Genomic DNA, 72089 nt, shown 5'->3' with positions numbered 1-72089 from the left:
TTTCTGGGCTGCTGCATGCATGAATCGATTTATTGGTTATGATTTACTACTACTACTCCGTATGAATCATGGACGGGCGGATTGGTGGATGGAGAAATAGAGTTAGTCTTGTAAATTCCGGGATGGATGGATCCGCATCTTGGTCCGATCTGATGCGCATCTTGGTTGATTGAGTAGGTGCTTTTTATTGTTTTTTAGAACAAAGTCTGCTGGTACTTTGCCCTTGGTTGGATTGGATGAGAAGAGAGCGCGCGTCTAGTTCTTGGTGCCTTTCACGGCGGAGTAATTAATTAGTCACCCATCGCTTTGGTTCCGCGCGACGTGATCGACTTTGGCGACGCGCAGGATTCGCGTTCCGCAACTCGGCCATCCAGGACGCGCAGGTTTCGCGTAGTCACGGCGCCCGCACCCAGCTGCTGATCGGGGCCCGCATCGCTTTCGTTCCGCACGAGCGAGAGGCGCGAACGACGACGCGGCGGCGTCGGTGACCGTGAACGGCGCGTCCATCCGGGTGGTCCAGCTGGACAACGTCGTGCCGATCGGAGCTTGCATCAGCAAGTCGGATCGCCCTCTGCGACCAGCACAAGAAGCCGGTGCGCGGGCACTGCATCTTCTGGGCGGTGGAGAACTCGGTGCAGCCGTGGGTGCGCGCCCTGAACCCCGGCCAGCTCAAGGCCGCCGTGGAGTCCCGGATCAAGAGCCTCGTGTCCCGCTACAACGGCCGCTTCCCGTGCTACGAGGTGAACAACGAGATGCTCCACGGCAGCTTCTTCCGGCAGCGGCTCGGCGACGACATCGACGCGCACATGTTCCGGGAGACGGCGGCGATCGACCCGGCGCCGGCGCTGTTCGTGAACGACTACAACGTGGAGAACGCCAACGACCCCAACGCGACGCCGGAGAAGTACGTCGCCCTGATCACCGACCTGCAGAATAACGACGGATAAATAATTAACTTAACAAAAAAATAACTTAACATGAATTAGTTATTTTACGGAACCGGTACCCCGCGCGTCAAACGGAACCGGTACGTACCCCGCGCGTCAAACTTAATAACGACGTCAAACCCGGTACCCCGCGCGTATACGGAGGGGGCGGGGGCGGCGCTTTTTTTGTTTTTTTAGAGATGGAGAGAGAGACATGCATGCACACACCGACCCCGCGCGTATACGGAGGGGGTGTGGTGAGGGCCACCGTCCTTTCGCCATCGCCGCCCCCCTTTCGCCACCGGTCCCACGCCGTCTCTGTTTGCCCAACCGGTTCACGTCGCCCTTCCCCCCCTCGCCACGGCACTTGTCCGATGAATCCGCCGCGACACCCTCTCCCACCCCTTCCTCGCCCTCTCCTTTTGCCACCGCCCTTTCGCCACCGCCACCGCCCCTTCTTCACTTAATTAATTTGTTTTGACTACATGTTTTCAGGACTGACATATGGCGGACGATAGAGCTGACCCGATTCTGGAGAACTATGATCCGGACGCTGAAGACCATATGTTCGGCATCATAAATGGCGATATTCCATTTGTGCCGACCGGAGAAGAAGAAGATGATATCTCTTCTTATCCGAACCTTGAGGGTGAAGATGAAGGGCGCCGTCGGCAAGATGATGCCGAAGAAACGTCGATAAACGACGATCTTCAATTGGAAGTAGCAACCACCTCCGGCGCCGAGGTATATATATATACATATTGAGCGTCTGGTGATACAACTAACTGATTTGAATAAATGTGTGTGTACTAACGCGCGCGACTCTCTTTCTTATTTTAGCCCTCGGCCGGATCGTCGAAAAATGGAGTACGTCGTCAAAGCGTGGCGCAACCAAGACGATGAAAGCAGGAGAAACATGCACCATCGATGTTGTCGACGAAGCAACCGGCAGGCCGCCGGAGCCCAGCAAGAACGCCACCAAGTTTGTCGGCCAATGCGGAGCCGTTGTTAGAGACAACGTCTCGATCACCCACCAGGAGTGGAATGAGCCAAAGAAGGCACGTGTTGGTTTCACTTTTGTCGATAAGAGAGAAAAAAGATTGCTTCAACAAGCTTATGGAACATTTCGTTCTACCTCCGGAATACCGCAAATACGATGAGGAGGGTAACAAGATTGCGGAAAACAAGAAGAGGCGCAAGCTAGTCAAACAGTTCGCTCTTTCTAGGATGGCCAACGCATTCCGGAAATACAAGCAAAATCTAGCCCATGACTTTGTCAACCAGGGCAAGACTCCGGTTTTCAAAGGACAATATGAGAAACTGCAACATGATTGGCCAGAATTTGTGAAGCAAAAGAAATCGGAGCAGTTCCTTGAACTATCGAAAAAAAATAAGGAAAATGCGGCCAAGAAGGAGTACAATCATAAAATGGGGCCAGGAGGGTATCGCTTTTGGCAGCCTAGGTGGGAGAAGATGGAGAACGAGCTGAGGGCGCGAGGAATCCGTCCGGGTACGGAGGGATGGGACCCAAGGGCCAAAAGCTGGTGGTACGGGCATGGGGGATCGCTGAACCCGGAGACGAGGGAGTGTGTTTATCGGGGCAAAATAATTACACCCACCAAAAAGCTTATTGAGGCAATGAGGGATGCTCAAGAGGGGAAGATCAAGTTCAACGGAGAGAACGACGCCACGACAAAAGCCCTCGGGAATCCCGAACACGGAGGACGTGTACGAGGCATGGGGCCCATTCCGTGGAAAATAGGGTTCCCCGTAACGATGACCCGTACGGTTACGAAGCCGTAAGAGAAAGATGGATCGGGAAAAAGATGTTGTGGCGCAGTTGGTAACGGAAATGGATGTGATGAAGAAAACCGTGAGTGTACTAGTAGCCGAAAGAGAGGCAGCTCGGGCGCAGCATGAAGATCATCCAATGGATCTCGGAAGCCAGCAGCGGAGAAGAAGCAGCGTGGCATATGAATGAGTTCATAAGAGACCACATACCACGGTACGAGTAAAGAGTACTTGTCAGGAGACGAGGTTGAACAAGGTATAGAGTGATACCGAAGATCAAACCTCGGACAAGTAAAATATCGCGAGACAAAGGGAATTGGTAATATATGTGAATGGTTCATTCGATCACTAAAGTCATCGTTGAATATGTGGGAACCATCATGGCCGGCCAGCCCTAGATGGGGTGGAGTCCCAAGTGGACTCCACCATAGGGGGCCGGCCACCCCCCACATGGGAGGTGGAAATCCCACCCTTTGGGTGGGAGTCCTAGTTGGGCTAGGTTTCCCCTCTTATGGAAGGTTTTGGTTTCGGGTCTTATTCGAAGACTTGGACACCAACACTTGGGATCCACCTATATAATGAGGGGCCAAGGGAGGGGGCCGCCCACCCTAAGACCACAAGCTGGCCACCCCCATAGAGTGGCCGGCCACCCCTCCCAAACCCTAGCCAAGCTCCTCTCCTCCATATTGCCCGCATAGCTTAGCGAAGCTCCGCCGGACTTCTTCACCGCCACCGACACCACGCCGTCGTGCTCGTCGGATTCAAGAGGAGCTACTACTTCCGCTGCCCGCTGGAACGGGGAGGTGGACGTCGTCTTCATCAACAACCGAACGTGTGACCGAGTACGGAGGTGCTGCCCGTTCGTGGCGCCGGAACCGATCGTGATCAAGATCTTCTACGCGCTTTTGCAAGCGGCAAGTGAACGTCTACCGCAGCAACAAGAGCCTCCTCTTGTAGGCTTTGGAATCTCTTCAAGGGTGAGACTCGATACCCCCTCGTTGCTACCGTCTTCTAGATTGCATCTTGGCTTGGATTGCGTGTTCGCGGTAGGAAAATTTTTGTTTTCTATGCTACGTTATCCTACAGCCTTGGCCGTTGCATATAAGGCTCCTCTCTTTCTTTTTTCGCCACTCTTCTTTTGATCATGTGCGCGTTTTTTTTTTCTCCATCCAGGGGTTTAAATTGTGTATTGTTCTTCATGCGACATTTGGTGGTGGGTTCAGCCTTCGTTGTTGCACGTCGGTGGTCTTGCTTCCGGTGGGTTTTACTTTTCTAGGGATGCATCGATTTCTCCTCGCGGTTGTGTTTGTTGAGTGGCTACTTTGTTGGTCGTGCTTTCGTGCTCATGTTGCTTCTTCGTGGTTGTCTTACCTTGCAGTTTGTTTGCAAAAGACGTGGCTCTGCACATTTTCCACAAGGAGTAAGGGCTCAAAACAAGAATGTTGCAAAGACGACAATTATGGTATGGAGATGTAAGTATGTTCTTCCGTGTTATGTGTTCTTATGTTATATATGTATAGTGAGCTAAGGTGGAACTCATATTCTCGCTTTTATTTTTCATGTACATGTCTTTGTGTGAGCTTTAAGACAAAGGGGTGGTTTGGAAAAGAATGAAACAACTTCCCAACCTTTTTGCGACCCCGGAGATCGTATGTCATCTTGTAGAAAATCTTATATCTTAGTGAGAATTGTTGCTACTCACATTACAGTGTGTAATCGGTGATATTATGGTAAAAATGTAATGATACATTTGTTTTATGTTATGAATGAAGTTTGTTGTCATTTTAGTGTGTGTGATGTAAACATTTCAATCTATTTTGAAACATATGTTACTTTTGTAGACACACAAATAAAGCTAAGTGCAAACAAGTGGAACCATAATAATCATACCTAATGAGAATGACATTATTGAAATGGAGACCAAACAAAGACCGTTTCATATAATTGGTCTTATTATCTCGATTTCCATCAAGGACTTCACATCAATTAAAAAGCCCACGCAATGACCTCTTTTTCCATTGCCACGGTGGTTCTGACCTATGTCCGTAGAGTCACTTTGTAGTTGTGTGTACTTCAAGAACACGTCATTTTATTGCCCATTAGTTGTTTCTTGACAATTATTTTCATAGTGCCATATCTTGCTTAGTCTTCGTAGGTTGTTTAGTTAATATCGGATTCTAACCTAGAATTGCGTTTGTGAGCCTTTGATTTCATTAACATATTAAGAATATATAAGTTTTTACAAATTTGGTTGTCATATAGACACTCCTACCCATTGATCAACACAAAAAATCTTCACATGCGATGCAAACTTATCATGATGCCCATCATCAAATTCATATATTAGCCTAAAAACCCATTAAATGGGAGAAATGCATATTATTCAAGTTCAAACCCATTGTAGGTAGACACCTTACATACCTATAAATGTTTATTTACTTAAACTTAATATCCAATCATGCACTTTGGAAACTACACAGAGACATTTGTTTGACTATATGCTATAGTTCGAGTGAGTTACACATCTAAGGTTAGTAAAAATATTTCAACACATACATATACATACATTTCAAAAAGAAATATGGTGTCATACAAATTATTCTTATTTTTTCTGCAACATGGAAAGTCAAATAAACAACATGTCATTAAGTTGCCATAAGTGTTCGAAAACCCCCAAAAATGTCACTTTACTTGGAACATAAATTCAAAATTTAAGAAATATATTTTCAATGGTAGAAAATATAATTTGGTAGTAAAATAGTATATGTTTATATTAACAGCATTGTGGTGTTGGTTAATTTTGCTTAGTGTAATATCATAATGATGCATCTATGACTAAATGATTGTTCGATAGGGGTAAGTTAACAATAAGGCACCTAATTTCTCCGAAAATTGTATATATTCATTTTTTCCTCAAACCCAACTAGAAGCTCATCGCACATAATGTAACACTAGGAAGCATATGTGCTGTGGCACGCTGCGCCCGTGCCAGTAATATTTGGGATGCCTGATCTATGCAGTAATTGTTATGTTTTAATGTTTGTGTGGTGTGGTGTGGATTGAAAGAGCTTCAAGGTCAGTAGCAATCTGGATATTTTTTAGAAGTAAGATAAGATACGGCAAATAAGTGGCTATATTAAGTGAGCTAATGTTATTTACATTGGACTACACGGTTTGTTCTACAGTGCAAAATGTTGCGTGTTAGGAACTAAACTGTAAAACGTACTGAAATACAGTAGATGTAACATTCTGATTTCTAATTTTAGTTTTCTCATTCTACACTGAAGTTTGTCTTTCATGGCCTAATCGATAAATAAAAACTAGATAGTTTATAGCTCGAAGAAATTACAAACCGACATTGTATCATTACCAATCAAAACGATAAAAATCAATATAAAAATAGGAGGTAGAGAGGAAAGCCTTTGGTACACTGAGTGACTGCAACAATATACAACAATCCACAACACAGAGAACAGAAACAAAGAAGACCGTCTTCAAAACATGGATGAAAGAAGTTCAAAAAATAGAGCACTGGCTAGGGTTTGTTCCATCTAAACTACATACACTATGTTTGTAAATGAGTCATCTCTTATAAGTTGTTTAAGTACTGAAAATTCACAACCGATCTGGTGCCTTCACTGGGGTGCAGGAACTTCCTAGCCAGCCACTGAGGTCATTCAACAGCATCGACCTTGCGCTAATTCAAGAAAATTGGCGGGATTCTTACTTATGGAGGTCATATCTCCAACCAGAGAATACCATCGGGAATTTATATTCGGACAATGGGGATCGTAAGAGAAATTATATTGTATATGCATATGTACTGTGTGTAATATGTTCGACCAAGCATGAAGAAAGAGGTCACTTCGATCACTGTATTCATGACAATGTTGTGTACCTTCATTGTTGTATGTAGTAGCATCGAGTTGAATGAAAAAAACCAAATAAAAATAAAAACACTAAATGAAAAATAATTGAATGATAAAAACAAAATAAAAATCAAAAGGAAAATACAGAGGAAAGGGGGCTCCTGCATTCCACACATGGAGCTCTTTAGTCCCGGTTGGTGTTCCACCAACCATAACTAAATCATCTCCAGCCCGAGAGCTCTAGATCAATCACGTGGAGACCCTTTAGTTCCAATTCACAACACAACCGGAATAAAAGAGGGGGCTTTAGTGCCGATTGGGTTGAGCGACCGAACCTAAAGGCGAGTTACGAACCGAGATTAGTGTGGATTTTTCTACAAGGGGGTTGAGATCTGGACAGCTTGCGGTCTGAACACCTCATGCTCCTCCGGCATTGCTGACCTCATTGCCCAAGAGTGTATTACTTTGCTGATTAATCTATAAAACTCTGTTTGCCCTCAAAAAATTGTTGTACACGTACATAAATAAGGAGAAATAATAGTTAAAAGACAAAAAAATATATTATAACACTAGAGGAAACAGATCAAGGTTGTAACAACTTCTAGCAGTCGGCATATGCTATTTTGCCATCGGCATTACAAGGCATCGACATAGCTGAGGTTATCATCGACTTAGGCTATGGCTATCGGCGTAGGCTATGCCGACGGCAACCGTCGACATAGAGGTTAATGGCCATTTGTCAGTTTTCCAAAAAAAAAAAAAAAAGAAAACCAATAGTAAAACTTCCCATGGTCACTCTCTCATCCCATCGGTCACTCATCCTTAAACTGCTTCCATCTCAGCATACTTAACTTTTTTCCTTCCTTCCTTATGAGTTTCTTGCAGAGAAGGTATACTTTCCTTGACAACAGTACCCTATCAATCGTATTAACCTTTGGGCCATAACATCACACTTCTAGATTATTTAAATTCCAAAAAAAACTATTTGAGTAAACAACAATCAATAAGTAGTAATAATCTTGTATTCAAATAACAAGAAACTGAATTTGATTTTTTTTAAAAAAATCACCGAATGAAAAAACTCATATTTCCTTTTTGATTTTGAGGAATCTAAAAAATTTCCGTAGATATTTTCATATATAAAACATTTTCATTAGAGATCGTCCGCAACCAGAAAAACAGTTTTACCGAAACATGATGGCATTTGCGTAGTATATTAAAATTCATGTTTATTAATTTTCCTAACAACTAGAACACACAATACATGGTTATCTGAAAGGATTTTATTTTTGAAATTTCTAACATTTCCTTATATTCTTTCAAAAACTAAAAGGCAATTTGGGGGGTCGATTCGCCGTCACGGCGAAAACTCCAGGGGCAACGCATGCCGAGGCAATTCCGACGGATTTTCTCGTGCTGATGGTTGCCGCCAGCACATAGTGCAATACGTCGACGGCTTTTCTATGCTGACGGCCTATTTGCTGGGCGGTCCGGTTCGAGCCCTACGCCGATGGCCCAGATAAAAAGCTGGCGGCCTAGGATGGGCCCGTCGGCACCTTCACGAATTCCTATAGTGTAATTATTCCCGCAAAAATATTACTCTCTCTGTCACAAAATGTAAGGCGCACAATTTTATGTTGGCCTTTTATATAGGACATTGACCAGTACTATATACTAAATCATATGTTGTATTCTTCTTTTAATTTTTTGTCGTCTATTTTCGTTCTAATTTTGTGAACGTACTATAGGCAACTAATAGTAAGAGTTGTGAAAATATTATAAGTACTCACTCCCTCCCATTGAACATAACGGAAGTTTGTCTAAATTTAAATGTATCTAAGCATTAGGTACATCCGAATTTAGACAAACTTTAGATAAATCATTTTGACAAATATGTTCGCACACTTTTATTATTACACAAGTGAAAATGAAAATGGTACACGTAGCAAAATGTGTGCAAATTAGAATGCGCATAAAAAGTTTCCATGTGAAGTACCAAGGTGTTAAGCATAGCAAGGCCATGAGCCCTTTATACATGAATCTATCAAGAACAGAAATGTTAATGTGTTGTTGTCAGAAAGATCTCTTGGGCCAGTGTATATGAGGTGTGATTTCAGAATCAGGCTCATAAACTAGATTAGGGATGCAGGTTCATGCACATTGTCAAATTGGGAATTATGGTAAGGGCTTGAGTTGGATTTTAAAAATTGACACAAAATTATTATTTTTACTTTATTTATTAATGGCTACTAATTTTAGTCAACTGAACCTAAATAACAATTTATCACAATATATATGTACCGGTCAAAATGGTAGAATTTAGCATGCAAGTGTATTTTTGATGACTTTCAGCGGTTGTTTTGAACCTCGGGATGCACCGGATGAACCATAAATAAAGCGGGTGCACCAGATATATTTTCCTCCAAGGCAGTCTATTTCTGGGTAGGTCTCATGAAAATCTCTTATGTCTCGATTCACGTACTCTGTATATCATTTTATTTTCATTACTGAAGGTTGTAAAACGATTAGAAATTGAGACATTAAGTCTTTGTTTCGAAACAAAAACATCCAATACCAGAACAGAGCCTAGAAGTCCACATCATTCATCGGTACAAAACGAGGAATAGCTCGTTTACTTTATTCATTCATGTTCGTTACCTTTGACCAGTACAACACCTTAATTACCTTGTAGTTCTCAATACTCCAAATATATACCCAAATGTGGAAATGTAAAACTATAATTGTTATAAGTGGTAGTACAATTCCTTTCCCAATACCATTGGTTAAAATTTAGTGTGTTTGTATGTGTATTTATCAGTATGAACTATATATGTGAGGTAAGTGCATTAACCGTCGTCACACATCCATATCCAGCACCAGAGGCGTGTCCCCCTTCTCGACGCTGAACGTCTTGTGCATCTTCCCTGTCGCCGTCGCGAGCTGCACGATGTACGATCCATGGTACCCTCTGAATTTGAAGTTTCCGTCACTGTCGATCTTCCCGCGCGCGTGCGATGTCCACTCCCGTCGCAGATTTATGAACCTGCAGTCAGTCATGTCGTAAATCAGAAAAATCCTCAACAAATGCATCACGAGTAGAAATCGTAGTTTGTGAGGGTGACCGACCTCTCGCCGGCGCAATTGACAGTGCCGTCGGAGTTTACGAGGCAGGCGTCCTGGCGCCACATGTGTCCCTGCATAAACCCCCAGAACACCACCCCCTCCACGGCCGGGTGCGCGTACGCCTCCCGGAGCACCACCTCGTAGTCGTCGGCACGGAGGTCCAAATCGGTCTCGCATGCGTCGAGCTCGGTGAGCCAGATGGGCAGGTCGGTGGTGGCGAGCTCGCCTCACGAATTTTTTTGGGGAGCTCCAATCTGCCGCTCTTTTTTTTTCCTCTAACCTTGCCCTCCCATCTATATATACAAGGAGGGGTATAGCCAACGCGTGCGTCGCGTGTGACTTAGACTTTGACTCTTTACTCGTCGAGGAGAGGAGAGGAGAGGAGAGGAGAGGAGAGGAGGAAGGGAGGCTGCCAATGCCGTCGAAATCACACTAGCCGGCGTGCCGTGCCATTGCTCGACGGAGGAAGAGTCCTGCAGGCGGGAGATGGGCCGGCGAGGCGCGGCGCGGCACGATGAATGAAACAATCAGGTTGGTAATTAATCATCGTTTCGATCGCTTCCTTTGCTTTGTATCTACTAGCTAGGCATTTTCTGGGCTGCTGCATATATGAATCGATTTATGAGTATGTATGAATCATGGACACGGATGGGTGGGTGGAGAAATAAAGTTAGTCGATCCGCATCTTGGCACCCAGCACGTTGATTACTTGTTTGGTCCGATCTGATACGCATCTTGGTTGAGTAGGTGCTTTTTACTGTAATGTTTTTAGAACAAAATCTCGTACCGTGGCTGCCCTTGGTTGGACTTGGAGGAGCTGCGCGCGTCATGCCTTTCCGTTTCTTTGGGCGAGCGATGAAGTCAGCCGGATCTAATTAATTAATTAGTCAAAGTCAACCGGATCCCTGCGCCCGCACCCACCCGAGAAATGTGTCCAGCTGCTGATCGGGGCTTTTGTTCCGCGCGCGGCTTTGCGTTTGCCGTCCAGCACGCATGCACACGCATCGCTTTCGTCCCGCGCGGCTTGACGAGTTTGCCGACTCGCGGGATGGACGCAGGCTTCGATCGCGTTCCGCAACAACCCGGCCTTCTTCGGCTTAATTGGACTGGGCGACGACATCTGACGCGCACATGTTCCTGGAGAGAGCGGCCATCGACCGCGGCGCTGTGGCGCTGTTCGTGAACGACTACAACGTGGAGAACGCCAACGACCCCAACGCGACGCCGGAGAAGTACGTCGCCCTCATCACCGACCTGCAGAAGCGGGGCGCGTCGGTGGGCGGGATCGGGGTGCAGGGCCACGTGACGCACCCCGTCGGTGACGTGATCTGCGACGCGCTCGACAAGCTGGCCGCCACGGAGCTCCCCGTGTGGATCACGGAGCTGGACGTGTCGGCGGCGGACGAGGCCCTGCGCGCCGACGACCTGGAGACGGTGCTGCGGGAGGCGTTCGCGCACCCCGCCGTCGAGGGGATCATGCTCTGGGGGTTCATGCAGGGCCACATGTGGCGCGCCAACGGCCAGCTGCTCAACGCCGACGGCTCGCTCAGCGAGGCCGGCCGGAGGTACGTCGGGCTCAGGACGGAGTGGACGTCGCACGCGCGCGGCACGGTGGACGCCAACGGCAACTTCAAGTTCAGGGGCTTCCACGGCAAGTACGTGCTGGAGCTGGCCGCCGGCGCCGGCGGGAAGGTCAGGCGCGCCTTCGACGTGCAGAAGGGGGACGCGCCGCTCGTGCTCGACATGAACCTCTGAGTCACCGACTCAACGCCGTTACACATGTCCGTGCGATACAGAATACCACTATTATTGGCTACTATTGGGATTGGGATTGGGATGATTTATGACCTAAGCTAGCTATATAGAAGAGATGGGGTTATGTTTTGCCATTAGGCATATGATTTATTTATTCACAGTGTGTGCAAAAGGGAAGGTATTGTCCGTAGTATTTGTTACATATACATGGATTGCGGTAAATAAAGAACAGATTTATACTGTACATTGCCAATTCCTTTTTTATTTAACTAGTACAAATGCCCGCGCGTCGTCACGGGTACTCAAATTTTATTTCTCATTACACATATGTAATTCACAACTGAAAAGAAAGAAAAGCGATAAATCAAAGACAAAGCAAGAAAAGAAAAAAAAAAGGAAACAACCGAGCCAGGTTGGAAGCCAACCCAGCTCGGCACCTTCCTCGCACGACCGTGCACACAGGCCAAACGGCCTGTCAATCCCCAAACCCTTATCATCCTAGCTACGGACCTAGCTACCACGGAGCGCGGAGGAATCGAGTGCTCCCTGGCAAACTGATGGCAGAGGACAAAGCACGGACTTGCATGGAGAATACAAGCAGGTCCCCGCACCTGCTCATAGAATCAGCCAGGGTGCAACCAACACGCGTCCGATGACGCATCAGGCAGCGGCGGCAAGGTTCGATGCACCATGTCGAGGTCCGCCCAACCCAAACAAGTAGTCCAGGATGTGCAGGAGGTAGAGCTGGTCGCGCACACGCTGTTGTTTAGAAGCTCGTTGACATCGGCATCACAAGGTACCGACTCTAGGTGCTCTCAAATGGATTACTTCCTGATGCTGATGGAGATGTTGTTTCATTTTTATTTGTTTCTCAGCATTAGGTGTATTCACTCCAACTCTGTTTGGTTTGGCTGCACAACTTTATTTAGCAGCTGCGTCTAAATTAGGCAGACAATAATATTTTATTGTTGATTTTTATCTTTGGGCCCAAATATACTAAGCAATGGAAAAGTTTTGTTTGTTTCATTATGTTTTTGTGTGTGTTAATTTGGAGGAAATGATGAAACGTGGATGCTTCATGTACTCTTGTTCCTTATATTTTTACCCTGTTAGCCTACTCTCCTTTCTTATCTAATATTTTCTCTCTGGTTTGTGTGCCATTTTAGTCTTGATGTCATGGTTTTAGATATGGTAGTCACTGAAATCTGATTTGCTGGGTACACAATAGCAAAATTATGTGTAATTTTTTTTGCTACATTGACAAAAAAATATTGCTCTGTTTTAACTGTAAAGAGTCATTTATTACATACTTGTGCATCTTCAGATGTTGCTGCCATTTATCACTACATTATGACCAGTTTCCAACTACTGGATTGTGAGTAGTTGTCCTATTACCGTGAGATATAAATCAGACCAGGCTGTGTCTTTTGCCTAGTTTGTTGTAGCTGCTAATTAATTAACCGGATTGCTGCTTTTAATTACAGTTAGAATACTGCAATCTGTTACTGTGTAAATATATATACTCATTTTTTTGATTCATGTTGCGTAGTACAAAATGATGGATAACTTTATGAGAATTTCTTCAAAACATTTGGGACTTTGACAGGTGTAATCTTCTTATGTAAGCATACGTAATGCTCGCTAGGAACCTTAGCTATTACAAAGATCAGTAGGATTTTCTTCAATAAACAAAACTTGTCATTAAGCTGCTTAATCAACAATGGTGAAGGAAGAAAGAAATATTGTTTAGCTCCTCTATGCATATAAAATGTACTTGTTAACAAGGTTGATCAAGTCTTGCCACCAAATAAATCTTAGATGACATAAGAAGAAATAAACCTCAAATCAATCATGTTACCTTGTATTGAAGTGATATGGATCCAATCATAATATTTTGATAACCTTGCTTAGGCTCATATATAGGACAATCAATAGTTCCCACTTTGATGGTTCTCAAATTAGAAATTGTATTAACTCCACATACTTTATCAATCCTCTTGGGAAAATAAATAGTATGCTCCTTGTCATACATTAAAAGTAACTTTTCCTTTATTGCAATCAATAACAGCCCCTGCGGTGTTAAGAAAAGGTCTCCCAAGAATAATAGACATATTATCATCTTCAGGCATTTCCAACACAAAAAAATCAGTTAATATTAAGCAATTATTAGTAACTTGAACAGGAACATCCTCACATATACCAACAGGAATAGCAGTAGATTTATCAGCCATTTGCAAAGATATATCAGTTGGTATCAACTTATCTAAATAAAGTCTCTTATCAAGAGAAAAAGGCATAACACTAACACCTGCTCCCAAATCACATAGAGCAGTTCTAACATAATTATTCTTGATGGAACAAGGAATAGTCGGTATACCTGGGTCGCCCAGCTTCTTTGGAACCTTACCATTGAAAGAGTAATTAGCAAGCATAGTGGAAATCTCCTCATTAGGAATTTTCCTTTTGTTAGTGACAATATCCTTCATATACTTTGAATAAGGAGGTAATTTAATAGCATCAGTCAAAGGGATTTGCAGGAACAAAGGTTTCATCCAATCATAAAATTTATTATAGTGTTCTTCTTCCTTTGATTTTAGTTTTTTAGCAGGAAAAGGCATTTGCTTTTGAACCCAAGGTTCTCTTTCATTACCATGTTTCTTAGCAATAAAATTTTCTTTAGTATACTTTTTATTTTTAGCATGCTTTTCCATTATCTTTATCATGTTCATTACCACTTTCAGTTTCAGCATCAGAAATAGAAATACTATTAGGATCATTAACAGGCTCGGAGGATTCTACAACAGTTTTATGTTTCTTCTTCTTTTTCTTAGAAGGAGCACTAGTTTCAATTCGTTGAGAATCTTGTTCAACTCTTTTGGGATGCCCCTCGGGATATAGAGGATCCTGAGTGGAAACACCACCTCTAGTTGTTACTTCATAAGCATGTTTTTCTTTAGAATTATTTTTTAACAAGTCATTTTGCACTTTAGTGAGTTGATCAATTTGAGTTTGAACCATATGAAAATGTTTAACATGCATCTTAACATCATTGGAGGTTCTCTCCATAATATCATGCAATTTACTAATAGCGTGAGAATTTTCCATTAAATGATTCTCTACTCTCATATTAAAATTATCTTGCTTAACAATATAATTATCAAACTCATCTAAACATTGAGCAGGAGGTTTTGAGTACGGAATATCTTCCCTACTAAAGCGTTGAAGAGAATGTACCTCAATCATGGATGAAGGGGGAGTTATCTTACATAAGTCTTCTATGGGAGGTAAATTCTTCACATCTTCAGATTTAATACCTTTCTCCTTAAGAGATTTCTTGGCTTCCCTCATATCTTCATCATTTAATTTAATCGTACCCCTCTTCTTCAATATTGGTGTCGGGGTTGGTTCAGGTGTAGTACAATCATCATGATTTCGGCCTATTCTAGCCAATAATTCTTCAGCTTCGTCTGGAGTTCTTTTCCTGAAAACACAACCAGCACAACTATCCAGGTATGCCCTAGACTCAATGGTTAGTCCACTATAAAATATATCAAGTAAATCATGCTTTTCCAGATCATGTCCAGGCCGAGCTCTGATAAGAGAGCAAAACCTTGCCCAAGCTTCAGGCAGTTTCTCTCCATCTTCCTGGTCAAAGCTATAAATTTTCTGCAAAGCAATATGTTGATCACTAGCAGGAAAGTATTTTCGAAAGAAAACATCAAGCAAACCTTTTGGACTATCAATAGAATCAGGAGGCAAACTATTATACCAAGTTTTAGCATCATCCTTTAATGAGAAAGGAAAAAATTTAGCAACAAAATAAGTACGCTTCTTGATATCATCAGAAAACAAGCTACTCAAAGTGGAGAGCTCATTCATGTGTTCTACAGCACTTTCTTTTTGAGTATCACAAAAAGGTGTTTTCTCAACAATAGGTATATGAGAAAAATCAAGAGAAAAATGATAATCCTTATCCTTAATATTTATAGGAGATGTGGCAAATTTAGGATCAGGAGACAGTTTATATCTAACAGTATGTTGTGCAAGAAGCTTTTTAATATTACTTGTACCAGTAGTAGCATTGCATTTATCAATGAAATCATCATCAAGTTCTACATAATCTTCATCAAGATCATCACTAGAGTGTTCAACAGACTCATGTGAATTAACAGGTGTGGCAGTATTTTCATTAGGAATTTCAGTACTTTCAATTTGTCTAGACCTAGCAATTGTAGCATCTAGAAAAGATCCTAATGAACCATCATTATCAAGCACAGCAGAAGCATCATCAAAATTATAAGAATTTTCAGATTCAGCAGAAGTACCAGCATGTGAAGCAAAAACTATGCTCAAGCAAAGTTGGGACTTTTTAACAAATTCAACATTACCCCTCTTTGCAAATTTTTCTTTTCTTTTTATTTTGCAATGCCACCACCACCAATGTGTGTTCTTGAGCATCTGAAGCAAGTCCAATTCATCTCATCCACATTTTTCAAATGCTTTGACATGAAGCAAAATTTGGCAAAAACTTGAATTTGCAAATATGCACAAATCTCAAAAACACTATTTGGAATAGTGTTGGCCCAACCCTACTCAAACACTTTGTTATCACCAGATTTTAGACGAATCCAGAGGTGGGCCGGGCTTGGAAGATTACCTGTGGAAGAATTCTAAGGCGGCCTGGCACGAAGGGTCTTGGGCTGAATTGCCCGTGTATCTTTATTTAATAGTTTATTATAAGAGATAGAATCTTAGTCGTGCACGGTTTAGTGCACGCCCTCGTTAGAAAGTCCCCTGGACTATAAATATGTACCTAGGGTTTATGGAATAAACAACAACTCACGTTCAACCCCAAAAACAAACCAATCTCGGCGCATCGCCAACTCCTTCGTCTCGAGGGTTTCTATCGGGTAGCGACATGCTACCTAGATCGCATCTTGCGATCTAGGCAGCACAAGCCCCACGTTGTTCATGCGTTGCTCGTACCGAAGCGTTTTTGATGGCGAGCAACGTAGTTATCATTAGATGTGTTAGGGTTAGCATTGTTCTTCGTTTAAGCATGCTTACGTAGTGCAACCCTTGCATATCTAGCCGTCCTCACGCCTATCTCGGTGTGGGGGCGGCACCCCGCTTGACCATTATTTAGTAGATCTGATCCGTTACGATTGCTCCTTGTTCTACAAGGATTAGTTTAATATCTGCAATAGTTTGGCCTTACAATGGGGGGAGGATCCAGGTGGCACGTAGGGTGGCGTTCGCAAGTCCTAAACGGGATGTTCCTAGGATCAACTTCGTGTTGGTTTTTTGGCCTTGTTTAGGATCGGCTTACGAGCACCGTGCGTGGCCGCAAGGCCCAACCCGGAGTAGGATGATCCGGTTATGCGGTGAAAACCCTAAATCGTCGTAGATCTCATTAGCTTCATCTTGATCAAGCAGGACCACCAAGTATTCGTGCACCCCGTACGGATCATGGGTGGATCGGCTCTTTGAGCCGATTCACAGGATAACCCGAGAGCCGATCGAGGCTCGTATTTAACGTTTACATGTATGCCTCGCAGAAACTAAGCGAGGCAACTTCATCACCTTCCCGACCAGGTATAGGTCAGGTGGCACGCCCTTGCACTTCGCAACGCCGCGTGTGACCGGAAGAGCATTGCGGGCCGTCGCTCGGAGGGGTCTCAGCCAGCCGCAGCTCTAGGCTCCCCCGGCTCTACGGTGTTGACAAGGCCGCTGCCCGCCGGTGGGTTTTGGCAGTCAACACATTCTCGGCACGACCGGTGGGACAATCGTCCGCATCAACCACATCGCCATCTACATCCGAGATGGCGGACGGCACGCCGGCTCACCTACGAGGATCCGCCCGATGACCTCAAGAAGCAATACAACGAGATCAAGGCTACCCTCGAAGCCGACCTCATCGGCTCTTTTCGCGAGAACCCGTTCCGGTGGCATCGGATGGAAGGGGTTCTCACCGAAGGTGCACTCGATGGGGTAGATCTCTCGCCCCGTCGGAGGAACGCACCGAGGGTCCGCGGCAGGAGATCAACTACCCGGTGGCTCACTCGCTACACCGTCACTCGAGAACTTGGTCAACGTGCCGGAGCGTGTCGCTCGCGCGTGATCCAGGAGATCATGAGCCACCGCACTCGCCGTCGGGACCAGCTCTCGGGACGCATCAAGGAGAGTTGCCATTCCGGGTCCCGTCCACCGCTGCCATTTGCGTTGGCAGCACCTGCTGAAGTGCCGACTACACCGGCATTCCTCGTCTACAGAATTGGTGGCGACCCCAGTGACTACCAGTTCTTAATGGAGGCGCCTAAGGAGATCCCTCATGGATACGCGTGCATGTATGTGCCGGATTGTGGTGACTGGGCACTCACGAACCAGGCCACAACATCGGGGGCTCCGGCGAAGACGGGAGGAACGTCGGCGACAGAGCAGACGTGGCAAACTAAATACGCCACACCGACGAAACTCCCGAGCCCGGCTCCCGCAGCCGGCTCGGAGCTGGAAAAGCAAACGTGGCAGGCCGGGTACGCCACCCCGGCGAATCTTCGCAGTGCAACTCCTACGGCCAGCACGGCGGATCAGATCAGCACCATACCGAGAGACCAGTTCGGCATGATGCCGAAAAGAAGGGCGATCGGCTATTCCAAGCCGTACCACGACGATTACGAGATGATCCCGCTGCCACCAAAATATCGGCTCCCGACTTCTCCAAATTCGGTGGATCAGATGGCTCCAGCTCCATCGAGCACGTCGGCCGATATTTGGCTCAACTAGGACCGGCTTCGGTGTCGGATCAGCCTACGCGTGAGGCTCTTTTCACAGTCCCTCACGGGATCGGCTTTTGGATGGTACACCTCTCTACCAGCCGAACTCCATCCGAGTCTTGGAAGCAATTGGAAGAACAGTTCCATATGCAATACCATTCGAAGCTTCCGAGTCTGGCATTGCCGATCTAGCGCAACTACGTCAGAAGCGCGGGGAAACGGTGACAGAATACATCCGGCGCTTCAGGAATCTTAGGAACCGATGTTATTCGGTTCGTATAACTGAAAAGGAAGCAGTCGAGTTGGCAGTAGCAGGCCTTGCAACACAGCTCAAGGACATGGCCTCCCAAGCAGATTATCCCTCGCTGGCGCACATGGTTCAGAAACTATCGGCATATGAACAGCGCCACCCCGACCTGTACCAAGACAAGTTCAAGCGTGCGGTAGTCATGGTCGATACGGAGGAGGATGAAGGGCCTGCGGGAGGCCAAGAGATAGCAGTGGCTGAGTGGACTCGGGGAGGAACCCCGTGGCCTGCAAATGGGTAAAGCCACCGGGGCCGCCCGTGGGATTTGATTTTGACGTGACCAAGACCGAACAAATCTTCGACCTCCTGCTCAAGGAGAAACGAGCTTGACGGTTCCCGAAGGTCTCAAGTTCCCCACGGCGAAAGAGCTAAACGGAAAGCCGTACCGCAAATTCCACAACTCGCTTTCCCATGCCACCAACGACCGCCGGGTGTGGCGTCGGCACATCCAAGCGGCGATAGAGAAGGGGCGGCTAATTTTCAACCAGTACGCCATGAAGGTCGACACCCAACCCTTCCCCGCCGTTAACATGGTAGAAATCACCTACCCCGAAGGTTGCCGGCCCGGGTCCCTCGTTCGAGCATCAACATGGTAGGACCCGGAAACCACTCCGGCAAAGATGGAGATGAGGGCAGCCTGCTCTCACAGCAAGGATACAGAAGAGGCCGCTCCACGCGATCGGCTCCGTCATGATGGCAAGCGCTATGTCACGGAGGGAGAGGTGAAGAATATAAGATATCAGCGACCCTCTCTCGATCACCTCCTCAACAAATATGTTAGCCAGTATGACCAACGCCGGCGACCCAATTACGATGATAGGGAAGATCGTTTGGCTAGAGAAGCCAGAAGATATCGTCGGCAGGATCACGATAAGGAGGAGCACGAGCGCTATGCCACGGAAGCATCAAGGGAGCAAGACAACAACGCCAGGCATTGGGACTGCCCCTTCTTCGTACACTTGCTGGGATTCGGGAATGAGCCGATTGCCCACAATCGGCAATTGCCCGTAATGCAATCGAAAAAGAAGGAGGCAGCCAACGTGTCTGTGTTCGAGCGCCTAGGGCCTCTCCCGCCACAAAGCAAACGCGCTGAGTCGCCTCGTTGGGCAGATCTTGAAGATTCAGAAGACGAGGGAGAAGTGGAAGAAGACAGGTACCACCGGCCAAGGTGGTGCCCTGACGGACTCAGCCGTTCCCAGAAGCGCAGGTTCGAGCGATTGCGCGGCCCGGAGGAAGCCGAAAGGTTGTACCTGCATACGCTAAGAAAGGCACGGCCTGATCTGGCTGCAAAGGTTCAGCGAACCCTGGATGAAGAGGGTCGTCCACGGAAAATGGAGTGGCGCCCTAAACAGAGGAAAGCCGATGATGAGACATCGGCCGGCACAAACATGGTACTCGTCTTGCCGACGGAGCGTAGCGCTCCACGACTCTACGGAGCACACAAGGTGGACGACGAGCAGGCGCATCAAGTCGGAGGTTGGGTTGGTTTCATCCAGCCGACCAAGTAGCAAGATCAAACCAATGGGCAAACCAGAGAGGCTGATCCTTGTGATCGGCCCCAAAAAATTTACGAAGGGAACTTACAAAACCTTCAACGAGCAAGCAACGCGGAGGCCGATTCCAGTGATCGGCCAAAATTATCCTCACCTACCTTTCGCCCGGGTTTAACATGTTATCCAACGGAGCCGATACCATCAATTTTCTTGACAGAATCGGCTCGGGGGGGCACCCAGGTATATGAAAATACGAGGATATGCAACAGAAGCGTCTCATCTTTTGTTGATGGGTATTGGAATATGGGGGCCGATGCACAGGTCGGCCGTAAAAAAAAAAAAAAAACAAAATGAAAATTCGAAAATTTTCGAACACAGCCGATGCAGCAGGCATCGACTTAAGGACATGAAAGCCGATGCATGGCCATCGACTCAAGGGAGATTTCTTCAAGGACAATGTCAGGAGCAGCATGGGCGCGCGGATCAGATCAATGATCGGATCAATGTCGTGGAGCCTATCCGGCCGGCGAGAACCGAAGAAACTCGGGGGCAGCTCACCTTGAGGGCTCTCCGTTTTTGGGAAGCCGATGTGTATTTAAATCGGCTAGCTCGGCATAAGGAGCTCCCTCGGACATGATCGAGCCTAGGTCCATACAGCTACTGCTTTACCTTGGCTGAGACTCGGGGGCAACAAGCCTGGAAGATGCCCTGTTTTTGAGAGCCGATTAGGGTCACCTCGGCCGCGGCTGCATCATGGTCGTCTCAGGCAGGAACTGGGAAAGAAAAGCCGACGCCTAGTACGGGGCTTGGACCGTGCCGTTGCTGCAAGAAAGGAAAGAAGTCCGACGCGTTGCTTGTCGGTCTTAGCATGGCAAACGGAGGGAATGAAATTGGAGCGATTAAAGGATAAATGGAAAGAACAATTTCATTAATTCCAAGGAGCGGCTTTACAAGAAAGAGCCGATGGCTCTCAAAAGAGGGATCCGGTGCCTAGTGCACCTGCTACTACTAGTCCTATACTACTAGTCGTCGCTGTCCTCGTCATCGCCGCCGTCGACGTCGTCGGCGCTGCTCCCGAGGAGCTCTTCGTCGCTGCTGCCCCGAGCCCTTGGCCGGAGCCTCTTCCTCCTCGTCATCATCATCATCCTCGCTGTCCGCCCGGGAGCGGAAGCGCTTGGTCGGCGGGTACCCGATGGAGGAGGAGGAGTCATCCTCCTCCTCTTCCTCTTCGTCATCATCCTCGTCCTCGCTGTCCGCCCACATGCGGGGGCGCTTCTTCGGCGGGAGCTGGGCGGAAGGAGAGGCTTTGGCCTTCGCTGCTTCTCCTTCTTTTTCCTCCTCTTCAGAGGAGAAGGGACTCACCGCGGGGTGGAGGCTGTCCTCGGTCTTCTTCTTCGGCGAAGATTGGGGGAAGAGTTTTGAGAAGGAAGAGGAAGAGGAAGACATTGCTACAGGAGGAGAGGGTTTTTTGGTGCCGATAGCTGGGATGGAATAGAGGATATGAGAGAGAGCTAACCGGTCGGCGCGGTTTAAATAATGATAAATCTGGTGAAGGATTAATGCCATTACAACTTCCAAGGGATCGATGCTAAAGTCTGTCGAGATTTTTTAGAGAAGCTGAGAAGACAGGGCATAATGATGACGGATGCTCGTAACGGCTCGCTTCGCTACGACATGACCTTTCGAAGGGAAAGCATAATGATTTTGGAAATGTTATTTCCAAAACCAGGGGAGCATGTGTTATCACCAGATTTTAGACGAATCCGAGAGGTGGGCCGGGCTTGGAAGATTACCTGTGGAAGAATTCTAAGGCGGCCCGGCACGAAGGGTCTTGGGCTGAATTGCCCGTGTATCTTTATTTAATAGTTTATTATAAGAGATAGAATCTTAGTCGTGCACGGTTTAGTGCACGCCCTCGTTAGAAAGTCCCCTGGACTATAAATATGTACCTAGGGTTTATGGAATAAACAACAACTCACGTTCAACCCCAAAAACAAACCAATCTCGGCGCATCGCCAACTCCTTCGTCTCGAGGGTTTCTATCGGAGTAGCGACATGCTGCCTAGATCGCATCTTGCGATCTAGGCAGCACTAAGCCCCACGTTGTTCATGCGTTGCTCGTACTCGAAGCGTTTTTGATGGCGAGCAACGTAGTTATCATTAGATGTGTTAGGGTTAGCATTGTTCTTCGTTTAAGCATGCTTACGTAGTGCAACCCTTGCATATCTAGCCGTCCTCACGCCTATCTCAGGTGTGGGGGCGGCACCCCGCTTGACCATTATTTAGTAGATCTGATCCGTTACGATTGCTCCTTGTTCTACAAGGATTAGTTTAATATCTGCAATAGTTTGGCCTTACAATGGGGGGGAGGATCCGGTGGCACGTAGGGTGGCGTTCGCAAGTCCTAAACGGGATGTTCCTAGGATCAACTTCGTGTTGGTTTTTTGGCCTTGTTTAGGATCGGCTTACGAGCACCGTGCGTGGCCGCAAGGCCCAACCTGGAGTAGGATGATCCGGTTATGCGGTGAAAACCCTAAATCGTCGTAGATCTCATTAGCTTCATCTTGATCAAGCAGGACCACCAAGTATTCGTGCACCCCGTACGGATCATGGGTGGATCGGCTCTTTGAGCCGATTCACGGGATAACTCGAGAGCCGATCGAGGCTCGTATTTAACGTTTACATGTATGCCTGCGGCAGAAACTAAGCGAGGCAACTTCATCACCTTCCCGACCAGGTATAGGTCAGGTGGCACGCCCTGCACTTCGCAACGCCGCGTGTGACCAGAAGAGCATTGCGGGCCGTCGCTCGGAGGGGTCTCAGCCAGCCGCAGCTCTAGGCTCCCCCCGGCTCTACAGTGTTGACAAGGCCGCTGCCCGCCGGTGGGTTTTGGCAGTCAACACACTTGCCTCCTACATGTTCCCTGGTCCCCTCTCACCACAACCCTTGCCATTAAAACCCTAGATGGAGGCCAAACCTGGCCATGGCAATGTCATTGCCGGCTGATGTCTACGGGTGCTTCTATTCTTGTAGACAGTGTTGGGCCTCCAAGAGCAGAGGTTTGTAGAACAGCAGCAAGTTTCCCTTAAGTGGATCACCCAAGGTTTATCGATCTCAGGGAGGAATAGGTCAAAGATATCCCTCTCAAGCAACCCTGCAACCACAAAGCAAGAAGTCTCTTGTGTCCCCAACACACCTAATACACTTGTCAGATGTATAGGTGCACTAGTTCGGCGAAGAGATAGTGAAATACAAGTAATATGGATGGATATGAGTGGTAATAGCAATCTGAATGAAATATGGCAGCGAGTAAACATGCAACAAAACAGTGAACAAACGGAGATTCAATGCTTGGAAGCAAGGCCTAGGGATCCTGCTTTCACTAGTGGACACTCTCAACAATGATCACATAATAGGACTACTCTACACTCTTTTGTTGGATGATGAACACCACTAATTGTGTAGGATTACGCGAACCCTCAATGCCGGAGTTAACAAGCTCCACAATATTCGATATTCATGTTTAAATAACCTTAGAGTGCAAGATAGATCAACACAATTACACCGAGAACTAACATAGCATGCACACCGTCACCATCACACTATGAAGGAGGCATAGATCACATCAATACTATCATAGCAATAGTTAACTTCATAATCTACAAGAGATCACAATCATAGCCTTACGCCAAGTACTACACGATGCACACACTGTCACCGTTACACCGTGGAGGAGGAATAGAGTACTTTAATAACATCACTAGAGTAGCACATAGATGATATTCAACTAGATCACATAAAGAGAGAGATGAACCACATAGTGTTATCACCAGAATTTGACCGGATCAGAGGTGGGCCGCGATTGAAGATGGGCTTGAAGAATATACGTGGAAGAAAGACATGAATCGGCCTTATATGCAAAGTTTGGACTAGTTTGCCCGTGTATCTGTAATGTAGTAGGATACGTGTTGATTAGATAGAGTTTGGGCTCGTGCCCGGTTGGGATTATTCCCACGTTAGAAAGTCTACGGACTATAAATATGTATCTAGGGTTTATGAAATAAACAACAATCACATTCACCACAAACCAATGTAGGCGCATCGCCAACTCCCTTGTCTCGAGGGTTTCTTCCGGGTAAGCATCATGCTGCCTAGATCGCATCTTGCGATCTAGGCAGTACACGTTTATTCGTCCTTCATGCGTTGCTCGTACTGAAGCCTTTTTGATGGCGAGCAACGTAGTTATCATAGATGTTTTAGGGTTAGCATTGTTCATCGTATCATATGCTACCGTCGTGCGACCCTTAGGCATCTAGCCGCCCTTACACCTATCCTGGGTGTAAGGGCGGCACCCCGCTTGATCATTGTTTAGTAGATCCGATCCGTTATGATTGCTCTTTGTTCTTCAAGGATTAGTTTAATATCTGCATGGTTAGGCCTTACAAACGGGTTGAAGGATCCAGTGGCGCGTAGGGTGTAGTCTGCTAGCCCAAGACAGGATGTTCCGAGGATCAACTTCGTGTTGGTTTTTAGGCCTTGTCTAGGGTCGGTTTACGATCACCGTGCGTGGCCGCCAGGCTCAATCACGAGTAGGATGTTCCGATTATGCGGTGAAAACCCTAAATCGTAGTAGGTTGTTTTAGCTTTATTTTGATCAAGCAGGACCACCATCTGATCGTACACCCCTTACGCATCATGGGTGTTTCGGGCACACAAGAAATCCAAAATTTTCAAATTCTAGCTGACATTCCCTCTGCTTCTGGCTCAGTGGCTTCACAGTCTATGGACGAGGAGGAGGACACTAGGGAGGAGGAGGAGGACACTAGGGAGGAGGAGGAGGAGTCTAGGGACGAGGAGGCTTCGACGGAGATGGCTCCGAAGAAGTTGCGGATTCGTGGGGAAGCGCAGGTTCCCGATGAGAGTAAGGAACCTGCTACGGAGGATGAGAAGTGGCTCCTTGTCCCAGGAAAGATAGAGTAAGTAGTAAGGTGATTTCATTTTCGTTATGACACTTAGCATTTTCTAATGTTTGATAATTGTGCAGGAATTTCACATACACGGGGAAGAATGTCCGCGTGCCAGGGGGTCTGATTGGAGCTGCTATTAGGAAGTACTGGCCGGGGATGTACACTCCGGTCCTTGGGGGCGAGTCCAAGCTAGCCTACACTTGGGAAGACTATGAGATAGCGCCTTACCCTGGCTTTACTTCCGCCGCCGACGCCGTGATCAAGAAGTTTTGGGTACGTAATGCATACTCTTTGGGTTTCGTTCATATGTAGTTGATAACCCCACCGTGATAACTCATACCTCTCACACTTTCTGTTATGCTTGATTGCAGCGCAATTATAGGGTGGCGACTGAGCATAAGGAGAGGGCGGACGTGGTGCTCCGTAACATGTGTCGGAAGTTGACACGGCAGCGAGTGGTACAACCGAGAGGATCACGTGCATCGGCCACTTCTATGCTGAGCAGGGCGTAAGGTACACAAAGCCTGAGATTGTGCGGGGACTCGCCCGGCTATGACGATAGATGACTTCATGTCGGTAAGTAATTGTCAATGCGATTCTATGTACCGCGGCTAACTTGCAACTATATTGTTTGTTCTTCAAATGAGTTTTGATTTTGCAGGTTGTACCACATTGGGCTGATAATAATAAGAGGGCCGCCTTCATGGAGTTGGTCAAGAATTGGGTCGGCGAAAACCCCGATTTCAAGGCCGTGAGCGACCGGAACAAGGCCAACCGTGGTTCTCGTGGAACACACACTGCGGGGAGCAGCAGCACCGATCGCTATCGGGAGCGTGCGGGTACATATAAAAATGGAACAAGCTGCATTTTTTTGATTTTCGATGATATGCATAACATTTGTTTTGTGATGCAGGGGAAGAAGCTCGGGAGGGAACTTGGTGAGATGGAAGCGTGGACGCACATGAAGCTGGTGACGCCCCGTCCGAACGAGTCTCGGCCCGCGCCTGAGATGTACTACGGCAAGGCCAAAGAGAACAAGGAAAGATACTGCGAGGAGTACGTCAAGCTCCATCAAGAGGTGGAGGACCCTATGACCGAGCCGGTCGACGAGGTGGCGATGATGTCGGCGGGGTCCGGCCAGCCGCATGGACGTCCCGCCCGCCTTGCCGGGGGTTTCAAGCCTCAGAGGAACTTCACGCAGATCAAGGCTACCCTCCCCTCCGGCAGCTACGCTACCTCCTCACGGACTACATGTCGTTCTCGGGTAGAGGTTGATGTAAGTCATCCACACTTTCATCCTCTTTGACTCTTGTTCCTGAATGGCTATGTTGATGAGACACATTATTTCTGAAATTGTAGACTCAGCTCGAGGAGGCCTATGCGGTAGCTTACGAGGAGTATCTCGAGAAGATTAAGGAGCATGACCTTGTGAAAGATGCCTATGTCCAGGTGGACGAGCAACCAGATGGCGGTAAGTTTCAATCTCTATGGTTGCAAAACATCATAAGTCCCCATGTTTGAATCTGAGCTATCTCTCCCGTTTCTTGCAGAGTTTCACTCGGTTCATGATGACTCGAGTGCGAGAGGAACCACTCCCAGAGCCACCTCATCCGGGGCCGACGCCAGTGTTCCCGTCCAAGGAGGAGTTCTATATCATGTACAAGCGTCAGCGTCAGTTGACCCCGGTAAGTTGCTAACTTGGCTAAGTTGCTAACTTGGTGTGACATGGCTAAGTTGCTAACTCCCTCCAACATGTAGGGATTGGGAGAATCCGGGAACGACACTCCTTGTGGTACGCCGATGCACCCCGGTCGCCATTCTCCTGGTGCTTCTGCCGAACCTCGGCATTTTTCTGGTTCCGGTGGCTCTCGTCGTGGTTCTACCTCCCCGAGCACCGTCGAGATACAGCGGCCTCACTTCACCCACTCGGAGCTAGATCGTCTGTAGCTAGATCGTCACTCGAGTGGTGCACCACCATACATTGTACTAGCTACATGACACATGCTATATGTGTAGAATGATCTATGTAGGATGACTATATGTACCGTATTGCTTGTGTGCTATATTTGTACTAAATTTGGGATTTGGTGCCATATTTGTGCTATATCTGTGATGTGAGCTATATGTGTGCAATTCGTATATGATACTGCTATTTTATATGCAATTGCTGTGCAAATGGAGCAAAATCAGGGAAATTAAAAAAAACTGGGCAGCAGCTGTGCCGACGGCGGCACAGGCCCATAGCTGTGCCAAATGGCAGGGTCTGTGCCGACGGTGACACCGTCGGCACAGCTGCTGCCCAGCGCGCGTTTTTTCCAGTTCAAATCAGAACGATTTCCCGCCGGTTCTGGGAAAAAAAAAAAAGAAACTGTGCCGACGGTGAAACCGTCGGCACAAGTGGGCACGTTGACGGCAGCCGGCGTGACGACGAGATGAGTGTGCCGACGATGGGCAGGCCGACGGCCACCGTCCAGCCGTCGGCGTACGCCTGTGCCGACGGTGTCGTGCTACGCCGACGGTGCCCGCGCGAACCCCGACGCCATCTGTGCCGACGCCGGTACGCCGACGGTCACCGTCGGCAGAGACGGTGCCGACGGTGGACTTACCTGTGCCGACGGTGCGGGGCCGTCGGCCCACGGCGTCTTCCCCGTAGTGATGTGTGGGTGGTAACTGGTAAATGGTTTGCTTTTTGACCATTGTTGCAGTGCTGGCTTAGTCATATTTCTGACCACGGTAACTTCGTTGGAGGTACTACCTTTTGCACGTGGGCTGTACATCGTTTCCCCCTGTCATGAGTTAGGAAATCCATTATTTTGGTGGATTAATCTGAACCCGTATGGAAAACTGACTAATTCGTTGTCTTGACTACTACATAGAGTCTTCACCTACACGAGTGATCCACCATGCACATACGTCTATATAAGGCCTCTGGGTCTTACTTAATTTTTCAGATCCGACAAACAAGCTAGAGAAGATGAGCAAGACACTTCGGATGGCAGCAGCCATCCTCTTCTTCTACGCTGCCATGGCCCTCTCCGGAGCTGCAGAAACCAAAGCAGCGGTGGTTGAGCACACATTTCTTGTGAGTAGACATGTCGCCTACTTGGGAAAATGATTTCTTTTCTCATTTAGAAATTCTCTAACAATATTTTGCGTAAAATTTTCAGTAATTTCTCTACCTGTAGGGCAATATAGTAGTCAAAGTATAATCTCTACCTGTGTTTATTGTCCTCTTGTGATTTCCATAGATTTTTTCAAATGGGTTCCTCCTTGGTCTTTGCATCGACTGATGCATGCAACTTTTTGTTGTGGTGATTTTCATACAGTACACTCTGAAATAGTTCTATAGATAGCTTAGAGCATCTCCAATCGCGTCCCCCAAACGATGTCCGGGCAAAGCGCCGGATTAGTCGTTTGGGGGACGTCCGGACAAAATTTTCGTTTGGAGAAGGTCTCTTTTCTAGCCACGTCCCCCAAACGCGACCTCCAAACAAAAAGTAAGTGTAAAAGTCGTGTCCGGCGTCCCCGGTAGAGACTCTATACACAGGGGATGGGCTAGGGACGCCGGACAACATTTGGAGCACGTCCGGACCGAAGCGGCCTTTGGGGCACGCAACTGGGACGTTTTTTTGGCAGGCGTCCCCCAAATCTCTTTGGGGGACGCTTTGGGGGACGCGACTGGAGATGCTCTTAAGCACCTTAATTTGGCAGCTGGTGCAGTCGTTCTATTGTTACGCACTTCTTCTTGGTAGATAATTTTTTTAGTTAAGATGCCATAAGCCTCGGAAAGTCAGTCAAGAAACAATAAATATACTACGTATTTGATAACATGTACTAGTAGGTCTGATGAAAGCAGTGTATTATTAGATTTATTTTTTGACCTGAAAAAGATATAATTCGATCCAATTACATGCAGGTGAAGCAAGAGAATATGCGCCATCTATGTAACAATACGCTGGTCACGCTAGTGAACGGTCAGTTTCCAGGTCCAGCAGTAGAAGCTACGGAAGGGGACACCGTGATTGTCCACCTCGTCAACGAGTCACCCTATGGAATAACAATTCACTGGTATGTTTATCTTCGGCATATAGCCATTACTTAGGATGTGGAATGGCAGGGCCGTCACTAAAAACTGGAGGATAAGGGGTTCAAAAATTTGAACAATACATACATCCATTTTGAAATGCATCTTAGACATATTTTGAATTATTAAAAAAAAATATAAAAGTTCAGACCTATATCTTCACGTGCTATGCACCAACAAAGTTGTTTCATGAAAAATCGACTTGTTGTATGGTGTGTGTAAAAAAGACAAAAATTCGTGATAAAAATAAGGCTTTTGACAAAAACAATTCTCTCTTTTTTACATATACCATAAAATATCATTTTTTGCGAAACTTGACAGACACATATATATAATGGGGATGTACATGTAGAATTTTTTATCAATTTTTTTTTACACTTAGAAAAATATGTTGTTGTGGTAGAGGGAGCATATGCACCCGAGTGCCGAATTGAATTTCTGAATACACGTTACTTATTACGATGCAAAAAAAGTAACTATGAAACACAAGTGCTTACAAAGTAAATGCAAATTTTATGGATTACAAAACAAAGTACATGTATTAGTCTAGCAATTTATCGACCTCGTGTTTTAAACGGCAGGCTCGAAATCGACCGCATGTTATACTAAAATGAATCATTTTCCTAGTAGTTTTTAAAATGAAATCTGCAATTGTATCTTTATATTTGATCTTCTCTAGAACATAAATTTCATGTACTATAGTTTTTTACCCGTCAAGCCTTTCTCGTGTCACAGCGTGACATCACAAAAATAAGACGACTTTGACAACTTCAGTTAGAAAACCTGTTGATGCAACCGTCGTAACAATTGTTAATGAAGTTTGCAATAGCAGCATTATTAGGGGAAGTACTAGCACTGAGTAAGTACGATACATAGTAGGATTTAATAAACCCTAGCCACCACCCCAGCACCTTCTTGCTAGTCTCCCACGCTGCCGCTGAAGGACGCTGGCGGTCAAAGCCCTTCGGATGAGGGCGGTGGCGGGGCGGTCTCCTCGCGTGGCGGCTTCTCCCCTCGCCCTGGAATTATTCTCTTTTTGGCAGCCTCAGCGGCAGTGCGGCGGTGTGATAAATGTGTATTTTTGTTTTGGTTATTTGAGTACCATGATCCAAACATCTATTTCTGTCATATAATTTATGCAGGCATGGTGTCAAGCAGCGATTATCCTGTTGGGACGATGGAGCCGGGATGATAACTCAGTGTCCAATCCAACCAAACACGACTTTCACCTACCGGTTCAACGTGACCGGGCAGGAGGGCACCCTCTGGTGGCATGCCCACGTCTCCATCCTCCGGGCAACGCTGCACGGCATCATCATCATTCGCCCAAAGTCTGGCTCCTACCCATTTCAGAAGCCTCACATGGATGTTCCTGTCATCATAGGTATGTAGTTGCATCAAGGATACAGATATCCTGGTTTTCACCACGATTCTGATCCTATTTTGGTGTTGCTTGTAGGTGAATGGTGGCAGAGAGATCTGATGAAAGTGGACAAGAACTTCTCAAATGGTGGTCACTTCAGTGACAATCCTGCTGGAGCTACCATCAATGGAAAGCTCGGAGATCTCTACAACTGCTCAGGTAAATATTTTACACAATGAAGCATGTTGATGAGTCTTCTGAACAATTATCAGAGATAAAAACATGTGTGACGTATGCATGCATGTGCAGGGTTTGTAGAAGACAACTTCGTTCTGAACGTGGAACAAGGTAAGACCTACATGCTCCGGCTAGTGAACGCGGTGCTCTTCTCTGAGTACTACTTCAAAGTCGCCGGTCACAAGTTCACGGTGGTCGGCGCTGATGCCAACTATGTGAAGCCATACACCACGGATGTTGTCGCGGTTGCACCAGGCGAGACAATCGATGTCCTCATGATCGCTGATGCACCACCTTGCCGCTACTACATGGTGGCCCTAGCTAACCAGCCACCAGCTCCAGATCCTCAGATTCCGGTGTTCATGTCCAGAGGAGTGGTGCAGTACAATAATGCCCCCATCGATGTCGGTGGCAACTGCACAAAGGAGGCGCTCATGCCTGAGATGCCTGACCAGCATGACATGCTGGCGTCCTTCTATTTCCATGGCAACCTATCAGGCCTGCCTAGTAACCCATTGCTTGCACAGATCCAAGGTCACGTCGATGAGCATTTGTACATTGCCCTCGGCAAGGGCAGTATCTGCAAGGGGAACAAGCCATCATGCAAGAGGGGGGGAAGCGATGAGTCAATAGAGGTGGCATACATGAACAACGTCTCCTTCCATCTCCCCGAGAAGATGTCGATTCTAGAGGCCAGGCAGCACACAAAGGCGAATGGTGCCTTCATGGGGGTGCAGGACCTTCCTAGCCAGCCGCCGAGGTCATTCAACTTCACTGACCCTGCGCTGATTCCGGTCGTCCCTGGAGGTAAGCTGGAGGAGCTCGAGGCGACGCGCAAGGCGACGACGATGCGGAGGTTTGCGCACAACGCCGTGGTGGAGGTGGTGTTCCAGAGCACTGCCACGATGCAGAGCGACTCCAACCCGATGCACCTCCATGGGCATGACTTCTTTGTGCTTGCGCAGGGCCATGGCAACTATAACCATGCAAGGGATGTGAGTGGATACAACCTTGTGGACCCAGCATTGAAGAACACCGTGCAGGTGCCAAGGCTCGGATGGGCTGCCATCCGGTTTGTCGCCGACAATCCAGGGGTATGGTTCCTGCATTGCCACTTCGAGTTCCACATTTCTATGGGCATGGCGACGGTGTTCGAGGTGGCCAATGGCCCCACATTGGATGAGACTCTTCCCCCGCCACCTTCTGATCTTCCAAAGTGCACAAACATGAAGGAATAAGATTATAAACATGCAACAGTACGGTACTTCATAAACAGTGAATGTCGAAGAAGAACTATAGACATTTCGATGTCATCTAAATTATTTTGTTCTGTTGGATGTAAAATTGGTGACTAGTATTTTACAAGAAATTTGCTAGTTTTTTTAGTTTTTATTTTGTAATCGTTGTAGACAGCTCATGTATTTCTACTATATACTGTTTGCTAGTATAAATATATATGGTATTGATTCTTGAAAAATTAACTATGGTGTAGATCTGTTTGAATGAACCCGGGTTGGAGTCATGCAGTCAGCAGCCGTTGTGCAAGTCCTGTTTATGGGATCCTTGCCAGAGTTTGAGATTGATTATACGGAAAAATACCTAAAAGTAAGTAGAAGCAAACCAAAAAAAGGATGGGAGCGGGCTGGATGTGATGTCAGCAAATGAAGTTTGAGAGAATCCTCAAAATATACGTGGTGGTTTCTTGTTATCCTCGAGTATTGCTAGATCTTCTTTAATATCGGCCGTGTCACTCGCGGGTTGCCGATTCACTAGCAAACAAATTCATGTCTAAAAGTTCTCAAGATCATGTTACCTGGGTCCTTAAATTAGAGAACAACATTAGGTGCACATAGACATTCATTCTCATATATAATCATCATAATTATAATTCACAAATGGATGGAATAAAATAGGCACAACACATCTCACCAATCCTCTACATCTCTCACACCTATGGGTATGTACTCACACATGAGAGGAGAAAACTACAATGATACCATACCAATGTAAATTGAGTTCATCTCGATATTAACTTAGCAAGCCTCAATAGTTGAAGATCAAATTAAATACAAACCGAGATATGAAAAGAGGTTCAAATCCCTAATCATACAAGTATGAATCTCTCTCTCTCTTAGTGAAAGTAGGATGTGATGGATGAGTGGATAATCTAGAGGGGCGGATCTTGGCGAGAGTCGATGGTGGTCTCTCTTTCTTCAGACCTGATCTACTCTCTTCTGGTGTGTCAGGTGGATGCATCTCTCCTCTTTCTTTTTTTGCCTCGGTCTCTTTACAAAAAGTACTAGCATTGAGGTGGAGAAGGCGGCGACGCATCGTACGGGCGCGTGGTACGGGCGGCCCCACCCGTACTATTACCTGCTAAACAGTTTGTAGCGCTCAGATCGATTTGACTTCAATAGGAAATCTTCATATTTTGTTGCGATTAGCTCATAAATGTCATCGGAACTTCCCGAAATGATTGTTTCCTGAAATACACAACTTAAAACAAGGTATTCGCCTGCATTGCGATATTAACATTAGTTGAAATACAAAATTAAATGAAAACCCAATAAAACCAAGTGATAACTAGTGAAGAATTCTCAGTAAAAATTGAAGATTTCCTCTATCTTTTATGTTTTTCATGTCATCTGCCTTCAGCCAATGAGAAACGCCATCATCTTTCTCGCGCTTTCTTTCTCTCCGACAACCATCATGCACCCATCTAGCTGTATTAAAATGATCCACCAATCCAAGCATTTGCAGTTGTTTGTATACTTATAAACACCCCATGCCAAATTCATCTCCTTGCCTCACAATTTTTTTGTTGTAGTTCTCACTGATTGTCAAGTCGCTAATTTTCACAATTGTCCCCAACCCCAAGCAGATCCAGCTAGAACTAGCACAGGAAATCAACCCCAAGTAGTCTGCCATCACGCAACCGATGTTTCGTAACTCGGTAAAGAAATATAAGAAGTAACAAACGATCATACAGTCATTCAAAAATTTCAAAAAAAAAAATCCTCTAGCGCTACCTATGAATACTGATGTACCTTCCCAGGTAAAACTTGTATTATTTTAGAATCCTAGGCGTTCTTTTGAAAGAAAAATCATTAGGTTTTGACCAACCGTATCTCAAGAGGGTTGTGTTCTTCAATTAAAAAAAAGTGTTTCTTACTCCAGGGAGAGATAATGGGGGGTTAATCTTCGGTGCCAACGGTGACGGCCCCCTCGGGTGTCGTTCTCATTTTTGAATGTGTCATTTGGGAGATGCGACATTTTCTATTGATGTGAGTGCTTAAGTCTCTCCGGGTTAAAACCTAAGCTCTTATAGAGCGGGCAGCAGCGGCGCTCATGTCGTTATCGTTTTGAAGGCGTCGTCTTGGAGTCTCTTTACTCCCGCAGACATGACAATTTACCTTTTTGAATTGGTGAGTGATGGCTATCTCAATTTACCTTGATGCACTTGAGGAGCTTCGTAGCCTGACATGCCGACCATCCAGTAGTCTGGTGATCATATTGACGTTGGTCATGCGCTCTAGGTCGAGCAACTCCAGCAGCCTCTGTCGCCTACTCCATGGTGGTAACTGCAAAAACAAACACCACACATCAGCAACCCACATCCATGAACGAATTTCCGACCAATTAATTACGCCAAAAAAATTCCATGGAGGACAAAATGCGGGGGCAAAGTAATTTACCTCTGTACTTAGGTAAGTGTAGGATCTTGGCGATGACGGCGCGGTCTTCCATAGCGAGCATGTGGATCTTGGCGATGACGGCGCGGTCGTTGGCCACCATCACCGACACCACCTTCATGTCGTCAGCCTTCAGTGACGCCACCTTGCATACCATCATGGCGCATAGTGACATGACTTTCGGAGCCGGGAGAAGAATAGTCGCAGCAATAGGTTCGACCAAATCCTCCTTTTCTCTCGCCGGAGCAGTAGTAGTCCCTCGGTGCGAGGAGTAGCTGAGTAGGCGGCAGCATTCTTTCTTGCACACACGAGTCAACAAATTTGAAACCTGATTTGACCGAGCCGGGGAAGTAGCGTGTGGGGGTTGTGCTTTAATCCCTCCTGTAGATTGATAGGATTTTACTCGATATGTACCTGCGATTGAGATATCCTTCAGGATTTTGTAAGTAACAATTGGTTGTAGAATAAGGGAATATCGAGATATCCATCGAAGTGGGAAAGGAGCGCGATGATTGTGGAGGGCGGACGACATTCCACGGGGAGGGAACGATGTAGAACAACCATGAAGGATTTCATTTTTGGACTGTGATTGATTGTTTCCTAAAGCTTGATGCGCTTTAGATTGTTTCCTTCCTAATTAATTTTTTAATTGATTGATACCGATATGATAAGGGAAGGAGATTGTTTCTTAATTATTTTCTGACAAATGGAAGGAATTAGATCAGACGAAGCGGAGACGTGTGCTTAAATCGAATGGTCAGGATGATCTGAATCTCCTTCACCAAATTTGTTGTACGATCTACAACCAACTCTAATATAATAGTATAGATGTGGTGGGTTAAGATAAGATGAGTATTATCAACCATTGCACATGCCCTTACTCTCCCCTTACATGGGGCCCACTATAATATACCCATCAATTCTTTAACTTCACTCCAGGAATACCCTGTCAATACCCTGCCATATTTATGGCCCCACAGCTAACATGGACCAGTAGATTTTGGAGTTGGGACGGGAGCAAATGTCCCCAAGTTCACTATATTCACTCTCCCTTAATAAACTGGAAGATGTTTAGTCCCAGAAGTTCTTAGCTATTTTTTCCATTGTTGATATTTGTATCGATCCTTTTTTATCCTGAATTCTAAACGTTGAATCTCTAACGCACTGTTTAATAAAGGGTTATATATATCGACTGCAGAGACCGGGCACACCCCATTAATTTCAAAGAACATAACATAATACAATGAAATGGTCTTTCGTCGTGGTCAAGGCCAATTAATGAAATGGTCTGTTGTCGTGCGACTGCTTGTTGCTTGTGCACAAAAGGACCAATGCTTTTGCTGCCCCTAAATTGTACCCATTGTTGACATGGTGCAGAGTCAAGGAAAAGTCACGAAAATTGACCACATCTCTCTTGCAGGCTGCGGGGAGATACCGGAGACAACACAGATGAGAATTGCTACGGCTGGTAAACGATTTGCTTTCTGACGGTTGTTACAGTACTGGCTTAGTCATATTCTGACGACGGTAATTTCGTTGGAGTGGTCTTTTGGCACGTGGCTATACATAGTTTTCCTCTGTCGTGAGGCAGGAAATACATTATTTTTGTGGATTAATCTGAAGTTCTGAACCAGTCGATGCATCCAAGCAAAGATCTTACATTTTTTTTTTGTATACTATGGTTTGAACATATTCAGCGGAGGCCTCCAGAAGCTCTAGTGCATAGTGGATGGCTAAAACATGTTGATAATGTTAAGAGAGAACGGGGTAGACCACACTTGACATGGGAGGAGTCCGTAAAGAGAGATCTGAAGGACTGGAGTATCACCAAAGAACCATGAGTTGGTTACGAGATCTTATGTGTTTCACCTCTAGTCTATCCCAACTTGTTTGGGAATAAAGACTTTGTTGTTGTTATTGTTGTTGTTGTTATACTTGTTGACATCGAAAAAACATAGAAAACTATATTATAAGCTAGGGTGTGACTAATTTTCTTAGTCGACTAAGAATTATTAATTCAAGTAAAGTCATTTCATAATTTTGTAGTGTCCACGTTTTTTTTGGCTACAACTCACTTGTAATTTAAAAAATATATAGTCACTCAAATTGCAACAAAAAAATCACATTTGCAACAGAAATATAACTTCACTTGCAACTACAACCCTTAGTTGCAACTTCCCTTGCAACTCATGAAACACACGGATCACGATAAAGACATGTTGGTTTTGAACTTGACTGAGCATTAAGTTGATTTTCAATAGCAGATAATTAGCATATCCGTATAAAATATTCTTCGACTGATAGTAAACTATAAAACATTATGGACGAACATACGTGTAGACAAAGATAGCAAAGGCGGCTCTTTTTAAACGCTGACCTATGAACCTACTACGCGGCCTCTGATCGAATCTAATTTGGCCTCTGACTAATTCTGTGGTGACTACATGGAGACTGTCTATATAAGGCCTTTGGCTCTTACTTAAATTTTCAGACCCAACACACAAGCTAGAGAAGATGAGCAAGACACTTCGCATGGCAGCAGCCATCCTCTTCTTCTATGCCACCATGGCCTTGTCGGCCGGAGCTGCAGGCGCCAAAGCAGCGGTGGTTGAGCATACATTTGTTGTGAGTAGACATGTCTCCTACTTGGCAAAATGATTTTTTTCATTTGGATAATATCTAACAATATTTGGCATAAATTTTCAGTACTAGTGCACATCTCTAGATATTCAGCTTTAACCCTTTTTATATTTAACGTCATGTGCAAGGAAAATCTGCAAAAAAAACTGTACCGGGCACAAATAAGTGAAAATAAATTATCAATACCTATAGGGCCAAATGGGTGAAAAAAATTATCAATTTTTTTTATCATGTTTTATATTCTATACGTTTTAAAATAAGTATCGCAGATTTATCTAGAATCGCATATATCTAGACATGTTTTGGTGGTAAATACATATAAATATAGATAAATATGTCACACTTATTTTAAAACAAAGAGAGTATATAGCTTAAGCACCTGTGCCAGCTTGGTTCATCATTTTATTGTCAGGAACATCCTCTTGTGGTAGATAAACAATTCATTTAAAATGACATATGTCAGTACGAATCATTCAAAAAAGAATAAATATTTGGTAACATGGAGTAGTAGGTACTCCTGAAAGAGTGCTATTTTTAGATTTGATTTTGACATAAAAAGCATATAATTCGATCCAACAACATGCAGGTAAAACAAGTGAATATGCGGCGTCTATGCAACGATACGCTGGTCACACTAGTGAACGGTCAGTTCCCAGGACCAGCAGTAGAGGCTACGGAAGGCGACACCGTGATTGTCCACCTCATCAATGAGTCACCCTATGGAATGACAATTCACTGGTACGTTTGTCTCCAACATATCGCCATTAGTGGCATGGCAGGGCCGTCCCAAAACAATACAGAGTTCCATTTATAAAAGTTTAATATATGTTACTTATTATAATGCGAAATATTATCTATATGTCTTGTTCACGAGGGTGCGACACGAAGCTTCACTTTCTTGTCGGTGCCCTGAGATATATGTATTGTCTTGCATGGACTGATATGATGCCATTTCGCAGTGCGCCCATATACTACATTGTGATAATGTGGATAATTTTATTCTATTTTCCATTTTTGAGTTACCACCAACCAAACACGTCTTTCTGTAATTATTAATGCAGGCATGGTGTCAAGCAGACATTATCTTGTTGGGCCGATGGAGCCGATATGATAACACAGTGTCCAATCCAACCAAACACGACTTTCACCTACCGGTTCAACGTGACCGGGCAGGAGGGCACCCTCTGGTGGCACGCTCACGTCTCCATCCTGCGGGCAACCCTGCACGGCATCATCATCATTCGCCCGAAGTCCGGCTCCTACCCATTTCAGAAGGCTCACATGGACGTTCCTGTCATCATAGGTATATAGTTGCATCAAGGATACAAATCTCCTGATTTTCACCATGATTCTCATATTATTCTGCTATTTTGATGTTGCTTGCAGGTGAATGGTGGCAGAGAGATCTGATGAAAGTGGACAAGAACTTCTCAACAGGTGGCCACTTTAGTGACAATCCCGCTGGAGCTACCATCAATGGAAAGCTCGGAGATCTCTACAACTGCTCAGGTAATTATTTTACACAATGCAACATGTTCCTGGCTGATCTTAAATTTCGTACTTGATTTGATCTTCTGACCAATGATCAGACATAAGAGAATGTACGACGTCTGCATGTGCAGGGTTTGTAGAAGAGAACTTCGTTCTGAACGTGGAGCAAGGGAAGACCTACATGCTCCGGCTAGTGAACGCGGTGCTCTTCTCTGAGTACTACTTCAAAGTCGCCGGCCACAAGTTCACGGTGGTTGGCGCTGACGCCAACTATGTCAAGCCATACACCACGGATGTTGTCGCGATTGCCCCAGGCGAGACGATCGACGTCCTCATGGTTGCTGATGCACCACCTTGCCGCTACCACATGGTCGCCCTAGCCAACCAGCCACCAGCTCCAGATCCTCAGATTCCGGTGTTCATGTCCAGGGGAGTAGTGCAATACAAAAACGCCCCCATCGATGTGGGTAGCAACTGCACAAAGGAGGCTGTCATGCCTGAGATGCCGGACCAGCACGACACACTGACGTCCTTCTATTTCCATGGCAACCTATCAGGTCTGGCTGGTCACTCATTGCTTGCACAGATCCAAGGTCACATCGATGAGCGTATGTACATTGCGCTCGGCAAGGGCAGCATCTGCAAGGGGAACAAGCCATCATGCAAGAGGGGATTAAGCGACGAGGCGATATTGGTTGCATACATGAACAATGTTTCCTTCCATCTCCCCGAGAATATGTCGATTCTGGAGGCCAGGCAGCACGCAAAGACGAACGGTGCCTTCAGGGGGGTGGAGGACCTTCCTAGCCGGCCGCCAAGGTCATTCAACTTCACTGACCCTGCGCTGATTCCGGTCGTCCCCGGCGGTAAGCTGGAGGAGCTCGAGGCGACGCGGAAGGCGACGACGATGCGGCGATTTGCGCACAACGCCGTGGTGGAGGTGGTGTTCCAGAGCACCGCCACGATGCAGAGCGACTCCAACCCGATGCACCTCCATGGGCACGACTTCTTCGTGCTTGCCCAGGGCCATGGAAACTACAACCCTGTAAGGGATGTGAGTGGATACAACCTTGTGGACCCGCCGTTGAAGAACACCGTGCAGGTGCCAAGGCTCGGATGGGCTGCCATTCGGTTTGTCGCCGACAATCCAGGGGCGTGGTTCTTACATTGCCACTTCGAGTTCCACATTGCCATGGGCATGGCGACGGTGTTCGAGGTGGCCAACGGGCCCACAGTGGATGAGACTCTGCCTCCGCCACCTTCAGACCTTCCACGGTGCACAAACATGAAGGAATAAGATTATAAACGTGCAACAGTACGGTATTACATATGCTGAGTAGAAGTATAGACATTTGACAAGAATATTAGATTGGCTATCATTTCTTTGAAAAATAAATACTACATTGTACCTTATTTTTAATAATGTTTTGCAACAAAAGGATGATTCATTTCGAATAAATCAATTTCTTTCTTGAAGACGTGTTTTAGTCCCGATTTATGAATGCTCTGTCAAGAATATTTTTACATAAAGACTTGTTTGAGTCTTGGTTCATGCATATATAGCTGTTGCCTCTGTATTTTGTTCAACTTCACCGTGTCGGAAGCCTGGTTTGACACGGCGCAATAAGAGCAGACAGGCGACCGCCGGCCATTCCTTACACCACAAGCCACTTCCTTTGCATATGGCATGGGCGCCGTGCACGTTAATTCATTCGCATATGGCACGGCTGCCACCCACGATCGATGGAGCCACAGTACCATTGGCGCACCAGATCTCGCAATGTCACACACTAGTGTCCGAACACGTTCTTTTCACTCAATTTGCGTGGGATAAAATGAAAAATTACATAAGAACCGAAATACCTAGAGTGAGTATGTTAATTCATAGTTCAAATAAACAAAGAAAATCCTAAGAACCGTTTATCCAACAAAATTCAACTGGTGATCCTTACGAAACCAGCCCAAAATTGGCTTTACGTTTGAAAAGGGACCAGCCACAAAGATTAATTTTCTCCATTTATCAGAATAAAAATACAATGACTATATCTACACCAAAAAAATGTAATAGCATCAAAGAGACTTTTTCTATCTCTCCAATGGTAACACATTAAAGCTCTCTGCCTTACCAACACATATCTCCATAGAAAATTAGAGCTAGAAAATATACTATATATTTAATTGCGTACCATCTGATTTTTCTTCGATTTTTTAGCCATTGACGATTTTTCCTACCACGACACATTAGCTTTTCGTGGGAGCTCCTGTTTGCCGACCAGGTCGGCGTGGGGTTCGCACCGCACACCCCGTCTGGCTGCGGTGGCTAGCTGGGTCGCGGCCCACTAGAAGGTAATTTTCGTTTTTCTTTTCTTGTTTCGTTTCGTTTCCTTTTCTTTTTCTGTTGTTTCTTTTTTTTGATTTTCCATAATCCGAGTATTTTCAAAAAAATTATATTTTTTCTTGAGAGGGATATCTTGGCCTCTACCTCCCTGAGTTCGATAAACCTTGGTTGATCCACTTAAGGGAAACTTGCTGCTATTCTACAAACCTCTGCACTTGGAGACCCAACACTGTCTACAAGAATAGAAGCACGCGTAGACATTAGAATGCGACTATCATTTTTTTTTGTGCGTGCCTTGGCCGTTGCATGTAAGGCTCCTCTCTTTCTTTTTTCGCCACTCTTCTTTTGATCATGCACGTTCTTTTTTTGTCCATCCAGGGGTTTAAAATGTGCACTGTTCTTCATGCGACATTTCGTGGTGGGTTCAGCCTTCGTTGTTGCACGTCGGTGGTCTTGCTTCCGGTGGGTTTTACTTTTCTAGGGATGCATCGATTTCTCCTCGCGGTTGTGTTTGTTGAGTGGCTACTTTGTTGGTCTTGCTTTCGTGCTCATGTTGCTTCTTCGTGGCTGTCTTACCTTGCAGTTTGTTTGCCAAAGACGTGGCTCTGCACATTTTCCACAAGGAGTAAGGGCTCAAAACAAGAATGTTGCAAAGACGACAATTATGGTATGGAGATGTAAGTATGTTCTTCTGTGTTATGTGTTCTTATGTTATATATGTATAGTGAGCTAAGGTGGAACTCATATTCTCTTTTTTATTTTTCATATACATGTCTTTGTGTGAGCTTTAAGACAAAGGGGTGGTTTGGAAAAGAATGAAACAACTTCCCAACCTTTTTGCGACCCCGGAGATCGTATGTCATCTTGTAGAAAATCTTATATGTTAGTGAGAATTGTTGCTACTCACATTACAGTGTGTAATCGGTGATATTATGGTAAAAATGTAATGATACATTTGTTCTATGTTATGAATGAAGTTTGTTGTCATTTTAGTGTGTGTGATGTAAACATTTCAATCTGATTTGAAACATATGTTACTTTTGTAGACATACAAATAAAGCTAAGTGCAAACAGGTGGAACCATAATAATCATACCTAATGAGAATGACCTTATTGAAATGGAGACCAAACAAAGACCGTTTCATATAATTGGTCTTATTATCTCGATTTCCATCAAGGCCTTCACATCAATTAAAAAGCCCACGCAATGACCTCTTTTTCCATTGCCACAGTGGTTCTGACCTATGTCTGTAGAGTCACTTTGTAGTTGTGTGTACTTCAAGAACACGTCATTTTATTGCCCATTAGATTTTTCTTGACAATTATTTTCATCGGATGAAGCCTGGTGATCGGGTGTATACGTGAGCACGCGCCCAGAAATCGACATGTGTCTAACGGCGTTTGTTTCCCCGTGAGGTGATGTGCTACCGAAAAGTTGTTTTTCACATGATTCCTTAGACCGTGTCTTTTCCTCCATCTACTCCTTCCCCAACCGTGAAAAGTGAATAGATAAGATTGGTGTATGCAGCAGCTCTGCTGACCACGCTCGTGCAAGCTCTGATTCTTGGGATCGTTGTTGGGGACGGGATGACGGGGACACAAGCAGCAGCGACGGCGGCCAGATATCGGGGAGTGAGGGCGTGCGGCGTGCGGGAGTTAGCCAGGACGCCGGCTTTGCCCATCTTCCTCCTCCTGTTTATCCAGCCATAGACGAAAAATCCCTCACTTAGCTTCTTCACGAACATCCCGTAGAAATCTCCTCTAATTTTGTCCCCACTGAAATCCCTCAATTTGTCCAGGAAAAATCACTAGCGCTGGAGATTCATAACCGCTGGATGTTTCGTTCTTCTCCACGGGCTCGCCCAGCTGGAGGCTCTATTCTACGAGCTGCTAGAAATTCATTAGCGTTGGAGTATTTGCTTTCGGCCAGGGGAGCTGAGCTGAGGCGCGGCTGTGAAGAGATTGATCTAAACCAGCACACCACTAGCACTAGAAAAACTCCCCACTGCGCCCTAGCCGACAACATTTTGCAGCTCGCTGCGTGGCTCACAGTGGACACCATCGAAAAAATTAGATTCGACGCCGGTGGTGGACACCTGCGGAGCACGCGCAGGTGCACGCGGTTCATCAACCCGAAGCTCCGTGGTGGCCTCCCCGGCGGAGAAGACGACCGCGCTCGACGCGCCTGGACTCGCAGAAGACGGCGACGATTCAACAGTTGACTCCCCGATCCCCAATCATTTCCGCCGATCCGAGAGTCGAGCGAAGCTTCTCGGTGCCTCCTGATGCGGACGAGATCCTCCATCTCCCAGCTCCGTGCGGCGGCGCTGCGCGGGTGGAGGACAGATGGAGGATCTCCTCGAGCTCGCCCTAACTGGGATTGGAGAGCCATGGTCTCCAAATCGAGCTCTCGTTGACTGCAAGTGGAAAGCCACCGCCTCCCATCAAGCTCCCGTTGCGTGGATTTGGTGATTAGCTCCGATTCGACGATGGGGACTTGCGTATAGGCCGTAGCTCACGTCACGTCCCGGCCAGGCAGCGGAGCGAAGGCAACTGCCGGCTTGCAGCCTGCAGCGGGATGGGCGCTGGCCTCTTGGAGTCTTGGTGCAGGTTGGGGAAGAAATAGACGGCTAGACAGGAGGAAAAAAAGAGGACGACATCAAGTTGAAAAAGCATGTTAACGCCGTTTGGTGTCCGTTTGTGAGGCCAGAATATCAAAGTGAATCCAACGGTAATGGATACGTGCTCACGTATACACGCGGTCACCAAATCCACTCTCTTATTTTCATAGTGCCATATCTTGCTTAGTCTTTGTAGGTTGTTTAGTTAATATCGGATTCTAATCTGGAATTGCGTTTGTGAGCCTTTGATTTCATTAACATATTAAGAAAATATAATTTTTTACAAATTTGGTTGTCATATAGACACTCCTACCCATTGATCAACACAAAAAATCTTCACATGCGATGCAAATTTATCATGATGCCCATCATCAAATTCATATATTAGCCTAAAAACCCATTAAAGGAGAGAAATGCCAATTATTCAAGTTCAAACCCATTGTAGGTAGACACCTTACATACCTATAAATGTTTATTTACTTAAACTTAATATCCAATCATGCACTTTGGAAACTACACAGAGACATTTGTTTGACTATATGCTATAGTTCGAGTGAGTTAGCACATCTAAGGTTAGTAAAAATATTTCAACACATGCATATACATACATTTCAAAAAGAAATATGGTGTCATACAAATTATTCTTATTTTTTCTGCAACATGGAAAGTCAAATAAACAACATGTCATTAAGTTGCCATAAATGTTCGAAAACCCCCAAAAATGTCACTTTACTTGGAACATAAATTCAAAATTTAAGAAATATATTTTCAATGGTAGAAAATATAATTTGGTAGTAAAATAGTATATGTTAATATTAACAGCACTGTGGTGTTGGTTAATTTTGCTTAGTGTAATATCATAATGATGCATCTATGACAAAATGATTGTTCGATAGGGGTAAGTTAACAATAAGGCACCCAATTTCTCCAAAAATTGTATATATTCATTTTTTCCACAAACCCAACTAGAAGCTCGTCGCACATAATGTAACGCTAGCAAGCATATGTGCTGTGGCACGCTGCGCCCGTGCCAGTAATATTTGGTATGCCTGATCTATGCAGTAATGTTTTATTGTTTGTGTGGTGTGGTGTGGATTGAAAGAGCTTCAAGGTCAGTAGCAATCTGGATATTTTTTAGAAGTAAGATAAGATACGGCTATATTAAGTGAGCTAATGGTATTTACATTGGACTACACGGTTTGTTCTACAGTGCAAAATGTTGCGTGTTAGGAACTAAACTGTAAAACGTATTGAAATACAATAGATGTAACATTCTGATTTTTAATTTTAGTTTTCTCATTCTACAGTGAAGTTTCTCTTTCATGGCCTAATCGATAAATAAAAACTAGATAGTTTATAGGTCAAAGAAATTACAAACCGACATTGTATCCAACGATAAAAAGCAATATAAAAATAGGAGGTAGAGAGGAAAGCCTTTGATACACTGAGTGACTGCAACAATATACAACAATCCAGAACACAGAGAACAGAAACAAAGAAGACTGCCTTCAAAACATTGATGAAAGAAGTTCAAAAAATAGAGCATTGGCTAGGGTTTGTTCCATCTAAACTACATACACTATGTTTGTAAATGAGTCATCTCTTATAAGTTGTTTAAGTACTGAAAATTCACAACTGACTGGTGCCTTCACTGGGGTGCAGGACCTTCCTAGCCAGCCACTGAGGTCATTCAACAGCATCGACCTTGCGCTAATTCAAAAGAAATTGGCGGGATTCTTACTTATGGAGGTCATATCTCCAACAAGAGAATTGTCAACACCCGGATTTTTAAGTCCAGATGCCTATTATGCCATTCATCGCAATCCCAGGAATATTGTTTTTGCGAGACATAATAGATTGATATCACAACACATCATTCATTACAACACATAGTCGTCTTACAACAAAGGATCACATGATCCAGTCTTAATACAACATAGTGGATCTAGAGATCCTATTACAAAACACATAGCGGAAGCGAAGTAGTAGCGGTCGTGGTCCATCTATTCCACAGCAACTGTTGACGTCAGGAGTGGTCCTAGTTGTCGTAGACGTCCTGCTGTCCTTCTTCCGGGTTCTGGTACTCCTCTTCATAGTCTGGCCATTTGAATAGCCAGGGACAAAGCCATGAGTACTTTAAAGTACTCGCAAACTAATACTAAGGTAAACACTATCAACTATAGTAAGGGGGGTTCTAAGCTCTAGTTTCATTTGCATAAAGCCAGTTTTATTTCATAAGCACTTTAGTAAACAAAACCTCTTCATTTGCCTAACTTAACTCAAGTGGGAACATTAGTGTCATTCCCACAACTCTGTTGTGATTCAAGTCAAGTTTACCATTCACCTTTCAAGTTCAAATCACAAGTCACCCTTCACATGTCACATTTTTGAAAATGGTCTCGATGACGGAACAAGTATGGCCTTTCCAACCGTCCATAACCGTGGACGCGGCTATTCGAATAGATCTACACTCTGCAGAGGTCGTACACTTGTGCCACAACATTTGCAATAATCCGTCGGGGTTAATCGGCCTCGATTTACCACACTCCGTGTGCGGACTACCAACCATAACCTTTCACTTACATACCCTAGTATAGGCACCTCTCCCCATGAGCTTGGCCTCCCGGTGAAAACCAACCGTTAACCCGGAACCGCACGGGGCTTGGGCCGGACATTCACCTCGTTTCACGTCATTCCTCATCATTTCTTTTGTTGTAGAGGCAGCCTCCAGCCTAACCCCGATGACGCTTGTTTAGAGGGAACCCATACTAAGATACATAAACTTCTAGTTAAGCCTTACCCATTTCAGGTATTGTGGGGGTACTTGTAAAATTGGAATGGTATCGCATCCGAACCCAACCATCAGTTTTGGTAAAATTCACCAAGTCATTCACCGATCATATTCACCTTCAAAATCTTTCAATAGAATGACTCATCATTCCAAGGTTTTCAAAGTCATTTCATTTCACAAGTTCCCATCTAGAGTAGTCTAATTTAGTTTAGCACTAGCAACTAGTCATGAGAGGTGCAAACTAGCTTATAGCTTTCTAGGCTAAGTGTGATGCTCTTGTACTACTCCATAACTAAACCAAGTGACTCATGAATCAAAAATAAACTTTGATAAATAAAACCAAAAGCTTGTAAGGTAAAAACTTGGGATAGGATCATTAAGCATAAAGTAAAAAGTAATGGTGCCTTTCTCTTGAGGAGCTTTGCACTTGGGTAATCTTGCAAGAATATTAGCTTGCCTTGGTTGGCGTATTGATCAAAGTGGTCTTCTTCTCCTTCTTCTTGGTAGAATACCTCCTCCTCTTGATAGTCTCCGGTACTAGCGTCTATAAACGAATACGAGGATACAATCACCAAACAATTCATTGGCTATTCCAAACATCACATATATTCACACAAACTATTTTATTCCCACAATTAATACAATTTGGTGCATGGGTGGTATTGCTTTGAGGAAGAATAATTTCCTCTCATTTTATATGTAAATGATAGTTTCCATATAGTTCTTGAGGAATAATTTCCTCTCATTGAATCTTCTTTAAGATTTAATTTCTCAAACCATCACATATGAATTTATGTTGACCTAAGTCAACCATTCATCATCATCATTTGAGAAAATGATTTAAATGAGGTAGGGATACCTCATACCATTTAATAATGCCTATTATGATTTAAAATCTCCAAGTATTTCATGTGAGAGTATTTGACCAGGGGTTCAAACTTCATATGAAAGTACTTGGGACAAGATTTAAATGAAGTGAAACACTTCATATAATTTACACAAGTAAACTAGCATCACTCATTACTATTAAGTGGGTAAATGTGTTGTTTTCTTATTTAGGAAAAATAATTTCCTCTCATACTAAATAAGGTGTTACTTTTAATTACTTAGAGAAATAATTTCCTCTCATTATCTTAGTAAGATTTAATTTCTCTTATGAATAATATATGACCTAGGTTGACCAAAGTCAACCTCTTCACACTTATCATTTAAGAAAATGATTTAAATGAGGTGAACACCTCATACCTTTTAATCCTAACATGGTAAAGATTTAATATCATCAACAATTCATGTGAGACCTAAATGATCAGAGTCTCTACCTCATGTAGAATTACTTGAGACAAAGATTTAAATGAGACCAAAGCATCTCATATGATTTAATAGGTAGTTTTGAACCATTTAACAACTACTATGAAAAAGATTTAATATTTTTAAAGAGGAACATATGGGTCATTAATACATGTGTCATCAACTCTCATTGAATCACTTGGAGTAATGAGATGCTACTCCTCATATAATTTAGATACTATTTTTTGAAATAGTTTAAATGAGCTAGAAATGGCCATATAGCCACTATTTGAATCTAGCCCATGATCATATGAAACAACTATAGTATTTTATTACATAATAAATTAAACCACATCAAATGTGATTTATGAGAGGTGGAACCACCTCAAAATAGTTTATGGTTGATTTTTAAGATTTATTTGAAGTTTTAAAAGTTACTGATTTGTTATTTTTATTGTAGAGGATCTAGGAAATATTTTGAATTGAATCCAGCGTGATTAGCTAGGTACTTTCATGAGCTTTCCAAATATATAAAATTTGTTGAATTTGGTTCCGTAGATTTGGATCTATTGAATTTTGAAGTTGACACCAGTATTGCAAATTAAGTGAAAAAGAATTAAACGAATTTTGAATTCAAACGAGGCGGGAACTGAATTGGGCCGGCCCAGCTACGCCGGCGATGCGAGCGGGCCGCCGACGATGGGGTCCACTGTCGGGGCGTTTAAAACGCCGAAACGGTAAGGAGCGATGGTGGCCGTGGGATTTAAAGAGATCGGACGGCCAGGGTTTGTCCCCTTAGTCGATGAGCTCCGGCGAGGGCTAACCCTACCGGCGGCCAGGAGGGTGGCGACGGGCGGCTTACCGACGTCCGAGCGAGGTCGGCGAGGCGGGCAAACGGACTGGTCGACGACGGCGAGTCGAGGAGGGTCGCGGCGGCTCCCGAGGTGGATGAAATCGACGGCTTCGTCTTCCGCGTCTCCGGCGAGCTGCGGTGTGAAATTGGGGCGGCGTGGTGGCTAATGCGCAGGGGAAAGGTGCGAGGAGAGCAAGGAGAGATAGGGGAGCGAGGTGGTGTGGAGTATTGAGGCGGGGCGCCCTCCTTTATAGCGGGCGGTCGAGGCCGAGGGGTGCGGAGCCGGTCGTCGATGACGATGGCGTTACGGTGGTTTCGGGCACCGGCGATGACGCAGGCGTGTAGGCGACGTCCTTGTGAGTGTGTGGGACTTGACGGCGCGAGAAAATGGTGGTCCGAGGCGATCGTCATCGTCCTCGCACTCTGGCGGCAGTGGCGGGTGGTCGTCGATCATGGCGTCGGCTACAGGGCGTGCGCGGGCCAGAGGGGTTGTCCAGGAGGGAGCAGGTGACCTGGTGCGTGCGTAGGAGAGAGGTAGAGGACGAGAGGAGGTCAGCAACGACGGGGCCAGCGGCGTCCTGTCGCGTCCAGGGTGGCCAGCGTGCGCGTCCTGGCGCGCGTGGGCGTCTCTGGGCGTGGTCTGGACGCGCAGCTGCTGGTCAATGCCGACGTCGTCTCGGGTCAGCGCGTGCAGGGTCTACATCAGGAGGGTCAGGGGAAGCTAGGTGACATGTTGATGTGGCCTGGATGGGAGAGGAGAGGGGGAGCATGGTGAGTGTCAATGGTGGCCGGCATGGGTGGTGTTTTGGTCATGGTGACCAAGAGAGAGGGGTGCAGTGGCTTGTACTGGTGATGGGAGGTGTGAGGGAGCTCCAGGGCCTCAGAGGTAGTCAGGGTTGGACTTGGTCCAAAATGAAAATGAGGTATGGGCACAAAGTTTATCCCTGCCTGCAAGGTGCTCGACCAAATGGCCGAAAGAGAAATATTTTTGAATTTTGAAAAATCCTTTTGTGGATCTCATTTATATATTCATAGAAGTGGAATGGTGGTGGTGGTGGTCAATTTGGTGAAGAATTGCAAAATGCCAAAAGTGAGATGATCTACTCTTTAATTCAAGGTCTCCTCTTGTCCATTCTATTCTGGTCAACCTAGTCAACCTCAGCAGTGATGGTCAACATGAAAGTTGTTGACCTTGACAAGGTCTTGGATGACATGGTCATAGTTGACCATGGTAGGTTGAAGAGAAGTCAAAGGCAGGGGTGTAAAGTGGGTAAGATATTATAAAAGGGTCATATGACCATTATCACATGTATGTGAGTTTTAAATTTTCCTTTGATTTGATTCTTGTTTCTTTGATGCAAATGTGTTTGTTTATCATATATAAGTATTCTACAAGCAAGAGATCAAGCCATGATGGCCTTGGTTGAAGATTTGCAAAATTGCCCTTAGTGTATGTGAGGGAAATGGGGATTTTCTCCCTAATTGATTTCCCTCCAATTGAGTTGACTTTGGTTGACTCTAATGTGGTTCTTATTGGGTTAGAAACATTTTCAAACCATTGAATCCATTTCAAAAGGTCTTGGTCACAGATTTTCAAAAATGGCCATAACACATAAGAGGTGATGTGTCACTTTTTATTATTTTTGTAGAGTGTTGATCTTGCTTCACTTGGACATGGGTTAGGGTCAATTTAGGGTTATATGAAGTTTAGAAATGGTTGCACACCATTTGGTCAAGATTTAATGTCATAGGGCAAAAATTGGTGAAATGGCTATGTGTCTCATATGCCTCTATGCATATGTTGCATTTGATTTTTGATTTGAGTGTTCTTGGCCCATTTGATGTTGTTGAGTATTGAAAGGGTATATGGAAGTGATCCAACCATTCACCATAAGTCCTAGGGTCAAGATTCTTAAATTCACAAATTTGCTAATTTACTCTCATATGCCTCTATGGCATTTTTAGTTTCTTTTTATATCTTTTTGGAAATCACTTGGATTTGGTTTGATAGGTACTAGGTAAGGTGTAGGAAGATTTTCCAAACCTCTAAGCAAAGTAGAAAAGATTAGGGTAAGGTTTTATGAATAGAGCCATAGTCACATATACATCTTTCTTATTTATTGTCCTTTTATTTTATTTTAACTAGGGTGGTGAAAAGAGGGGGGAGGTTTAGGGTTTAGTGGGGTTCACCATGGTTCATCACCATTTAGCATAAAGAATAAAGGTAGGGTTCAAGATTTACCTATTAGGGTTATAAGTCCCCATATGTCTTTTATTTTAATTTGGGTTTCTCAAAATATATCCAAAAATGATTTCTGGAGAAGGTTAGGGTTTGAGGTTTTTCTTATTTGATTTCTTTCTCTTTGATTTTATTGGGTTGGTGATCTTCACTTGATCACTTTAGGGTTTTAGGGTTTAGCACATAAGCATAATAACACTCATCATGGCAAAACACTAGATTTAAACAAGATCTAAATGTGTCAATCTTATTTTAACAAAAGTTTTTGTTGGTTCCAAAATTTGGAACTAGGGAAATTCAATTTGTTTGTTTTGAAATTTTTGGGTTGTTACAAACCCTTCCCCCTTAAACAAATCTCGTCCCGAGATTTTAAGAAAAGTTAGGTTCCTAAGAGAGATTGAGCGTTTTATTAACAGGAGGACATACTTGGCATGGTCTGGGGTGCTTCCTGAGCTTCATCGGCAGCCATGTGGTAGAGACGGCCGTTGTTGTTGTTCTGGTTCCTTCTTCCAGCAAAGCGGCGCTGTTGTTGAGCAGGTGCAGGGGTATTGGCGGCAATCTTGGCAAGCTTCTTGGGGCACTCATTGGAGTAGTGACCCACAATTCCACATTCATAGCAGTTGACGGTGGACTTGTCTTTGGGGTTTACGGGGGTGGCATTGCTTCCAGTCCTTGGGGCAGTATTGGGGTTGTTGTTGTTACCGTTGTTGTTGTTGCTGTTGGGGTGGGTGTTGTTGTTGTGATTGTTGTTGTTGTTGCCTCCGGGCTTCGGGGGTCCTCCGTTGTTGTTGGTGTAGTTGGGGCGATAATTCTGGGCAGGGGGCTTGTTGTATCTTGGGGTGAATCCTCCAGAGGAGTGATTGCGGTACTTCTGGGTATGGTGGGGTCCATTCTGGTTCATCATCCTTCGCTTGCGGTTCTCGTTGGCCTGATGCAGCTTTCCTTCCATCTGTATGGCTGAGTCTACCAGGGCTTCTAAGTCAGCGAATGGGATGTTCACTAACACAGTCTGCATCTCGTCGTGTAGTCCGTTCAGAAATCTCTCCTTCCTTTTCTCGTTGGTGTCGGTCTCATCCGGGGCGTACCTCGACAGAGTAAGAAACCTGTCGCGATATTCCACCACGGACATCCTTCCTTGTTTGAGTTCACGGAACTCGTCTCTCATCTTCTTGATCAGTCCTTGGGGCACATGGTACTTGCTAAACTTCAGCTTGAAGTCTTCCCAGGTCATCATCTGTCCTGCATTCATGGCACGGGTGCTGGTCCACCAAGCTCTGGCTGGTCCTGCTAAGTAGTGCGTGGCGAACAGCACTTTCTCTGCGGCTTCAACTTGCGCAACTTCGAGGTTGTTCTCCATGGTCTGGAGCCAGTCATCAGCATCTAGGGGCTCTTCAGTCTTGTTGAACATCGGAGGGTTGGTGTTCTGAAAGTTTTTCAGTTTTGATCCAGGGTGATCGTGATTTCCATGGCCTTGATTGTTCTGAGCTATCTGTTGCAGTGCCGCAATGTTGGCTTGGCGTTCAGCTCTTTCGACTTCTCGGTCTGCCATCATTGTCTGCAGCAGTTGCATCATGGCATCCTGGGTGGCGTTGCGGGTTGGTGGGGCCATCTGAACATTGAGATAAGATAAGAGGGAAATTTCTATGGTTTGTTTTGTTAAGTTTGAAAAGTTCATAATATTGAAAATTTGTGTAGTGTTGCGGAGGTAGAAACCAACAACACTTTTTCATTCATACCAAGCATCACACATTACAATTCTAACACACCGTTGGTTTGAAGAACCATTCATCGCTCTACGATACAAGGGGGATCCTGATACAACTCACACCTACTTAAGTGCTGGGGTGATACTACTCTTCCGGGTGGATTCTTCTTCTTCACGGGTGAGGTGCTTGGCGAGAGGCGAGGGCATTGTCCAAATCCCTGCGGGTTTTGTACTGCTCGAAGTCCTGAGGTGCTTCAGAGGGGTTCATCTTTGGTTGTGGTGGGGGCATGGTCATCGGTCTTCCCATGGAGTCATGTCTTGGGTAGTAGATGAAGCGAGTGTTCTTGATCTTGTCCTCATTTTGTCCACACAGGCGGGAAATTGCTTCTTGCATAGCTTTGTCTAGTCCTTCCTTCCAAGTGTTTCCCGTTACAGAAAACCATATGGTTTCCCATACCGGGGCATCAAGCTTCCTTCGTAGATCAGTAGAAACGTCCCACCGAGGTGGTTCTCCTAACTGAGCCTTGAGGGGTATTCCGAAGAACTCGGGATACGGGTGTCCTAGATAGTCCACCAGTTGCTTCAACTCCTTTTCGAAACTTTTGTCTTCTCCGGATCCAAGCTTATAGGATTTCCATTGGTACGTCATCTGTGAGCAAGTAGGATAAGTAAGTTAAAGAAGTAGTCAAGTGTGCAAAATTTTAGGTAGTGCTACAAAGAAGTAGAGTATGAATTTCTCATTTTGAAAAAGATTTCAAGGTTAAGAGTGAGAATAAGTTTTTCACAAATATTCACTTCTTTGGTTTTGAAGTTAAGTTTTACAGACGTCCATTCTAACTAGGGTCTCCTAAGGTCAACAATGGCTCGATACCAACTTGTCAACACCCGGATTTTTAAGTCCAGATGCCTATTATGCCATTCATCGCAATCCCGGGAATATTGTTTTTGCGAGACATAATAGATTGATATCACAACACATCATTCATTACAACACATAGTCGTCTTACAACAAAGGATCACATGATCCAGTCTTAATACAACATAGTGGATCTAGAGATCCTATTACAAAACACATAGCGGAAGCGAAGTAGTAGCGGTCGTGGTCCATCTATTCCACAGGCAACTGTTGACGTCAGGAGTGGTCCTAGTTGTCGTAGACGTCCTGCTGTCCTTCTTCCGGGTTCCGGTACTCCTCTTCATAGTCCGGCCATTTGAATAGCCGGGGACAAAGCCATGAGTACTTTAAAGTACTCGCAAACTAATACTAAGGTAAACACTATCAACTATAGTAAGGGGGTTCTAAGCTCTAGTTTCATTTGCATAAAGCCAGTTTTATTTCATAAGCACTTTAGTAAACAAAACCTCTTCATTTGCCTAACTTAACTCAAGTGGGAACATTAGTGTCATTCCCACAACTCTGTTGTGATTCAAGTCAAGTTTACCATTCACCTTTCAAGTTCAAATCACAAGTCACCCTTCACATGTCACATTTTTGAAAATGGTCTGATGACGGAACAGTATGGCCTTTCCAACCGTCCATAACCGTGGACGCGGCTATTCGAATAGATCTACACTCTGCAGAGGTCGTACACTTGTGCCACAACATTTGCAATAATCCGTCGGGGTTAATCGGCCCTGATTTACCACACTCCGTGTGCGGACTACCAACCATAACCTTTCACTTACATACCCTAGTATAGGCACCTCTCCCCATGAGCTTGGCCTCCCGGTGAAAACCAACTGTTAACCCGGGAACTGCACAGGGCTTGGGCCGGACATTCACCTCGTTTCACGTCATTCCTCATCATTTCTTTTGTTGTAGAGGCAGCCTCCAGCCTAACCCCGATGACGCTTGTTTAGAGGGAACCCATACTAAGATACATAAACTTCTAGTTAAGCCTTACCCATTTCAGGTATTGTGGGGGTACTTGTAAAATTGGAATGGTATCGCATCCGAACCCAACCATCAGTTTTGGTAAAATTCACCAAGTCATTCACCAGTCATATTCACCTTCAAAATCTTTCAATAGAATGACTCATCATTCCAAGGTTTTCAAAGTCATTTCATTTCACAAGTTCCCATCTAGAGTAGTCTAATTTAGTTTAGCACTAGCAACTAGTCATGAGAGGTGCAAACTAGCTTATAGCTTTCTAGGCTAAGTGTGATGCTCTTGTACTACTCCATAACTAAACCAAGTGACTCATGAATCAAAAATAAACTTTGATAAATAAAACCAAAAGCTTGTAAGGTAAAAACTTGGGATAGGATCATTAAGCATAAAGTAAAAAGTAATGGTGCCTTTCTCTTGAGGAGCTTTGCACTTGGGTAATCTTGCAAGAATATTAGCTTGCCTTGGTTGGCGTATTGATCAAAGTGGTCTTCTTCTCCTTCTTCTTGGTAGAATACCTCCTCCTCTTGATAGTCTCCGGTACTAGCGTCTATAAACGAATACGAGGATACAATCACCAAACAATTCATTGGCTATTCCAAACATCACATATATTCACACAAACTATTTTATTCCCACAATTAATACAATTTGGTGCATGGGTGGTATTGCTTTGAGGAAGAATAATTTCCTCTCATTTTATATGTAAATGATAGTTTCCATATAGTTCTTGAGGAATAATTTCCTCTCATTGAATCTTCTTTAAGATTTAATTTCTCAAACCATCACATATGAATTTATGTTGACCTAAGTCAACCATTCATCATCATCATTTGAGAAAATGATTTAAATGAGGTAGGGATACCTCATACCATTTAATAATGCCTATTATGATTTAAAATCTCCAAGTATTTCATGTGAGAGTATTTGACCAGGGGTTCAAACTTCATATGAAAGTACTTGGGACAAGATTTAAATGAAGTGAAACACTTCATATAATTTACACAAGTAAACTAGCATCACTCATTACTATTAAGTGCGTAAATGTGTTGTTTTCTTATTTAGGAAAAATAATTTCCTCTCATACTAAATAAGGTGTTACTTTTAATTACTTAGAGAAATAATTTCCTCTCATTATCTTAGTAAGATTTAATTTCTCTTATGAATAATATATGACCTAGGTTGACCAAAGTCAACCTCTTCACACTTATCATTTAAGAAAATGATTTAAATGAGGTGAACACCTCATACCTTTTAATCCTAACATGGTAAAGATTTAATATCATCAACAATTCATGTGAGACCTAAATGATCGGAGTCTCTACCTCATGTAGAATTACTTGAGACAAAGATTTAAATGAGACCAAAGCATCTCATATGATTTAATAGGTAGTTTTGAACCATTTAACAACTACTATGAAAAAGATTTAATATTTTTAAAGAGGAACATATGGGTCATTAATACATGTGTCATCAACTCTCATTGAATCACTTGGAGTAATGAGATGCTACTCCTCATATAATTTAGATACTATTTTTTGAAATAGTTTAAATGAGCTAGAAATGGCCATATAGCCACTATTTGAATCTAGCCCATGATCATATGAAACAACTATAGTATTTTATTACATAATAAATTAAACCACATCAAATGTGATTTATGAGAGGTGGAACCACCTCAAAATAGTTTATGGTTGATTTTTAAGATTTATTTGAAGTTTTAAAAGTTACTGATTTGTTATTTTTATTGTAGAGGATCTAGGAAATATTTTGAATTGAATCCAGCGTGATTAGCTAGGTACTTTCATGAGCTTTCCAAATATATAAAATTTGTTGAATTTGGTTCCGTAGATTTGGATCTATTGAATTTTGAAGTTGACACCAGTATTGCAAATTAAGTGAAAAAGAATTAAACGAATTTTGAATTCAAACGGGGCGGGAACTGAATTGGGCCGGCCCAGCTACGCTGGCGATGCGAGCGGGCCGCCTGACAGTGGGGTCCACTGTCAGGGCGTTTAAAACGCCGAAACGGTAAGGAGCGATGGTGGCCGTGGGATTTAAAGAGATCGGACGGCCAGGGTTTGTCCCCTTAGTCGATGAGCTCCGGCGAGGGCTAACCCTACCGGCGGCCAGGAGGGTGGCGACGGGCGGCTTACCGACGTCCAGCGAGGTCGGCGAGGCGGGCAAACGGACTGGTCGACGACGGCGAGTCGAGGGAGGGTCGCGGCGGCTCCTGAGGTGGATGAAATCGACGGCTTCGTCTTCCGCGTCTCCGGCGAGCTCTGGTGTGAAATTGGGGCGGCGTGGTGGCTAATGCGCAGGGGGAAAGGTGCGAGGAGAGCAAGGAGAGATAGGGGAGCGAGGTGGTGTGGAGTATTGAGGCAGGGGCGCCCTCCTTTTATAGCGGGCGGTCGAGGCCGAGGGGTGCGGAGCCGGTCGTCGATGACGATGGCGTTACGGTGGTTTCTGGGCACTGGCGATGACGCAGGCGTGTAGGCGACGTCCTTGTGAGTGTGTGGGACTTGACGGCGCAGAAAATGGTGGTCTGAGGCGATCGTCATCGTCCTCGCACTCTGGCGGCAGTGGCGGGTGGTCGTCGATCATGGCGTCGGCTACGGGCGTGCGCGGGCCGGAGGGGTTGTCCGGGAGGGAGCAGGTGACCTGGTGCGTGCGTAGGAGAGAGGTACGAGGACGAGAGGAGGTCGGCAACGACGGGGCCGGCGGCGTCCTGTCGCGTCCAGGGTGGCCAGCGTGCGCGTCCTGGCGCGCGTGGGCGTCTCTGGGCGTGGTCTGGACGCGCAGCTGCTGGTCAATGCCGACGTCGTCTCGGGTCAGCGCGTGCAGGGTCTACATCAGGAGGGTCAGGGGAAGCTAGGTGACATGTTGATGTGGCCTGGATGGGAGAGGAGAGGGGTGAGCATGGTGAGTGTCAATGGTGGCCGGCATGGGTGGTGTTTTGGTCATGGTGACCAAGAGAGAGGGGTGCGGTGGCTTGTACTTGGTGATGGGAGGTGTGAGGGAGCTCCGGGGCCTCGGAGGTAGTCGGGGTTGGACTTGGTCCAAAATGAAAATGAGGTATGGGCACAAAGTTTATCCACTGCTGCAAGGTGCTCGACCAAATGGCCGAAAGAGAAATATTTTTGAATTTTGAAAAATCCTTTTGTGGATCTCATTTATATATTCATAGAAGTGGAATGGTGGTGGTGGTGGTCAATTTGGTGAAGAATTGCAAAATGCCAAAAGTGAGATGATCTACTCTTTAATTCAAGGTCTCCTCTTGTCCATTCTATTCTGGTCAACCTAGTCAACCTCAGCAGTGATGGTCAACATGAAAGTTGTTGACCTTGACAAGGTCTTGGATGACATGGTCATAGTTGACCATGGTAGGTTGAAGAGAAGTCAAAGGCAGGGGTGTAAAGTGGGTAAGATATTATAAAAGGGTCATATGACCATTATCACATGTATGTGAGTTTTAAATTTTCCTTTGATTTGATTCTTGTTTCTTTGATGCAAATGTGTTTGTTTATCATATATAAGTATTCTACAAGCAAGAGATCAAGCCATGATGGCCTTGGTTGAAGATTTGCAAAATTGCCCTTAGTGTATGTGAGGGAAATGGGGATTTTCTCCTAATTGATTTCCCTCCAATTGAGTTGACTTTGGTTGACTCTAATGTGGTTCTTATTGGGTTAGAAACATTTTCAAACCATTGAATCCATTTCAAAAGGTCTTGGTCACAGATTTTCAAAAATGGCCATAACACATAAGAGGTGATGTGTCACTTTTTATTATTTTTGTAGAGTGTTGATCTTGCTTCACTTGGACATGGGTTAGGGTCAATTTAGGGTTATATGAAGTTTAGAAATGGTTGCACACCATTTGGTCAAGATTTAATGTCATAGGGCAAAAATTGGTGAAATGGCTATGTGTCTCATATGCCTCTATGCATATGTTGCATTTGATTTTTGATTTGAGTGTTCTTGGCCCATTTGATGTTGTTGAGTATTGAAAGGGTATATGGAAGTGATCCAACCATTCACCATAAGTCCTAGGGTCAAGATTCTTAAATTCACAAATTTGCTAATTTACTCTCATATGCCTCTATGGCATTTTTAGTTTCTTTTTATATCTTTTTGGAAATCACTTGGATTTGGTTTGATAGGTACTAGGTAAGGTGTAGGAAGATTTTCCAAACCTCTAAGCAAAGTAGAAAAGATTAGGGTAAGGTTTTATGAATAGAGCCATAGTCACATATACATCTTTCTTATTTATTGTCCTTTTATTTTATTTTAACTAGGGTGGTGAAAAGAGGGGGGGGGGAGGTTTAGGGTTTAGTGGGGTTCACCATGGTTCATCACCATTTAGCATAAAGAATAAAGGTAGGGTTCAAGATTTACCTATTAGGGTTATAAGTCCCCATATGTCTTTTATTTTAATTTGGGTTTCTCAAAATATATCCAAAAATGATTTCGGAGAAGGTTAGGGTTTGAGGTTTTTCTTATTTGATTTCTTTCTCTTTGATTTTATTGGGTTGGTGATCTTCACTTGATCACTTTAGGGTTTTAGGGTTTAGCACATAAGCATAATAACACTCATCATGGCAAAACACTAGATTTAAACAAGATCTAAATGTGTCAATCTTATTTTAACAAAAGTTTTTGTTGGTTCCAAAATTTGGAACTAGGGAAATTCAATTTGTTTGTTTTGAAATTTTTGGGTTGTTACAAGAATACCATCGGGAATTTATATTTAGACAATGGGGATCGCAAGAGAAATTATATTGTATATGTATATGTACTGTGTGTAATATGTTCGACCAAGCATGAAGAAAGAGGTCACTTCGATCACTATATTCGTGATAATGTTGTCTAATGGTACCTTCATTGCTGTATGTAGTAGCATCGAGTTGAATGAAAAACACTAAATAAAAATAAAAACACTAAATGAAAAATAATTGAATGATAAAAACAAAATAAAAATCAAAAGGAAAATAGAGAGGAAAGGGGGCTCCTGCGCTCCACACATGGAGCTCTTTAGTCCCGGTTGGTGTTCCACCAACCAGAACTAAATCATCTCCAGCCCGAGAGCTCGAGATCAATCACGTGGAGACCCTTTAGTTCAAATTCACAACACAACCGGAATAAAAGAGGGGGCTTTAGTGCCGATTGGGTTGAGCGACCGAAACTAAAGGCAGTTACGAACCGAGATTAGTGTGGATTTTTCTAAAAGGGGGTTGAGATCTGGAGTACAGCTTGCCGTCTGAACACCTCATGCTCCTCGGGCATTGCTGACCTCATTGCCCAAGAGTGTATTACTTTGTTGATTAATCTATAAAACTCTGTTTTCCCTCAAAAAAATTGTTGTACACGTACATGAATGAGGAGAAATAATAGATAAAAGACAAAAAAAAATATTATAACACTAGAGGAAACAGTCAAGATTGTAACAACTTCTAGCAGTCGGCATATGCTATTTTGGCCATCGGCATAACAAGGCATCGACATAGCTGAGGTTATCATCAACTTAGGCTATGACTATCGGCGTAGGCTATGCCGACGGCAGCCGTCGACATAGAGGTTAATGGCCATTTGTCAGTTTTCCAAAAAAAACGAAAACCAATAGTAAAACTTCCCATGGTCACTACTCAAATTGCTCTCATCCCATCGGTAACTCATCCTTAAACTGCTCCCATCTCAGCATACTAACTTGTTCCTTCCTTCCTGCTGAGTTTCTTGCAGAGAATGTATACTTTCCTGACAATAGTACCCTATCAATCGTATTAACCTTTTGGCCATAACATCACACTTCTATATTATTTAAATTCCAAAAAAACTATTTGAGTAAACAACAATCAATAAGTAGTAATAATCTTGTATTCAAATAACAAGAAACTGAATTTGATTTTTTTTAAATCACCGAATGAAAAAACTCATATTTCCTTTTTGATTTTGAGGAATCTAAAAAATTTCCGTAGATATTTTCATATAAAACACATTTTCATTAGAGGTCGTCCGCAACCAGAAAAATATTTTTACCAAAACATGACGCCAATTGCGTAATATATTAAAATTCATGTTTGTTAATTTTCCTAACAACTAGAACACACAATACATGGTCATCTCAGAGGATTTTATTTTTGAAATTTCTAACATTTCCTTATATTCTTTCGTAAACGAAAAGGCAATTTGGGGGGAGGGGGGTTGATTCGCCGTCACGGCAAAAACTCCAGGGGCAACGCGTGCCAGGCAATTCCGACGGATTTTTTGTGCTGATGGTTGCCGCCAGCACATAGTGCAATACGCCGATGGCTTTTCTATGCTGACGACCTATTTGCTGGGCGGTCCGGTTCGAGCCCTACGCCGACGGCCCAGATAAAAAGCTGGCGGCCTAGGATGGGCCCGTCGGCACCTTGACGAATTCCTATAGTGTAATTATTCCCGCAAAAATATTACTCTCTCCGTCACAAAATATAAGGCGCGCAATTTTATGTTGGCCTTTTATATAGGACATTGACCAGTACTATATACTAAATCATATGTTGTATTCTTCTTTTAATTTTTTGTCATCTATTTTCGTTCTAATTTTGTGAACGTACTATAGGCAACTAATAGTAAGAGTTGTGGAAATATTATAAATACTCACTCCCTCCCATTGAACATAACGGAAGTTTGTCTAAATTTAAAGTATCTAAGCATTAGATACATCCGAATTTAGACAAACTCTAGAGGGTGTACAATGTAGAAAAGCAAAAAAATCAAGAGCTCCTTATATTTTAGGATGGAGGAGTACTAGTGAAAGTACAACTTAAAAAGAAGACATACATCATTTTGATTGACAAATATGTTTGCACACTTTTATTATTACACAAGTGAAAATGAAAATGGTACACGTAGCAAAATGTGTGCAAATTAGAATGCGCATAAAAAGTTTCCATGTGAAGTACCAAGGTGTTAAGCATAGCAAGGCCATGAGCCCTTGGTACATGAATCTATCAAGAACAGAAATGTTAATGTGTTGTTGTCAGAAAGATCTCTTGGGCCAGTGTATATGAGGTGTGATTTCACAATCAGGCTCATAAACTAGGTTTGGGATGCTGGTTTATGCACATTGTTAAATTGAGAATTGTGGTAAGGGTTTGAGTTGGATTTCAAAAGCATTGTGTAATAAAAAATAAACAATTAACAAATTTGACACAAAATTATTTTTTTACTTTATTTATCCATGGCTACTAATTTTAGTCAATTGAACCTAAATAAATATTTATCACAATATACTCCCTCCGTTCCTTTTTAATTGACTCGGATTTAGTACAAACTTGTACTAAATTCGAGTCAATTAAAAAAAAACGGAGGGAGTATATGTATCAGACAAAATGGTAGAATGTAGCATGCAAGTGTATTTTTTATGACTTTCAGCGCGTGTTTTGGATCCCGGATGCACCGGATGAACCATAAATAAAGCGGGTGGACCAGATATATTTTCCTGCAAGGCAGCCACCGTTGAGTTTGTACCAATATTTGCATTTCTGGGTAGCTCTCGTGGAATTCGCAAAAAAAAAGGGTAGCTCTCGTGGAAATCTATTATGTCTCGGTTCACATATATAATTTTATTTTCATTACTCAAGGTTCTAAAAGGATTTGAAATTGAGGCATTAAGTTTTTGTTTGGAAACAAAATCATCCAATACCACAACAGAGCATAGAAGTCCATATCATTCATCAGTATAAAACGAGGAATAGCTCGTTTACTTTATTCATTCATCCCCGTTACATTTAATTAACCAATACAATACAATACCATAATTACCTTTTTTTTCTCGTAGTCCAATATATACCCATATGTGGAAATGTAAAACTATAATTGCTATATGTGGCAGTACAATACCTTTCCCAAATTCATTGGTTAAAATTTAGTGAGTGTGTGTGTATTTATCAGTATGAACTATATATGTGAGGTAACAACATTAACCGTCGTCACACATCCATATCCAGCACGAGAGGCGTGTCCCCCTTCTCGACGCTGAACGTCTTGTGCATCTTCCCTGTCGCCGTCGCGAGCTGCACGATGTACGAGCCATGGTACCCTCTGAATTTGAAGTTTCCGTCACTGTCGATCTTCCCGCGCGCGTGAGACGTCCACTCCCGTCGAAGATTTATGAACCTGCAGTCAGTCATGTGGTAGATCAGAAAAATCCTCAACAAATGTATCACGAGAAGAAAATGTCAACTTGTCAGCCTAGCCAACCTCTCGCCGGCGCAGTTGACAGTGCCGTCGGAGTTGACGAGGCAGGCGTCCTGGCGCCACATGTGTCCCTGCATAAACCCCCAGAACACCACCCCCTCCACGGCCGGGTGCGCGTACGCCTCCCGGAGCACCACCTCGTAGTCGTCGGCGCGGAGGTCCAAGTCGGTCTCGCATGCGTCGAGCTCGGTGAGCCAGATGGGGAGGTCGGTGGTGGCGAGCTTGTCGAGCGCGTCGCAGATGATCTCCCCGACCGGGTTCGTCACGTGCCCCTGCAGCCCAATGCCGCCCACCGGCGCGCCCTTCTCCTGCAGTGCGTTGATCTGCGCGATGTACTTCTCCGGTGTGGCGTTGGGATCATTGCCGCCCTCGACATTGTAGTCGTTGACGAACAGGGCGGCGCCAGGGTCGATCCTCGCCGTCTCCTTGAACATGAAGGCGTTGACGTCTTCACCGAGCTTGTCCTGGAAGAAGCTTCCGTGGAGCATCTCGTTGTTGACGTCGTAGTGCGGGAACCTGCCGGTGTAGCGAGTGAGGAGGCTGGTGAGGCGGCCCTGCACGGCGGCGGTGAGCTGGTCGTTGTCGAGCGCCTTGACCCACTTCTGCACCATGTTGTCGACTGCCCAGAAGATGCAGTGGCCGCGCACGGGCTTGCCGTAGCGGTCGCAGAAGTCGAGCAGCGCGTCGGTGTCGGCGTAGTTGAGCTGGCCCTGGACGGCCTCCGTGTGGTACCACTTGAGCTCGTTCTCGAACACCGCCCAGTCGAAGTGCTTGGTGAAGAAGTCCACGAAGTTGGGGTCCTGGATCACCGCCGGGTTGATGCACGCGCCGAACGCGAAGCTCTGGTCCATCTGCATCACCCGAATTGACGCGCCGGAGACGGCAGATGATGCTCCGGCGTCGGCAAACTTCAGCACCACGTCACGCCTTCGCACCTACATGCACGCAAATTCAGGGCCTATTTTATTCACAACATTTCCGAAACGTAAAAATGATATTGTTGAAATAGATGTCATGAAATGTTTAATCCTAGCCCAACCCACAAAGTTTTTTGAGCGAAGTTAGCCCCAAGCGTCCTAACGAAGGGGTGCTCTAACTTACATGTTTCTATCGGCTGCCGCACCCTTATTTTGGGTTCCGGTGAGTCCTAGGCAGGGTTGGCTAAGTCGTGGATCGTTTTCCGAAATCCTCACAATGGTGTGTTTATGTCATAGCTAGCTGTCGTGGAGACAAAAGGAAAATGGATATAAGGATAATTTTCTCAATTTTCTTTGGAGGCTCCTCCTATGCAATTTGGTGTCGAGCAAGGTGCGTAGGTTATCTACTTTCTCCGTCCACAAACAAGTGTGCATGTGGATTCTTAAAGATAAATTATGAAATAAAGTAAAAAAATGTATTTAGAAGATGCATCTCTCCTCTTTAATTATTTCATCTCAAATGAGCTAAGTGTTTGTAGAAAAAAAAATGTGCTTAATATTATTAGGTAAAATTTCCGTACAATAAGAGAGAAGCAATTAAAATAATAAATTGAAAAGATATAAGTACACTTTTTTATAGACAAAGTTTAGAGCTAGACGTGAACGGAGGGAGTAGGTGCAGTAAATCGTTTTCAGTTTGGAGCGGTAGATCGTGCGATCGTGAGAGCTCAGCTTACCTTGTCAGTCTTCTTCTTGAGCTTCTTGAACCGGGCCTTGCGATCGACGGCGAAGACCTGGAGGTCCATCACCTTGACGTCGACGCCGGCGGGCGCGCCCTGGACGTGCACCGCCGCGGCGCCGGATAACACCGGGCTTGCCTTCAGCCGGAACACGCCCTTGATCTCCGTCCACTTCCCCGCCTCGGCGCACACGACGCCGCCCTCGACCACCAGGCATTTCTCCTCCTCCACGCCTTCTCCCCCGTCGCCGCCCAGGCGAATGTTGATGCGCACCACGGCGTCCCCGGCGCCCTCCGCCTTGGCCATGCCGTCGCCGAGGCTGATCCACCCGGCCACCCGGTACGTGATACGAGGCATGAGCGCGCCGCCGGGGATCACCTGGCAGAGTCCATCCTCCTCGCAGGCGCGGCCAGTCGCCAGAATGTACCGGCCGCTCGGCTTGTAGTCGTCGGCGACGTCGTTGATGGTCTCGGTGGGCACATTGGCCGGCTCCTCGTCGTGCGCCGACAGCTTGGTGCACGCGCCCAGCGGCGCCCACCCGGCGAGCCCGTCCTCCAGCGCGCTGTTCCGGAGCAGGTTGGCGTCGAACACCACCCCGTGTGCACAAGAACAAGCCATGGCTCTACGACGCGGCAGGGAAGGAGATGATCGGAGTTGGTTGTGCGGTGAGATGATGGATCCCGGCGGCCGGACGTATATAAAGGCGGGAGGGTCGGCGGTCGGGATCGCGACGAAATAGTTCAAAAGCTCACCGAACGGTCGCAAAAAATTGTGCAAAGCTCGAAGCAACCACCGCGCACCACAGACGGCACTTCTTTTCCTCTCTGCTTTTGAGTAACAGTAAAGCTTGCGCAAGGCCTGAGCAGAGAGCAAGCACGACTGGCCCGCATGCCAGTGGCCTAAACGGGCGGCTGTTCGAGCTGATAGGCTGTGTTGTTTCTGGTAAGCATGATGATTACCGACACCAGAAGCATCTGTCAATGGAGGATGGCCGTGCTTTTCTTGCCTTTGGGATGAGACAACGGAAAGCTACTAGATCGATCTAGCTTATCTTGGTTAGTCTCGGGCGGGGCTGAGGTACATCATGTCGATCATGAACCAATCGGGGTTAGATTCTGCAATACTTTTCATTATGTCCTTGACATCTTACTTGATCTAAATGAATAGTGTGTGATGCTAGCTGCGGATTCTGCTGATAGTAAGAGCATCTTCACCAATAACGTTCCATAGCAAATATTTTTACACAGTATTACAACAACTACCAATTAGCCTTTTTCAGCACACATACTCAATATTTAAATGAAAGCATCTCACTCATCACAAATTTGATCGGTCCTCTTTAATTTATTCTTGTTTTCATCACTAGCATTCAGAAGAATCAAATAGCGTGTGTTCTGACATCTTTCCTCCTCCTTCAGTTCTCTTTTTCCATTCTCTTAGTAGCAAATTTCGCTCCTTCTCCATTTTGCGCAACTCAATTCCAGATTCCTCCTTATGTTTTGCCCCAACAGACGTTTCTCAGTGGCATCCGTCCAGTTCTTCAAATATTCCAATAAGTTGGTGTATTTCTTGTCCACCTTGTTATTTTCTTTGAACAAATTCCTTACATCGACTGACAGAGACATCTTCCTTCGCGAAATGCTTACCCCCCTCAAGCACCCGATTTGGATCGCGACCGGTCGCGGACGTAGGGTTCAAAATTGGGGATTATATTCTTCTCTTTTTGTAACTGCTAAGGGGTCATTCCGGGAAAGATTAACATCGGGGAGGGTTTTATTTAAGACAATCTAGTGATGGGCCTTGCCATTAGCCTACGTGGCGTATTCGCAAAAAAAAGCCTAGACAGGTGCCGGCAAACGATGGGCTGGGTACCGAAATTAGGTACAACCATTGCATGTTCCCAATATGTAGGACCAAAATGCACAACCGCGGCAAGATGTGGTACTACCCCGGGTGTATATACCTCTTATTTTTTTACATAGGAAATATTAAAACAGTATTACCGTCGAGACTGGGTCATGTTTCAAAAGCTTTGTTTCCTTCCACCTAGATATGTCTGAGTCCATTTTAGAAGTTTGCTTTTGGTCGTTCGATTTGTGTGGCACTTGATCAGTTGTAATCGGTGGCTTAAAAAACTCTCTAAGAACGCTAGCAGTAGGCGGCGATCCCCCCTCCTGCTTTTTATTTGTTTTTTCGTATATGAACAACTACTGTTTTCGTTATCTTGACGGTAATGAAAATCGATCCCATGTTAGATCGCTTGGAAAAAAATGTTTCAAAAGACATATATTTGGGATTAAAGAAAGGAAAACGCTCCCGTTCCCCCGGGGGAACAACTCTCTGATCCTCCCCTCGCGCGCACGACACGTGGCTTGGGTGGACCATCTCAGCCTTATCTTTTCAGCATCTCCTTCCTCGCGAGAGAAGTATCACGGGAGGATTGCGCCGCCTCCTCCCATGCGCGCCCCTTTTGCCGGAGCGCTGGCCCGAGCCGCAGCTCCGCCTCCTCGCGCCGTCCTTTGCCGGAGCGCCGGCCCGAGCCGCAGCTCCGCCTCCTCGCGCCGCCCGCGCCGCAGCTCCGCCTTCTCGCGCCGCCCCGGCTTGCATATATGCCGCCGCCGCGCGCCGGCAAGCTTCCGCCGCTGCCGCGCGTCACCCCGCTGAGCACAGTCGTCGCGTGATTCCGCCGGTGCTGCGCCTTCTCCCGCGGAGCACCACTGCCGCGCCTCCCCTGCGGAGCCGAGAAGATGACCGCGCGCGGGGCAAACGGCGCTGATGCACGGAGGTGGTGGCACTTGGCTCGGAGAAGGAGCCTGCTGCAGGCCGCCGCCGACGCGGCCTCGTTGCCGAATCCACCAACGCGCCGGCGCCACCGTATCCCTCGCCGGCGCGTTGCGGCCGGTCCGTCCCCTCCCCTCCACAGCGTCGTCGCCTGCAACTCCCCCGATTCCTCACCAAGGGGGACGCAGCCTGCAAACCTTGCTTCGAGGGGTGGCGCATATGGTGCTAAGATGGAGGATGGTGGTGCTAGGATGCTACAAAAGATCGTCGGCGCTGCTACACACGGCTCGCCGTGCCGCTACAAAAGGTCGCCGACGCTGCTACACACGGCCGGCCGCACCGCTTCACAAGTTCGTTGGCGCTGCTACACACGGCCGGCCGTGCTGCTACACAAGTTCGCCGGCGCTGCTACACACGGCCGGCCACGCCGCTACAATTGGTATAATAGTGTTGCTCTGATGTTTCTGGCGAACTTCTCCGGCGAAGTCGGATTTGCTACTACTGTTCTATATATCATTGCTACAATTGTTCTGTATTTCTGCTATAAGTTCTCCGGCGAGGTGTCCGGTGAGGTCGGTTTTGCTACAATACAAAAAAAGAGCTGCTACAATTTTTGTATTTTTTTGCTACTTTAGCATATATTTTTTGCTACCATGTCTCCGGTGAGGTTTCCGACGACGCCTCCGGCGAGTTTCCGGGTGACATCTCTGGAGTGTTTTTCTGCGAGGTCTCCGATGAGATCGGTTTTGCTACAATACCAGAATTGTTTTGCTACAATAGTACAACATGTTTGCTACATCGTCTCCGGCGAGGTCTCCGGCGAGTCTCCGACGAGATCTGTGTGTATTTTTGGTGAACCGTGTTTTGCTACAATTGGGTTGATTTTGCTACAAACGAACCGTTTTTTGCTACTTCGGTACATTATGGTAGCAAAAGTGGGACTGAGGTATACTATGACACGTGTCATGATCTGAACGGTCCAATCGAGCTAATCCAACGGCTGTCCACCCGGGGGATTAGAAATCTAATCCCCCGGGGGACGCTCAGCAGTCCCCTTAAAGAAATGTACGACGGTGGTACTAATGGAGCACTCATTGTTGTATGTGTGTGTCATCATCCAATATCTAATAATAGTATTGTACTAGCCGATCTTCTGTTATTCTGAAGAACAAAAAAGAGAGGGCTGGTGCCAACGTTGGACTTGTACGTAGGTTCACGGCGACGGATCGATCGACGAGAGTGCGACGGCTCCAAGTTGCAGCCGCCCCACCACAACACGATCGACGTCGACGCTAATGGACCATCCATCGGCTTATGCGTAGCGGATCGAATTACCAAAGCTTGAAGACACGAATTTTGGCCGGCTAAACGTGAGGTTTGGTGACAAATTTTGTGGCCGTAAATGTGTTGCAGCCAAGGAACGAGCAGGTGTGTGTGTGGACATGGATATCGCTCGTTTCTCGAATCTGCGATCTCGCTACGCAACGGCGATACGCGCGTACGCATGCACGAGATTGATCGATCGGTTCGTTCGTGGTGCATGCGTGACGGCCCGAGCAAGTTATGATTGACAACAAGATCGAAGCTGGAAGCTGGATGGATGGTTTCAGCGTACATGGAAACGGCGTGCATGCTCCATCTGAATCTCATCAGACCCGTCACGTTTGTTCGCGGACAGGAAATGGTCAACCAAACGTGCCTCCAAAGTTAAGCAGCCGGCCATTGCATGAGGCACCGGACATAGGGAATCTAGGCCCAGACCCAGGGACATAGTCAAAACTGATTGGGCTAGTTTTATTTCTTTTAGCAAACTACTAGCAAAAGTGCCCGTGCGTTGCACCGGGAGAAAAAAACTTGAACACTCCAATGAATCAATGGTGAAACATGTTAATTCGATGAAAATTAACTTGCGATGCTCTGCACCGACTTGCAATACCGCAAACTTGTAGTGACTTTTTTTAAACGATAAAAGGTGCCGAAGGACCTGGAAATTATATTAAAAAGGTGAATGATACAATTTTATAGAAAGACCCTAACGAATCACGAATATGTGCACGCATGTCCTTGGTTTTTAAGAATTGCACACCACAAGAAATTACGTCGGCCCGCGAAAAACGATCAAGTTCCTGTGCTATGCCGCTAGGTGCAGTCGTTCCAAACACCGCGAGGGATGAAACCACTTCGGGCATTGGAGATAGAGGACTCCAACGTGTCGGTGCTGAAGAAGAACCTTGCATGGCGGACGAACCAACTTGAGATGACCATACTTGAGCGTAGCTGGGCCAAACCCGTGGCCTAAGTTAGCGGCGGCCACTCACCGACGGTTGGGATTCGCTGCTGAAGTCGCAACTTTCGTGGACTCTCGGATCCCCCAACGCCATTCGTAAGATCCAGACGCCCCATACCAACAACGTCCTCACCCTCACCACCACGGCCGACCAAGAGGAGAAAGACAACATGTAGACGACCAAAAGGTCGATGGCCAAGCTTGATAAGGGGATTGGCAACCAAAGCCAACTCCATCTCCTTCCACCATGGAAGCAGAAAAAGCTTCTCATTAACCACCGGGTAGTACCTCGCTCACGTTCGAGAGCAGGATCTAATCCCCAGCCACATCCAAATCAACACATGGCCGTGCTGCCTTTCTCCTCCCCCTCGCCTCCACGACCGATCGAAAGAAGGAAAAGCAAAATAGCTGCAACGCTGAAGGATGGGTAGCCAACGACCTTAACTCCATCCTTCGAGTTTATTGAACCGGGGCACTGTCGAGATGCTATTTTTAAAAATAATTTAAATAATTTGGATTTTAATGTAATATTATTTTCTACCTTGAATTTTTATTATATCTTTAATTAATCTAATCATTTATTATTAACTTAGATTTATTTATATTTGATCTACTATTTTTATACAACAAAGTAGTAGGATTCGTCGCCAAACGCGCAGACACAAGCAGCACGCACGCGACCGGATTCGTCGATTCGATCCCCTGCCCGCAAGTACTCCGACAGAAGCCGGCTGCACAAGCCGCCTCCCCCGACACCGGGTTCTCTTATCTCCCATTCTTCTCATGCTACCAGGCTCGCGCCGGGTTCTCCGGGCAGCAATTTCCTCCTTTAATAATTTCGTCCTTTCGCAAATTTTCCGGATGGGATCCCTTTAATCCGCTTTTATTTAATTTCCTCCTTTCTCAAATTTTCCGGATGGGATCCTCCTTTCCTTCGTTTAATTCCCTCCCTTTAATCCGGTCCCCCAGGCAGCGTTCAGTTCTTGCGCTCAATATTTGCTGATGTTTTCTTTGTTCCAAATCAGCTTGTTATAACCAAAAAAAATTAGGCATATAAACCGGTGGAAATCGGTATATGCTAGCGAGGTGGGACTATTGACACGAATTATCTGTGGGACTGTTTACACAAATTATCTATGCGTCAAGCGCCGCAATATTTTAAGCAAAAAGCCCAACAGTGGCCCTGTTTGGAGCGCTGAACCACAGCCACCGGTCGAGTTCGCCTGATTTGGAACGAGGCGGGAGCGCTCCGGGCGGACGTGGATGCAGGGGATCGAGCGGGATCCGGACGCAGCGAGCGGAATGGGGCGGCGGCGGCAGCGGCTGGAGAGAAAAGAATAACCGAACCGGTATAATGGCAAATGTAGTATTATGTATTTTGGTAGGAGGGTAAAACGGTCTATATATATAGATTTTAGTTTGTACCGCCTCCATTCCTAAAAAAACTGCTAATATTTGCCTAGATATACATAAAGACATTTTAATGATATATACCACCCAGGGGATGCTCGGATCCGGCGGATCGAGCCGAGCACCCAGCGACGGGCGGCGAACCAGCGGATCTTGACGGGGAGCGTGGCCAGCCCGCGGAGGAGCGGCACCTGCCACGAGGAGCCATGCCGTTGACGCTCGAAAGGAGGAGGGCACCGCTGCGACCGGAGTGGCCCGAGGCGTGGTGAGGCGGGCGCGCCGGCCACCGCTCCGCACTCAATGTTCATGGTTAACTTTAGCTCGCTTGCTAGCTTGCTTCCTCTTGCTAGCTAGCTGCTCACAAATGGAAGGCTAGAGACTGCTATTAAGCGAACTACATAGTTTCTTCAATTCCAAGTAGGGTTTCTTCCTGGACATGTTTCTCCCTTTCTCTGGTGCTTCCATTCAAGATCTGAATTATGTCTCTCTTCCTCTTATTTTTCAGTAGATTTCGCTTGATCTTGATCTCCTAGAAGGCTAGGACAACTCAGCGGGATCTTGGGAGTGGAAGGGGTGTGCAGACTGCGTGAGGTACTGAGGTGTTCTCCTGCTGGAGAAGAATGTCGGCCTGATTCTTGTTGCGATTCTTTTATCAGTTATGTATTGGTCCTTCTTAGCAACAGGTCGTAGCCGATTAGGTGTGTGGGCTGAGGGAAGAAGTCTGTTGCAGATTGATAACGGAATACTGGACTGAAAACAGCCGTTGCAACTCAATGTTGGGGTGAGGGAAGAGGCCGAAATGTGTCTGTTTGGTGAAACTGAAAACATACAGTTTTCTCATTCTTTTTAATATTTTCGAGTGATACACTTGGCATATTCTTCTAGGCTATGAAAATGTGTCTGTTTCCAAATTTACAAACAGGCAGCTGTTCAATAGTAACTTCCTTTCTTTTTTTTACGGCGAAGAGGCTTGAATTGATTGCGATTCACGGACGAAAGAAGAAATAAAGCTGCAAGGTCAAGCCATAACAAACTTGGAGTGTAATTTATTCAAATTCGCCATCCCTTGCAAGCTCAAGCATTGGACGCGTAACAATCAATAGTATCCATGCATCTAGTTAGCATTCAAAAAACGGCAGCAACACTCTCCATGGTAGTTGCAGAAGCTTTCATCGAAGCTATGACCAAGCCATTTACAATTAAGCTTGCAAATACGATAATCGTCTGGCGTTGGGTGTGGCTTGTTGCAAGATAAAAAGCTTCCACACATATAGTCCGACCTAGTTGTGCCTACGCAAGGAACAAGCATGGGTTACTCAAGAGTGTTTGAAAACCAAATATAAACAGATGGGTGTACGTACCTTCATTGCCCCGAGCTGCATCACATGCCAATGAAGTGGCAGACATCAGGAGAACTACCAAACATAGAACCCTGATGTTGTTCTTGATAATTTCCATGAGGAGTGGTTCCAAATTTCGT

The 72089-nt window shown here is 45.3% G+C and overlaps 3 protein-coding genes and 1 pseudogene across 3 annotated transcripts; 3 read left to right on the top strand and 1 right to left on the bottom strand.

Annotated features, from left to right (window-relative positions):
• LOC124664429 overlaps positions 1-11464 on the top strand; it is a 16768-nt pseudogene extending 5304 nt beyond the window's left edge.
• A 16532-nt stretch (positions 11465-27996) lies between these two features.
• Positions 27997-31926, top strand: LOC124668419 (laccase-19-like). The gene is made up of 5 exons (XM_047205561.1): positions 27997-28086; positions 28921-29072; positions 30231-30472; positions 30548-30670; positions 30761-31926. The coding sequence occupies exons 1-5, from the start codon at positions 27997-27999 to the stop codon at positions 31924-31926; spliced, it is 1773 nt and encodes a 590-aa protein (XP_047061517.1).
• A 4986-nt stretch (positions 31927-36912) lies between these two features.
• LOC124668095 (laccase-19-like) lies at positions 36913-39808 on the top strand. The gene is made up of 5 exons (XM_047205293.1): positions 36913-37005; positions 37607-37758; positions 38082-38323; positions 38407-38529; positions 38643-39808. The coding sequence occupies exons 1-5, from the start codon at positions 36913-36915 to the stop codon at positions 39806-39808; spliced, it is 1776 nt and encodes a 591-aa protein (XP_047061249.1).
• A 22174-nt stretch (positions 39809-61982) lies between these two features.
• Positions 61983-64764, bottom strand: LOC124667529 (endo-1,4-beta-xylanase 1-like). The gene is made up of 3 exons (XM_047204798.1): positions 64129-64764; positions 62478-63409; positions 61983-62393 (listed from the first exon to the last, which is right to left on the bottom strand). The coding sequence occupies exons 1-3, from the start codon at positions 64747-64749 to the stop codon at positions 62207-62209; spliced, it is 1740 nt and encodes a 579-aa protein (XP_047060754.1). The 5' UTR covers positions 64750-64764; the 3' UTR covers positions 61983-62206.
• Positions 64765-72089: the final 7325 nt, after the last annotated feature.

Source organism: Lolium rigidum, chromosome 6 (genome assembly GCF_022539505.1).
Source record: "Lolium rigidum isolate FL_2022 chromosome 6, APGP_CSIRO_Lrig_0.1, whole genome shotgun sequence".
Lineage (NCBI taxonomy): Eukaryota > Viridiplantae > Streptophyta > Magnoliopsida > Poales > Poaceae > Lolium > Lolium rigidum.
The sequence above is the reverse complement of the archived record's forward strand: the minus strand, read 5'-3'. Positions and strand labels throughout refer to the sequence as shown.

What these genes read in the sequence shown, in the direction of transcription:
- LOC124667529 (XM_047204798.1), bottom strand. Translation starts at nt 64,749, where the DNA reads ATGGCTTGTTCTTGTGCACACGGGGTGGTGTTCGACGCCAACCTGCTC. An exon ending in TCAAGAAGAAGACTGACAAG is followed by an intron (nt 63,410 to 64,128) that starts GTAAGCTGAGCT and finishes GCGTGCATGTAG; the next exon opens with GTGCGAAGGCGTGACGTGGT. An exon ending in GTCAACTGCGCCGGCGAGAG is followed by an intron (nt 62,394 to 62,477) that starts GTTGGCTAGGCT and finishes GACTGACTGCAG; the next exon opens with GTTCATAAATCTTCGACGGG.
- LOC124668095 (XM_047205293.1), top strand. Translation starts at nt 36,913, where the DNA reads ATGGCAGCAGCCATCCTCTTCTTCTATGCCACCATGGCCTTGTCGGCC. An exon ending in GGACGTTCCTGTCATCATAG is followed by an intron (nt 38,324 to 38,406) that starts GTATATAGTTGC and finishes TGTTGCTTGCAG; the next exon opens with GTGAATGGTGGCAGAGAGAT. An exon ending in AGATCTCTACAACTGCTCAG is followed by an intron (nt 38,530 to 38,642) that starts GTAATTATTTTA and finishes CTGCATGTGCAG; the next exon opens with GGTTTGTAGAAGAGAACTTC.
- LOC124668419 (XM_047205561.1), top strand. Translation starts at nt 27,997, where the DNA reads ATGGCAGCAGCCATCCTCTTCTTCTACGCTGCCATGGCCCTCTCCGGA. An exon ending in TATGGAATAACAATTCACTG is followed by an intron (nt 29,073 to 30,230) that starts GTATGTTTATCT and finishes TAATTTATGCAG; the next exon opens with GCATGGTGTCAAGCAGCGAT. An exon ending in GGATGTTCCTGTCATCATAG is followed by an intron (nt 30,473 to 30,547) that starts GTATGTAGTTGC and finishes TGTTGCTTGTAG; the next exon opens with GTGAATGGTGGCAGAGAGAT.